The 72,089-nt window shown below is 33.9% G+C and overlaps 4 protein-coding genes across 4 annotated transcripts; 1 reads left to right on the top strand and 3 right to left on the bottom strand.

Annotated features, from left to right (window-relative positions):
* Nucleotides 1-32,420: 32,420 nt before the first annotated feature.
* On the bottom strand, nt 32,421-34,234 carry LOC145595964 (protein FAR1-RELATED SEQUENCE 6-like). Its single transcript, XM_081652396.1, has 3 exons — nt 33,072-34,234; nt 32,921-32,986; nt 32,421-32,821 (listed from the first exon to the last, which is right to left on the bottom strand). Exons 1-3 carry the CDS (start codon nt 34,052-34,054, stop codon nt 32,818-32,820), a joined length of 1,053 nt encoding a protein of 350 aa, XP_081508522.1. The 5' UTR covers nt 34,055-34,234; the 3' UTR covers nt 32,421-32,817.
* A 912-nt stretch (nt 34,235-35,146) lies between these two features.
* On the bottom strand, nt 35,147-35,947 carry LOC145594144 (protein FAR-RED IMPAIRED RESPONSE 1-like). The gene has a single exon (XM_081650478.1). It carries the CDS (start codon nt 35,945-35,947, stop codon nt 35,147-35,149), a length of 801 nt encoding a protein of 266 aa, XP_081506604.1.
* A 12,367-nt stretch (nt 35,948-48,314) lies between these two features.
* On the top strand, nt 48,315-52,477 carry LOC145594865 (WAT1-related protein At5g40240-like). Its single transcript, XM_081651210.1, has 7 exons — nt 48,315-48,655; nt 48,779-48,841; nt 49,107-49,223; nt 50,485-50,710; nt 51,071-51,229; nt 51,322-51,473; nt 51,913-52,477. The coding sequence occupies exons 1-7, from the start codon at nt 48,462-48,464 to the stop codon at nt 52,079-52,081; spliced, it is 1,080 nt and encodes a 359-aa protein (XP_081507336.1). The 5' UTR covers nt 48,315-48,461; the 3' UTR covers nt 52,082-52,477.
* Nucleotides 52,478-52,904: 427 nt separating this feature from the next.
* LOC145594864 (uncharacterized) lies at nt 52,905-57,556 on the bottom strand. The gene is made up of 7 exons (XM_081651208.1): nt 57,355-57,556; nt 57,169-57,258; nt 56,838-57,014; nt 55,321-55,491; nt 54,211-54,450; nt 53,922-54,013; nt 52,905-53,825 (listed from the first exon to the last, which is right to left on the bottom strand). Exons 1-7 carry the CDS (start codon nt 57,437-57,439, stop codon nt 53,133-53,135), a joined length of 1,548 nt encoding a protein of 515 aa, XP_081507334.1. The 5' UTR covers nt 57,440-57,556; the 3' UTR covers nt 52,905-53,132.
* Nucleotides 57,557-72,089: the final 14,533 nt, after the last annotated feature.

Here is a 72,089-nt window from a genome sequence, read left to right as displayed (position 1 = left end):
CTAAGAATACACCCATAACCTAAGCTTCTATGCTTTTTCTTCTTTGAACCCTAGCTAGTAGTTCATCTCCTCTGTAAAAGACTACCCCAGAAATAAATTAGTTGCTTATAAGGTAAAATCAAAGAAAATTGTTGCTGAAAAAGGAAAACAGAATAAGGATGAGGGTAGAAGAAAAGGTATATGTGTTTTGCAAATTAATGTGTTGCGTAATGTGTATTTCAAGCTTGCTGAGTGCATCTCAGCATATAGCTGCTATGCATTTACAAAGCATATAGGAGGGCAAAAATGTAAATTTTGGCAACCTTTTGGAAACAAAATCTGACTCTACAGTGGTACATTATAATGTATCATTATATACCATTATGCATATTTAATTTACCATTAAAGTACAAGTTGTTTTAATAATACTTTTTGTGTACTGTTATAGATGCAGTGGTACTTTTTATCATCTTATAGGTTGAATGCTTCCCCCAAAACACTTATCACCTGTCACCTATTATGCATTTAGTGGCACATTTTCCCATCCTATGCTATCCTATGCTATTTGTTTGCAATTAAATAGCAGTTATGCGCCAAGGGTTAACCAAGTTTGCTAAACCATGTGACTTATAATTTGTCATTTTTTTCAGGTTAAGCTTATCCTTGATAAATTCTTCTCCACACCCCTATTTGCTCCATCTCAATCAAGCTCACAGGCTGCAGCTTATGGTCCACCACCAGCAAGTCAAGCTACCCCATCCACCTGACCCTTGCCTCACACAACTGATAAAGGAATGTCTAATATAACAGTATAGCACCATCAAAAGCAAAGCTGCCAATTAAGTCTAAGATGAAGAATCAACCTGTTTGGAAGCCATAGATAATTATTATGTGCATGTAATGGTTAATGTCAGTCTTTTGAATTAAGAACAATGTTTGATATCTTGTATGGGCTACAATTACTTCATTATTTCTATTATAGCTTTATATAGAACTATATGTGGATGTACAAACCAACTTTATGCTTGTACTTATTTTAGATGATGAAATGCTAGTTTATTTCAGTTTATTTGCACTCAAAATTTTTGATTAAACATGATATAGTTCCATTTCATTGATTGGACAAATATTACAACCTACAATTGAGTTTCACATTTGTACTTTGTTTATATGCCAATTATGCACTTTGTTTACATGTCAATATTGATGACTCAGGCCACTATTAAATTGCAATTGTAATCTCAATCATTACCTTAATTATTGCCTACAACATGAATGTATTCCCTTAATACACCAACATTTCAATTACAATTACAACCACTACCATCACTCCAAAATTCTAACACGGTAACCTGCCTTTACTTTCTTCACATTAGTAGAAAGTGTCTTACATTTGTTGATTAGTCTTTCTTATTCAATCTCTATCCTTGCCTTTTGGTCTTGAAGATAGCAAACCTGATGTTTTAGAATAATAACCTCATTTTTCTTGAGGTTTTTTTTCCTCAATACTAGTTGATTAGTAATAACCCTCTGCCACTTAATATTTCTTCATGGCAAATACTTGGTCTCTACCTACTTGAGACCAAGTTGGTCTCAACCTCAATTAAAAAAAAAAATTGGAAATAAATTGAAAAAGGACAATACAAACAAAACTGATGAAAGTAAGGGAGGTTTTCTTGGTCTCTACCTACTTGAGACCAGTTTGGTCTCAAGTAAGGGTACCAAGGTAATTTCATACTAAAGTTGTCATACTTTATATAAAAAAAAAAACAGAAGTGGGGGCCCACACGTGTACAGCCAAAGTTTTGAAATGAAAAGTCAAGAAAGTGGAGAGAGATTGTAAGGCTTTTGGAGGGAGTTACTCAAAAGGCAGAGAGAGAAAATATAGAAACCTCTTTAAAGAAACGAAAAGGGTTAGAAAACTTTGAAGTTCTCCGGCGATTTCACATCAAATTTCTTTGTTTTGAAGCTGGTAGTGGACGTGAGAAGAACGGCAGTGAAGAAGTAGCATTCTCGGAACCACAATTGGGTAATTCTCTCGGATTTTGATTTCATTCTGTTTGTGTAGTTAGGGTTTACTGTGCCTTAAGTTTGTTTAAATGTCATTTATTTTGTAATTTATTTTGATTTCATTCTGTTTGTGGGGTTGATATGTGTTGATGTTGTTTGTGGTTTGGGTTCTGGTTTTGTTGCTTTTGATTTATTTTATTGATAATGTAATTCCATTGAGTAAGGTTATTTTAGTGGACAATCATTGGTTGTTTTCATGATGGTTTCTCCAAATTCGGATGCTTTATTTGTGTTTTGTGTTGGTTAATCCTGAGTGGACTGTTATTTGGAGATAATTAGAGTGTTGATTTGTGGATTTGATGTAGAAATGCAAATGAATATTTGTTGAAAATGATGATTTGATGCTGTGGTCTGGTTAGTAAAATGATTGTTGTTTGTTGTGGACTTGGTGTTTTGAACCTAAATGGATACGTTAGGGTGGTGCTGTATGTGTTAGTGTCGGTGTTGTATGAATACCATTAGGCATATGTAGTGTATTGGTTGGTGTTGGCTTAGTCCTATGGTTGCTGTATTATATACCATCCTGATGTTCTGCTTGTTCAAATTATTTTTTTTATCTTGTGAATTGAAGCATGCATGTGTTCTTGGTGTGTATTTAATGAAATGTATTGATCCTTTGTTATAGTCATGGTGTTGGAGAGGTGTGGTGACTCCTCAATAAGCTGCAGACGTAATTGGGGGGTGAGTGTAATGAAGTTGTGTTGTAGTTCTTCGTATTAGCTTGGTCTACAGAATTCTGAATTTGTTAGTAGTTGAATAATTTGATAAATATTGTTGTTTTTTAGGCCAGCTTGAAAAACATCATGAAGAACGCACCTGTCCTGGCTTCTAGCAGCAAACAAACTGGTAAAAGGAAACTGAAAGCTGTGGTGGAGGATGTTGTAGTGGAGGAAGTAGTAGAGGATGAATTTGAAGATGACCAGGAGGATGATGGCAGTGAAGGAGGGGGCACTTCTGAAGAGATGATTATCAAGAGGAGTTGGAAGAAGAGGATCCAGATGAGGTGTTAGGTGGTGGTGATTATGTTGATGAGTTCGTAGAACCTGCTCAGAGCGGGCAGAAGTAGAAAGTGGTTGAGAAGCAAGTAAAAGATGTGCCCAACACTTCCAGCAGCAAACCTGTTCGGCAACAGAAGAGGATCTATAGAACGGTGAAGCGTCCAGCAGCTGTGAAAAGGCAATTTGTAGAAAGGCCGCAGAGGTAGTACGTGGAGAGGTCGTCTGCAATTCAGAGGGAATACGTGGAGAGGCCTTCTGCAATTGAGAGGCAATTTGTGGAAAGGCCACCTACCGTACAGAGGCAATATGTTGAAAGGCCCCCTCCAGTGCACAGGCAATATGTGGAGAGGTCCCCTCCAGTGCAGAGGCTAGTATAGAGGCGGCGAATTGTTGTTGAACAGTACAAGATGATGAGGTGAAGTAAAGTAATTATTTATTTGTTAAAATATGTTGCGGTTAGGTCTTTAGTATTTATAAATGCATTTTGATTTTGTAGATTGATCTAGAACCTGGTCCATCGGTTGGTGAGAAGGTGAAAATGAAAGGGGTTGTTGTTAGTACACAGTTGAGAAAGTGTGGGAAGGTATACCATGATCTCTCTTTTTTGGTGTTCTTGTGTGAGTAGGTTATGTTAATTTTGTCGTGAATTATGAGGATATAAAAATGAATAGGTGATTCCCTAAAAAAAATGACTTGAGGCACATAAAAATGGAATGCCACAGTGATATTAAGGGAATCAAAATATGTGAACTAAAATAAAAGACAGCATATAGGTCGTATCACTTAAATGATCACTCATTTGCACACAGACAACAAGGCTAATTAGTGAACAACAGACCAACCACAAGCAACCCACACCAAGAGAATCATCTAAAAGGCTTGTGAATTCCCAAGTTTCTAGTTCTACCAACCAAAGACAGCAAACTCAAGAAAGTATGTCATGCAGCATCCCACTACACTTGGCACTAACACATTAAACAGCTACTGAAGTATGGATAAGCTATGAGCACTAGCTCCATAAGATTTTAACTTGGTCATAGAAGGAAATAAGCTCCATTTGCCATCTTGACAAATATAGGCAGGCATATCTTTAGTCCCTGTCATACTGACTCAATTTTTTGCTTCTTAAAAGCTCTTGGCTTCAAGATTTATCTGGAATGTTCTTATACAGTATATACTATCTAGATGAATCACTATTCAACTTTTTTCCTATTATTGAGTCAGTTTTCATGCCTAGAAACTCCAGTCCCAAAATTTGTTGTCCATCCAGCAATTGATTGACAAATTTTCTCAGCAGAAAAAGAGCAACAGAAGTAGATGAAAGCAGAGTTGTAAAGAAATCAACAACCTGTCATAGAGAAGATAACCACAACATTTTTAACCCCCACTCAAATGAATATAGACTTGTTAATCCAACAATATTATAGATGCTACATCAGGACAACATAATGCTACATCAGGACAACATAATATTGGCAATTAAAATATTGAACACACCATTATAGAAAATCTTTCAAGTACAGTTCTTTCTCCTTCATGCAAGTTGTCCCTTGCAACAAATTGGTATCACAAAAAATGGAGTGTAATGCTTTATCACCACTTCCACTTCACTACTCCTATAAGTATACAAACCAAATAGCAATTCACTAGCAATGACAAATAAACAGAGCAACTAGAGCCTCTATCATAAAGCTCATGGAATCATCATCTCTGTACAGAAAATTGTAGATGTTAGTTACTATCTCAACTGTGACACCATGCATGACCTCTTGTCTACCCAACACACCCAAGAGATGAAGAATAGCTACCTAGATAACCTTCCTCCTTGCAAAATCAACAGTTCCAAAGAAGAATTGAAGGAAGAGGTATCAAGGCCTTAAACTAGCAACTCTTTTTCCCCATAAAAAGCCAAGTCTAGATCAGAACAAAGCATTATAACAGAAGGGAAAAAATTGTGATATATATGTTGAATAATGTATGTAAAAAATTGTGATTTTATATCATTTATACTTGCACATTTTTTTTAGTGTGAAAAGTAATTAACTTTTTTATATGATTGAATCGTAGTTGCACAAGGTGTTAAGGGTCTTAAAAGTTTTTTATTATTTATTTGTAATTTATACTTTATGCTAATTGAAGTTTAAAGTGATGAATAGATGATAAATTAACAATACATTGATATAATAAAATTTACATACATTACTCAAAAAAGAATATACATACACAAGTATACGATACAATAGTCATGCTTAATAATGTCAGTAGAGTCTGACGAAGTATTCCAGCAACTACTACTCCGTAATATATAACCTTATACATATATAAAATGATTGAAAATTGTATGAGTAGATAAAAGTGTTGTGGTATAATTTTTGTGGTATAATTGTTGTTTTTATTTGTATTTCAGTCTGCAAATTACAACTGCCGGGTTATTGCTTTTTGTGAGTTGATCACTATCTTGAAAATTGATCAAGAGAAAATAGACCTTGTGAGTAGTTGTGGGTTTGGTGGCTTGATGAAGCTGAAAGTTAAAAAAATTGATCGGCGATTTTGTTATTGGCTCATGACAAGGGTTGATCATGATAGGAGTGTGTTAGTTGGTGTTGATGGGCAGGAGTTGCCTTTAGGACCTAAGCAATGAAGGTGTATATTTGATCTGCCCCGGGGTCCAAGACCTGTGCCAGATGTGGTAGAGGATCCTGTAATGCAGAGTAAAGTAACTGACATTGTTAGGCATTATGGTGAGTTGGATGCAAGTGGGCGAGAGAATATCTTGATTCAAAAGGCATATGAGTGTTTAGGGTTGATGCCTATTGGAACGGAGGAGGAGAAGGACAATTTTATGAGGGCCTTTCTTATAGTTGTTTTGGGCTGCATACTGTGTCCAACGACTAACGGTCAGAGCATGTGTACTAGCTTGTTACCTGCAGTTACTGTAAGGGCTGGTGCTGCTGATTATGACTGGTGTTCTTTTGTCCATAGTCGGCTGATGGGTTCTGTGCGGGACTTTAACAAAAGATTTGACCCAAAAGGGTATGCTGCTGGTGGGGGTGGATATGCCCTGTTTCTGATGGTGAGTTTCTAAATCTGGCATTGCTTTGTGTATTGTGTTCTTAATCGTATCATGTTGTAGTGTATTTAGTTGTGCTTTGTGTTGCAGATATTCTATTTGGATCATTTGGCGTTACCTCCTTTGAATTGGGGGACAATGCCGAGAATCGATGTGTGGAGTGAGAAAAAATTTAATGCAGCTATTCAAGCGGACTTGTTGCCGTCTTTAGATTATGGAAAACATAAAGTAAGTGAACCTACCTTGGTTGATTTTACCATCCGAATGGTTGTATGTGATATAGTTGTTGTGGATTGATGGTGTGTATTTATTTGTCAGTTGGTTGATGTAGCGTATGGGGAAAGGAATCCATGGGAGCCTAGGTTCTCCACGGAATCATTAGAAGTGAGGGTTGGAAAGGAGGTATGGGATTTTGAATTTTACCTTTTATGAGTGATGAGTCGTATTTATATAGAGTTTATAGGCACGTTTATGCTAGTTTTATAGTTGAGTTTTGAGTCTTTTGTTGCTTTTTAGGTTGTAATTGCATAAGTTGTTCATTTTGTGCTCTATTACGCTTCGTTTGTGTTTTCTTAATGTTTCAGGTAGTTTCTAAACCTATTTGAATGCTTTCGGAGTGATTTTGGAAGAACCGGATAATGAAAGGATGAAAAGTCGATGAATCGAGGTTGTTCAATGAAGGATATATGTTTGTGGAAGCTTGTTTTGAGATTTATATGCATGAGGAATGGATATAGCATCCACAAGGGTCGTTATGCACTTTACGGAAATGAATTTGAGTTAGAAACGAAGAAAAACGATGTTTTACAAAGTGGCAAAACTGGCCTTTGTCCGATCTTTTGATCATAACTTGAGTTCTACAGATCGGATTGATGCGATTCAAATTGCGTTGGAAACTGGACTTAAAGAGATTTCCAATGATAGGTCACCCGCCCCAAGAAGCTTCATAGAACAGAAGTTATGAGCATTTGAAACCAGGTGTTGCAGTCAGCCACCCGCGGGATTTTGCTGCGGGTCTGTCCCGCGCCCACTCGAGGCCTGCTGCCGCCAGTGCCAGGGCGCGGGAACCACCCTGCGGCCGCGGGTTCTGACGAGCAGCCAAGGAAGCAACGTGAAGCTCGTGTTCTCGACTTCTCTTGCGGTTTTATGCCACGTCATCTTCTATCATCCAATAATAATTCAACTTATGTAATCTTTATATTCTCTTATTACTTTTCATTAATTATTTTTAGATTAGTTTTAGGATAATATAAATACTCAAGGGATAATTATTTTCCCTTATGCCTTTTATATCTTTTATTATTTTACGTTCTTTTTAGTTTTCTCTCTAGAACCCTAGTTTCTCATGGCATCTCCATGGATTCTTCCATGGACGATTCTTGGGTTTATAATTTTAATTCATTGAGGTATTTTATTTCTATTTTCTTGCTTTTAATTATGTTTTATTCCTTAGATCTAGTTTTATTTATTTATTTCATGCTTGAGTAGTTTTATTTTTAGGGTTTGGGAATCCATGTTTATATTGTGAATCTTGATTGATATTTTTGATATTTTGATTATTGATTTCGCTAATTGATAGTGTTCTATTGTTAATCTTGCAACCTGATCAATTGTTTGATTAATTATTGTTAATAAGAGTTTGAATCGAAAGATCTTACTTTTAGAGGCTTACCTACAATTAGCAATTCTGATTATGCTAGCGACCGAACTACATATGTTGAATTGAGAGCGTTAAGACCCAACCGTAGGCTTAGCAATTGCTCTAGATAATTGATTGATTGAATTTTTATTGATACTTGATAGATTTAGAACTATAAACATGGTGAACCTTAACCCTAGGTCTTTTTATTAATTGTTTTATTCCTATTTTAATTTAGACTACTTTTAAATCCCAATTTCGTGACATAGGTTAGTTTCTCCAATTTCTTAGAGGTTAAATTAATACCATCTCCCTGTGGATTCGACCCTACTTACCCTACTACATTGTTGGTTGGTTTTGTTAGGAATTTATTTTTGACAGGTATACGACAACCTATCAATGAGAAAGCTACACCTAATTGTTGTTGAAGTGTGAGACAGTACATGTTATTGTAATTACCTTGATTGTGGTTGAATACTTGAAAAAATTTGTAATTACCTTGATTGTGGTTGATTAATTAAATGTATTGGGTATTTGTTTTGTTGAGTTTACTTTTATCAGAGTTTTACCTTTATTTGCTGCTCTGTGTATGGGACTCTGTGTTTTTGTCGTGACAAATGTTCTCCAAATATCTGTCAGTTGATTCTGGAAATTAAGAGAATTAGCTAATGTAGACACCCATTTGTGTCTCCCCAAAACCAAACCCAGTGATGAATGCCTTTCACGTCGAACCATAATCGAATGAGGTGAAAGTGTTTGAAAGTCAAGTGTTGCGGTTTAGTTTTATTTAAAATTCTCTTCTCTCCGTTTTCGAAAATAACTCTGTTTATTTAAAAATAGCCAAACCAGTTTAGTTTGGTCCATATTTAAGGTCCAATAATAGTTTAGTTGGATGGGGCTCGAAGAGATCTTTCCAACAATATATTATAAGCCCAATTCTGATGAATATTGAAGAAGTTATGGCCAAAAGGCAATTTTTACACTAGTCCCCCTGTGTAGCTTCCTCTACCTGCACCCCCCCTCCCCACGACGTCGTTTTTCTGTTTCTCGGTATTCTGATGATTCTTTTTTTTTCCTTTTTTTTCTGCCATTTTTGGCTAGTTTTTTTATTTTCCTTTTTTTAATTTCTTTTCTTTTCACTCAAGCTATGTATATATATCATTTTGAACATTTATTTTCTCTCTCTTCAATTGATTTTGTTCTTATTTTTTCTCTCTCTTCAATTTGATTTCATCTAATTTCTGCGTTTTTCGTGATGGATGATTCTTCTAATACTGATTTTGATCGAGATTGTGAAGCTGTTCTTCCATCTGGTGTTCCATTGGTTGATTCATTTGTTCATCAATGTGAGCTATTATGATCCAAATTTATGTATTTTTTTTATTTTTTTTGTGTTTATGTTATGCTCTGTTTTATTACTTTATTTTTTTATAATTTCTGGATTTGTTCGTATTTTGATGCTCTTTAATTCTGTAATTGATGAATGTTTTCAGTAATTTTGATTTCATAATTGATTTTGATTTTTTAATTGATTTTGATATTTCGTAATTGATTTTGATTTTGTAATTGATTTTGATATCGTAATTCATAATTTCTGCATGTACATTGTGATTTTGATTATTCGTTAAGGAATTTTGATTTGTTTGTATATTGATGTTTAGTATTTCGCTAATTATTTTTATATGTTATCGATTTGATTTTTTGCATGTTAAGAATCAGAGTACATTTTAGTACTTTTTGTTTTGCTAGATCTTAATTTAAATTGTTTATATGTTGTAATGTGTTTTTTTTGTTTTGTTTAATTTGTTAAACATTTTAAAGTTTTTTTGATCAAATGTATTATGCTAAATAATCATTTTAATATTATCATATGTTTTATTGTTTGTTACTGAGTTAGTGATATATTTTAAGTATTGTTCATTTTAAATTGATAAATGATCATTTGTGTACATGATCATTTTTATTATATTAGATTTTAAATTTATTTATAGTTGATTATTTATTGTTTGTTATTGTACATTTTATGCTTTGATGTTGATCATAATTTTATTTACATATTTATGTAGTGGAAAAAAAGAATGGTATTGTATATCAAGAGGCAGAGAAGTCTGAATTATTGTATAAAGAATTTAAATCTGAAGACGCAGCTTATGAAATGTATAATGAGTATGCTTTTAGGAAGGGTTTTGGAGTTCGAGTTGGGAAGTGTAAGTGGAGAAGGGATGGCTCATTATTGAAGAAACGATTTCTTTGTGCTATTGAGGGTTATAAGGATGATAAGTGTAGGAATCGTAGGGCTTATGAGAAGCTTGATTGTCGAACTGGTTGTAATGCCTTTATACAGTTTTTTGTTGATCATGCTGGTGTTTGGACATGTTCAAGACATGAAATGGTTCATAATCATGATATGATTCCTGTTGAAAAGAGGCATTTAATAAGGTCTCAAAGGAGTGTTAATGATGAACAAATTCGATTTATTTCTAAATTGAAAATGAGTGGAGTAAAAGTTGCTGATTCTTTGAGGGCTTTAAAGAAGGAGGTTGGTGGGTCTCCTAACCTTACTTTTACGGCTTCGGATGTGTATAATGCTTTATCATCTGATAAAGCTGCCAAACTTGATGGATGTGATAGCAATCAGTTGATTAAGTATTTTGCAAAGAGACATGTAGATGAGGCAGATTTTTATTATGATTTTGTTCAGCTATTTATTGAAATACTGTGAAACCCCTGCTGAGTTTGAGTATTTCTGGAAAAGGTAATATATTTATATTTTATTCATTCTGTCTATTTAATAATTTTTAAATAAGAACATTTTTTTATTCATATATGTGCATTACTTGTTTAAATTTGATCATTTGTTATTCTTTTATCTTTTGGAATCTGTACATTTTTATCTTATTTAAATTTTGTGTTTATATATGAACATTTACATTAATATAAATGTTCATTCTATTAATTTCTTTATGTTCTTTATCGAAATGATGAATGTTCATTTCTGCTTCACAGAATGTTGGTGAAATATAATTGTGCAAATGATGATTGGTTGTGTGATTTGTACAAAATAAAGGAGATATGGTGTCCAACTTATTCTAAGAAGTTTTGGTCTGGTGGTATTTTATCTTCTCAACATAGTGAAACTACTAATAAGTCAGTTTCTCATAGACTTAATAAGACACAAGGTCTATGTGACTTTTACCATGTTTTTCTAGATGTTGTTTCTGAGTGGAGAAGCAAGGAAGGTGGTATAGATTACAATAACTTGAGAGGAAATAGACATTTAGCTTTTGCTAACATTGGGATCTTAGTTCATGCAAGAACTATATATACTATTCAAGCTTATGTGCTATTTGAAGAGCAATTCATCAAAGGTACTTCATATGATCATCGAGATTCTGGTTTGCATTTTCCTGAATATTCGTATCATCTTTGGCATCCTGGGAAGGACATTGTTAAACATGAAGTTGTTTTTAATAAAGAAACACATGCAATCTTTTGCACTTGCATGTTCTTTAGTGAAATTGGTTTGCTTTGCTCTCATTCTCTACGAGTATATCATTTGCATTGTGTTCGCAAAATTCCAGAAGAGTACATAATGAAACGCTGGACAAAGGCAGCTATGTGTAGTCATGGTATTGAAGAACCAACTTTGAGAACTAATGTTGTTGCTACAAGTGTGTGGAGGTCACAAACACTAAGGAAATTTGTCAAGTTGGTAACAAGTTGTCAAAATTCATTGAATGCAAGAGCAGAGGTTGATTGTTATTTTAACCTTTTAAAGGAAAAGGTTGAGAGTGTTTCTGGTGCTATAGATTTTAGTGAGCCTGCCGAAGGTATAGAAATTGTCGATCTTGAAGTCAGGAATCCACCAAAATCAAGGCCTGCTGGTGAGAGGAATTTTAGGCCAAAGGGTGCCTTAGAGAAAGCATGCAACAAAGCAAAGGGTAATTGGAGGAAGAGAAAGGCAATTTATACTCCTTATATACGAGCTAAAGGTCAAGCTGTTGTTCAGGTATTTATGAACATTTATGTTATCATATATGTTCATTTAATTCATTACATTCAATATTATGTTCAGGAATGAACATTTATATAACTATATTTGATTATATATTTCAAACATAATATATATATTTTTTTTGCTAGGAATTTGATGAGAATGGATTTGCAATTAGTTATGCCAATTCTGTGAATGATCCTACTGACTTGATTGTTCTTGAAAACCCATTACATCAGGTTAATTTCTTTATTTTATGATTATTATTATATTTATTTTATAAAAATTAATTTATACCAATAAATTGTAGGTTGTAGATATTCCTTCTAGCTCAAAGGATTCTGATCAAAGTGTCCTAAATGAGGTTGATCAGGTATGTACAAAATTTTTAATATTTGCATTTTGTACTTTCCATTTATTATGTACATTTTTATCATTTTTAAAATTTGTTTTTTTAAAGGCTACTGGTGAAAGCTCTCTTCAATCCAATATATCTGTTAAACCAAATATTTCTGCTATTGCTAAGGTAATACAATTTCATTTGTTCATTTTGTTTTTTGAAATTGAACATTTAATTGTCTTATAATGTTTAATTTGTTGTGTAGGAAAAGGATTCACATATATCTTCAAATGTTCCCAAAAAGGTTCATTTTGGTTCTGTGAATGAAAATGCTGCTGGTACAGCTTCAAGAGTTCCCTTGCAAAAGAGTTTTCAAGGCAATGCTAGTGGATATACATCTACAAATATTTCTGCTACTGCTAAGGTAATACAATCTCATTTGTTCATTTTGTTTTTTGAAATTGAACATTTAATTGTCTTATATTGTTTAATTTTCTTGTGTAGGAAAAGGATTCACATATATCTACAAATGTTCCCAAAAAGGTTCATTTTGGTTCAGTGAATGAAAATGCTGCTGGTACAGCTTTAAGAGTTCCCATACGTTCTTCTGTTCTTCCTTCTTTTCAAAAGAGTGTTCAAGCCAATGCTAGTGGACATACATCTACAAATGTTTCGAAAAGGGTGAGTGTTGGTTCTTTGAATGATCATTACGCTATTAGGGCTCCAAATAAGAATGTTCAAGCTGGTGCTACTTCTTCAAGGGCTAATAATGAGAGTGCTTCTAATGTTACAAGAAATGATGATGTTGGTTCTGGGCAGTTTTCTACCAAGTATGATAGATTTTTAGCTTTTTTTGATACTAATGTAGCTAAGAGATTAGCTAATAGTGGTAAATAAAAGAGCTCATCAGTATTTCATACTTGTTTTAAGAATTATATTGTCAGATTATATATCTTTTTTACACCATTATTGATATTATAATGTGTGTCTACAAAATATTATCAACAGTTACATTTTTTTAATATATATTTTGAAAATATGTTCTTTATATTATTTATATATGTACATTATGTTTTCATATTTGATCATTTAGCATAGTATTATATGTGATTTTATCAACACACGTAACTTATTAATATATAGGATCATTTTGTATTTGTACATTTAATGGTCATATAAATGATCATATTTTAATATGAACATTTATGCTTAAATAAATGAACATTTTATATGTATTTTCTTAAAAAGAAATATCCAAATACAAACTTTGTAAATAATATTCTACTGTGTAAATGAAATTGTTCAAATATGAAATATTGTTAATACATGAAATTGTCTATATATGAAATATGACTATATGTCTATATATGAAATATGACTATATTACTACTCCTTTTCCAATTTTCTTGCTTTTCTTCTGTTTATCCTAGACTCAGTGTTCCCTTCAAAAAGCATCAATTCAGCTGTGTATTGCATCCTCAGTTTCCTTATTTGTTCTAGCTGTAAATGAAAATGAGTTATAAGTTAAGAACAATTATATGTTATATACATGAACATTATATGTTTTATAATTGAACATTTGATATACTTACATTATTTGCTTTGAGATCACAAATCCATTCTTCACTAGGGTCAGCAGTAAATGTCTCCATATGCTTCATGATGTAGACTCCACAATTTGTGTGATCTGCATTGCTGCGCCATTTCATTTTTTCCAACACAATTTGATAATCCTCAATAGCACTTGCATCTTCATACCCAATGTGTTTCATGTATGCAGCCAATCCTTTTAGCTGTTTTGAACATTTATCAATGATTAAGTTTCTATCTATTTATTCGAAAATGAACATTTAAATCATATATAATAAACTATTAGTCAATTATCAACAAAATGCTACAAAATTTAAACTTACAATCATTTTTGGTTGGTCCAGATACTTTTGAGATACTAAGACATGTTGTGGTAGCTTTCTATTGTCAATGATATGGATGGTATCCTTCAAATGATTGATGCACAACACGAAAAAATGATTGGATGTTGCTACTGGAAAAAATATCTGAACAAATAATAAATTGTTATTGAACATTTAATTTATTATAATTGAACATAATATATTAAATGTATTTGTGTTACCTGTTTGTATCCAACAATGCTTTTGATTTTGTAAATCTCCAATTCATTGTTTATTCTTACTATGAATTCTTTTAATCTTTTTTCCATTGTTGACCCTGCTCTGCAGACTTGATTTGTGCACATAATTTGCTGTAATTTAAAAAAAATAAACATTAATTTATAAAACATTTTTTTGAGTAATAAATATCAAAAATAATTTGTATAAACTTACATGTGGCATTGTTGAGAAATATATCTTGCTTTTTGTGTTCTTATGATTCAGAATTGTTACCCATGAATCTATGACACAATTCATAACTTGTACATCATCTCCAAGGGTTTTCATTTCTGCTCTATTTATGAGATTGATTCCATCATGATATAAAAGAGCACTGTAAATGAACATTAATCAATGTCTAAATGAGTAATTTGCTCAAAAAGTTACAAAAAATTAATTTATTATGAATATGTTACCTTTGATCTTCTCCACTATAAGCAAAGTCACAGACAAGTTGATTCATTCTTTTCTCATCCTTAAAAAGATCTTTGTATTTGACCATATATGGAGATCTAAAAGCCAAAGGAAGATTTTGTGGTTGATGTTGTGGCCTCTTTGATGAACTAGACATATAATAAATTTAATATGATCATATATGCATATACAAATGAACACGTAAATGAATCACAAGTTAAAGGATTGTAATTTATACCTCTCATCTTTGTTCTTGGCAAATTCTTTGCTTTTCTCTGGTTGTTTTTCATTTGACTTCTTTTCACTTTTTTCCATATTTTCTTCCCTGAACAAAAAGAAATATTTATATGAACAAATTGATTCACACAAATGTTCATTTATTTATTGAGGAATATATTTGATATATTTACCTTTGGTCAGTTTTTGAGGAAGATGTACCTTTCTTCTTGAGCTTCATTGTCAGAATTTTCTTGGTTATCTCCTCTGTTAGATTTTTGTTTTGTTTTCTGAAAAATCAAATCAAGTCAGTAACATAATGTCATGCTATAATTTTAGCATTGAAATATCAATAAAAATCATTTAAAATTACTTCATATTACACAAAATTTAATTAATATTACAATAACACATCATAATTCTTAAATTACATAAACTTAATTGTTCTTGATTTACTAAAACATTTTTCAGAGTTACATAAACCTTAATTGTTTTCTGATTGAACAAAATAAACTACATTATTAGTACTAATACATAGAGCATCACTACTAATACAATACAGGGGTTTTTGTTTTTACCCCTGTTCTTGTCCACTCTCCTTGTTCTTCATAACTTCACTAGTTGCTGGAATGTCTTTTACATTTTTTTCTTGAATAGGCTCATTTTCAACATTTAGAGGAGCAGAAGATTGCTTTTCAATACTTGACATTCCTAGATTTGCCATTTCTGCATTTTAAAAAATGAACATTATTAAATATAAATATGTACATTTTTAAATATGCATATGAACATTATTAAATATAATAATGAACATAGTATTTTCCTGTACTAGTAGATGTTCCACTAGGCTTTTCAACTGCTACAGAAGCAGAGGCTTCAGTGCCAATAACAGCAATTGTTGTAGATGTTGGATGGCTTGGATCTGATTCTGTATTTCATTAAATTTGTTAGTTAAACAAATTATAAGACTTATTCAATATAATATATAAACTCTTATAATTTCCTATTACCAATTTGTGGAGATGGAGGAGTAAGTCCTAAGCTGAATGCTTTATGGACATTGAACTCATCCTGCTTTTGTTTTCCTTTCTTGTTTTTCTCCAATTCTGCTGTTTTAAAAAACTCCCTTTCAATTTCAGCAATGGCATTCAAGAAATCTTCTGAGCCAAAGATCTCCTCATCTTGGCTTAAGATTGATGGCTCCCGTGCCATTTTCCCCATAACCTCATCAACCTTTTTTACCAAGTCATTCTCAGGTAAAATTTCCTTTGCTTTCAATAATATGCTTGATAGTTTTGACAGGGAACGACCAGTTTCCATCACCACATCCATAAACTCATTCATGAAAATCTAGATTATAAAGAAATAATTATTATTAATATAATATATTTCATATTCTAGAAATGAACATTTATGTATTTGAAAGTGTTCATTTTACATACCTGGGGACTGACTTCAGCTTTCTCAACAATTCTAGGAAGTATTTTCCCTTTACGAAGTCCCAATTCCAATTCATTTTTTATCCTCTCAAGAACCATGTCCCGTTTCCATACAGAAATGATTGGGATTGTTCTTTGTGGCTTTTTATCTTATCTCTAAACTCTATCAAAATAGAACAGCTACAAAACAAATAACAATGAACAATTATCAGATTATACTTGATTATCAAATATATTTGAACATTTAACAATTAACAAATGATCATTAGTATATATGAACAATTATTGAAATATATTTGAACAATTATGAAAACAGATTTGAACAATTTTCAGAACATATACTTATTCTTAGTCATACCATCAGAAATTGTAGGGGGCCTTTGTAGAATCCCTTGTGTGTCTGTTTTCTCCAATCATTATGATTCTTTATCAGTGAATCATAAACATATTGGCACCAATTCAAGCTTTTGATTCTTTCCTTGTTCATTGTTGAATAGAGAAACTTGTAATGGCACCGATGGTTTTGTATGCACTTAATCAATGCATTCACTGCAACCACCAAAAAGTTTGTAATGAAATCTTCATCATCAGGTCTGTTTTTCTCAAACTTTTTGTCAATGTATTTTGCCACAATTTGGCTTACAAAAGGAATTTTTCCATTCCATTTTCCTCTCCACTTCTTCATAAAACTTTCAAACTCCTCACTTGCTTTTTCTGATTTTGCTTCAACAATGGGAACTTCCCCCATTGGTAGTCCATACACTATCCTAACATCCTCTACTTCCACTTCAATTGATTGATTTTTAGGAAGTTCAAAAGTTTGTGAATTTTCTTGAAAACTGTTCAGAATCCAGTAACAGAAAGTTTGATCCAACTGAGGTAACTGGATTTGAAGTAGGGGTCCTAATCCAATCTCCTCTATCTCTGATTTCTGTTTTTCAGTCATTTGTTTTATCCACTGCATCAACTTCACATGCCCCCCTCTGGTTGATGCTTTTTCTTCCTCAAATTCCTCTTGTGGAATTTCCTGAACTTCCTCCACCTCAGCTATTTCTTTTTTCAGTTTTTTCTTACCCCTACTACCCTCACCTTCTTTTTGATATACTACCAACTTCTGATCCCCCTTTCCAGCTTTTGCCTTCACTAGCTTTTCCTTCTTTGCCTTTTTCTTTTTTGGCTTTTCTTTAACATCCTCCTCCTCCTGCTCAAAATCTTCATCATCTTCACTAACAGGCTGATCTGGTTCTCCTTTGTAGACAGATTCTTCAATGTAATCACCACTGTCAGTTGAACTTTCATCAGAGGGATCCTGAGATGGTTCATCTGATGGTACTTCTTGTATTTTTTTTCTCTTCCCAACATTTTTCTTGGCAGGGCTGACCACTGAAAATTGAAAATTTCATAAAATTATTAAGTGTATTGTAGTTGAACAAAAATGAATAATTAAGTCATTATAAATGATCATTTTATATAATGAAATTGAACATTTATAATAATATTATATACCTGCTTTCTTTTTCCAGCAACCTTTGAACTCTCCTTCATTTCTTCTGCAGTTCTCTTCTTTCCACCTACATAAAATATTAATTTTTGTATATTACATACAAATCTTTAATAATATTTAATAACATTTTATAGAATTGAATATTTACCTTTTGTTTTAAGAGGTGCTGCAACATATTCAGCAGGGGCACCTGCCATTTTCTTGATTGGAGTAGGTTCTGCAACAGATTTCTTCTGCATAGGAGAAGTCCTTGGAGACACTCTTCTATTCAGAACCTCCTTCTGTCCTTGCTTATCAGTTGCCTCCTCATGGCCTTGCTTAATAGGTTCATCCAATAAAACATCTGTTGTTTTTTTAAATTTTATGTTAGTAAATTTTTGAAAATGAAGCAAGAGCTAAATGTAGAATGAAGAATCAAAGGGCTTTAATTATACCTTGGCTTCTTGTAACTCTTCTACTTGGAACAACAGGGCTTTTGTTCTTGTTCTTTCTTGCAACCATTTTATATCTTGTATTCTTTTTTGTTGACTGTTCACTCTGTTGAGATAAGTAAGGTGGTTCCTCACTTAATTTTGTCAATTCATTATTCATATCTAAATCTATCAGATCAGTCTCATCCTCAATTTCAACAAAATCAGATGCCATTTGTGCTGCAAATAAAATGATCAAACATAAAACATTAAATAAACATTTATATAAATAGAATGACAAATGTTTATTATACAAAATATAAAAGAACATTTTTCATTAAGAATATTACCCTTCTTATTTCCAGTAGTATCTTTCATCTCTGTTGGCTTTGGAATATCATCTTCCACAGTTTTCTTTTCAGGACTTTTCTCCTTTTCATGTCCTTTTTCCTCTTGTCCTTTTAACCAAATTGAAATTGATCAAACTTTTTAAACAATATAATATGTAACTAAACATATCAAAAATGTACAATTTATTGAATAAATATGTACATTTTAACTTTTTTACCTTTCAACTCTGGTGGCTTTGAAATATCATGTTCCACAGTTTTCTTTTCAGGACTCTTCTCCTTTTCATGTCTTTCTTCCTCTTGTCCTTTTAATAAAATTAAAATTGATCAAACTTTTTAAAAAATACAATAAGTAAATATACATTTCAAAAATGTACATATTATGTAAAAAATATGTGCATTTTAATTTCTTACCTTTCAACTCTTTTTTTTCAGGGCTTTTTTCTTCATCCTGAATTTTCTTTTGTACAGGCCCTTTTGCCTTCAGTTTTTTTTCCCCTGCTAAATAAATATGATTAATATTATAGATAGATATAAACATTATATAGAAGTGTTCTATAGAGGTGAACATTTACCTTGCTTATATTTCTTCATCAACAAATCCCTCTTTTTGAAATTTTTCATGATTAACATTGTGGATTCTCTGTACTTCCTGTAATTGTGAAATATTATAATAAAATATTCACATATATACATTATTTATTAATTCAGTTCTTCAAATTAAAACATACTTTGGGTTTTCTTCTATGTCTAAATGTATTTGTTGCATCTTCTCCTTTAATGTTATAATTTTTGGCTTCTTTTGATCATCATTTTCAGCTTTTCTGATAATTCATTAAAAACATGTTTGAATTTATTATGTTTACTAAATAAGTATAAAATGCACATAAAGTCTATATAAAATGAACATTTAATATTGCTTACTTTGACTTAGCAGTATCTTTTTCTGTATTGCTTTTCCCCTTTGATTCAATACCTTTTACCTTGCTGAAATCAAAATTAAGGAAGGGATACTTTTAATAAAAAAAAAACACATAAATGGTACACAAAATATACATTATATCTATAATAAAATGAATATTGTTATTAATACCTTTGATCAACATCATTTTTTTTCTTTTTCAGATGCACTTGTATCCACATTCCTGTCACTGAATATTGTATATATTTATTATTTCTAATTTGGTTAAAAAAAACAAGTGTTGAACAAATATTGTATGTAAAATGAACATTGTTATAAATACCTTTGATCAACATCATCTTTTTCTTTTTCAGATGTAGTTGTATCCTCTTTTTGCTCCACAATCTTGTCACTGAATATTGTATATATTTATCAATTATAATTTGGTTAAAAAAACAAATGAATATATATTGTATGTAAAATGAACATTTTTTAATACAAAAGTGAGCATTAGCATACCATTGATCCCTACTCTCTTGTGCAGATTGATTTCCAATCTCAGTTTGAGTAGCAGAGACATTCTCAGTTTGTTCACTAAAAAAATTAGGATTATTTTATAAAAAAAATGATATTCATGTATGAAATAATTTATATTAAGAAGAAGAGAACTAGTTCATTTGGTATAAAGTTTTTATACCTTATTTGTTGATTTGTCTCTGGTGGTCTTGATTTTGACATAAAAAATTTCACTCGAACCTTTTTTTTTCACTAAAATTTTAACAATTACCTAATAAATTTGATATATATATACACAATGTACAATTGTAGTATATAAAAACAACTACTTCATACATATAAACTTACTTGTTTAAAGTGTATCTTTGACAACTACTACCAATTTCATTTTGTCCTATAACCTTCTTTAGAGTTAATGGTTCAGATTTTCCATCTCTAAATTGAAGCAAGTGTATCACTCTAAATGGTACATCACTACAATATAAATTAATTACAGGGTATTAGTTTGAATGCATACAACTGAAATGATTATTATCAGATTACTAAATGTGCATGGAGTTTTAATGAAATGTGCATTTGATAGTTAAGTCACAATGAATACTCAAAGAATAAATATAAGTACATAAATCATAACTATCTCTATAAATGAACATTATGAGTATCAAATATGATCATATATAATGATATAACTAAGATCATGATAACATTATAAATGATCAAATTCAAATAGCATATTAAACAATCATTAAAACATATTATTAGATACAAATAGCATATTATAAATGAACATTATCTATTTTGTAAATGATTATATACCTTGGAATTGGAGACATGTTTAAATCTGTACCACTTGACTTGTCAATATCTTTTAAAAGTTCAGGATCTACAATTGGAGTCTTTTCGCGGTTTTTTTTTTCATTTTTTCCATTCTTGTCTGAAGAGGTACATCATCATCATCTCTGTTTTTTAATTAAATGTTAATATTTGTTAATTTCATAATATCGATTTACAATTGCAAAGAATTTAACAAAAATTATTGTTCATTCATAAAATCGCAAGAATTTTAACAAAATTAGGGTTCATACACTTCGTCAGTATTTTTTCCAGAAGTACTCATTTCTGAAGTGTTCTTCTCCAAAATGTTCTTCTCTGAAATATTCTTCTCCAAACTCAAACTACAATCGCAATAAATTGAACATAAATTAGGTTTCATATTTAAATCGCACTAAAATCGCAAGAAAATGAACAAAATTAACAACATTACTTACTCTTGTTCCGATTTTGCAGTTTCAACTTCAATAATCTTCTCTAAGGTCTCCTTTTGTGAAATTTCACTTCAATCGCAACAAATTGAACCAAAAATTAGGTTTATATCCAAAATCGTACTAAAATTGCAAAAAAAAAATGAACAATATTATCAAAATTACTTACTCTTTTGCTAAATCTTGTTCCGATCCTCCTTTATCATCTTTAATTTCAGACATTTGTACTAAATTTCAAGTAATTTTGAACAATTTTTTGCTGTAAATGCTTCGTATATTTTTGAATTTTATGAGAGAGAAAATGGAAGAATGTTTGAGAGGAAGGTTTTAAAGAGAGAAAATGCCGGGTTTCCTTTTTTTTAATATATATATAACGTGGGGTAGGGGCGGTTACTGTGCGGTTACTGTACAGTTACTGTGCGGTTAGATTTTTACTGCGGTTAGTGTGTGGTTAGTGGGGTTAGTGGGGTTCCTAGGTTGCGTGAAACGCAGCGTATAAGGGGGGGTGTAGGTAGTGGACGCTACACTAGGGGGTAGGTGTTAAGAATTATGGCCAAAATACTAAACTGGGCCCGGTTAATTATTTACATACGGCCCAATGATCTAGAGGAGGGCCCAATGTTAATTATTATTCCTAAAATTATTAGGATTAATTATAATTTTTTAGAAGTTTCTAGAAGGTTCCTTTTAATTCTAATATTATTAGATTTAATAATTATTTATTTTAAAGTGGACTTTTATTTGGAATAAAATATTATTAATATTATTTTAATATCATTATTATTATTATTATCTTTGAAAAATACGTTTTTTATCTTCTGTACGGATTCCGTAGATCAAGTTGATTAAAGATCGGATTCCGCGTGGAAAAACGCGCTTAAACCAGGTTGTCGCCAAACGACAAGGCTGTCGCCTCGCGACAGACCTTTTCGCGTCGCGACAGAGTGAATTCCTGGCGACAGCGTGTAGTTTTATTCCTTATCAAATTCCATACTTTTCCGGACTATTTTCTTATAAATAGGGTCTCAAACCTCCGTTTTTATTCATCAACTCCCAATCAATTCTCTCTATTCTCTCATAAAGAATTACTTAATTCTTATTCTCTCTCTCTCTTTCTAAACCAACCTTTTTACAAAATACACAATTCCGCATTCACAAGACTTAGAATCTCTTAGCCAAGTTCGAAGTTGCCTTCGCCCTAGACGTGCAAGGTTTGATATTTTCTGAGGGTTTGGTCCAAAACTAGTCAAACTTTATTTAATTTGATTTCAATTTAATTATTTAGTTATTATTTATTATTTTCATTGAAGTTTACTAACTTGTGTATTTTGTTATTAGAAAGAGGTACGAGGCTTCAAAGTAAGTAGATTAGCTTACTCTCTATTTCTTTCACAATGTAGAAAGCATGTTTATTATTGTTTAATATTCCTAGTATCATGTTAGGATGTTTAATTCCTAGTATCATGTTAGGATGTTATTTTATGCTTTCTAGTGTCATGTTTAGGATGCCTTTACTCTTTCTAATATCATGTTAGTACCATGTTAGGTTTAAAGCATTGATCTTTATTGCTTAGTGACATGCTAGGATTTGTTATTAATCTTGTTAGTATCATGCCTAGGATCTTGCTATTATTATTAAGCTTTATTATACCTTATCATGATTATAATTATTGTTATTATGATTATTATTATTTAATATTGTTTATTATTATGTTGCTTAATTTATTATTGTTATTGCTTGATCACACATTTTATGATTGTTAAAGGGAATTTATACTTGAAATCACGCTTAATAAGATAATTAATAATTTGATTTAGGCTAATATGATTTTAATTCAAGTGATCGCCAATAATAGTGTTATTTGTGCATTAATATTCAACCAACATAGATTAAACAGGGTAGGTTTAATGTAATGTTTGCATGTTATTCGAAAAGCGCACATGAATACGAGCAGAACAAAGTAGAGGCCTATTTTATAGGGCGGGTCCTTTCTTTTGTAGATTGGATTCGTACCCTCATCCCCAAACCCTGTTTGGTTCAAGACCTTATGGAGTTGATGGTCCTTTTGGATTGTCTTTTGGGTTTACCAGTTCCTAAAACTTGTTGGCGACTCTTTTTGCTCTCTTTTTCTTCCCTTTGGAACGCCACCATACTTTAGTGTATGATCACAGTGGGGTTCAAGTTTGGGATCATAATGCTTGAAATATTCCCTACAGTTAGGATGTGTTTAGTTAGGTCTGTTGAAATCATGAATGTAAAAATCATATAAAAAAATTTATTCTAACAACAAATTGAGTTGATTTTGTAACTGAATTGGGGTCTGATGCAGTTACCCGTTTCCACCTGGTTGATGCAGTTGTTGTGGTTTTTGTGATATGATCTTCTGTTATATTTAGTCTAATTAGGTGTTGAAACTGATGAAGCCGTATTTGGAAAAATTTGAGAGCATTCTTAATGCTGCAAACAGGGGGTTTGTTAGGAATGCCCCTAAGGAGAGGTCTCCTGTTAGGTTACCTATTGAGAGGTCGCCAATTTTGAATGTTAGTTCCAGATCGGAGTCCATATCTGAGATGTCAGGGGAAGTGAGTAAGGGTAGGCTTGTAGAGACATCTAGACAGCTTCAGGAGGTGGTAGGTATGAATGTCGAAGACCCGATAGGGCGTGTGGTTGATGAAGTGTCTTTAGCTGTGAAAGACCAGTTTAGTACGGTAGGTGATCTGGATCAGTCCCAAACTGGTGAAGCAGTTCCTTTAGTTGTAGCTCCATCACCCTCTGCTGCAGTTGTTTCTGATGTAGCTCCTAGTGAGGGGGGGGGGGGTTGAGAAAAATGGAGGTGCTAAGAAGGTGTCTGATGGAGGGGAGTCACTGGGGCTGAAGGAAGGTGTTGATGATCAAGGGGATAAGCTGGAGGAGGAGGAGGGTGGGTCTTTGAAAGGTGGTGCTGTAGATGAGAGCAACCGGGACCGTAGTGTTGGTAAGAGATCTTTGAAGCCTTTATCTAAGGTGTATTCTGATGACTATGTTTGTGGTAATTGGAAGACAAGTACACTAGGGTCTACAGATACTGCCCTAATCAATTATTGCAGGTCTTGGAATTCCCAAAGTGGCAGGTAATGTGTAGTAACATATGTTAATATATTTATATAATTTAGAGTTAAATCTGAAAATTAGTGAACTGGAATTAAGTAATGCATTTTATCATTTTATAGTAGTGGACCAATCATGCTTCAATGTGATGATGAATTTGCTCGTCGGGAAGATTGCCATGATGTTGTTCACTGTCGGAGGAAAGTCCGAAGCCAGTATGTTGGTGTTGTATCAAAGATCTACAACAAGGAATGGGCTGTTAAATATGAAGGCCACAGCAAACGGATCATGCTGCATCCGGTGTATGGGGTATGTGAATAAGTCATGCTCTAGTGATAATGCATTTCATTAAGTCATATGCAATTCATGTTTTTAAAATGTGAACTGGTTAAGGCTCAACCTGGGTTAACACCCTTACTTACATTGAAAATAAAAACAACTGAACTGTTTTGCTCCAAAATTTTGGTGTTATTAACTTATTATAGCTGATCATTAGTTGTTTTAGCTTGCCTTGACAATGAAAATGGTTTTCAGATTTTGCTCATTCTGTGCCGTTCATCTAATCATCTTTTATGTACCCTATACAAATAACTGTTAGCCTGACTGACTAATATTAGGAACTTAATGTCATTCATTGAATAAGCTAAATCAGTAAATTGTAGATAACATGTAGGATTATGGATCTAAACCTTGGTTATCCTGTCTAAACACCAAAACAAAAACATGGGCAGTACTCGCGATGATCAGTTCAGTCAAATTTTCTTAGAGCATGCACATAAATGATCCCTCTGGGCTCTGTCTTAACCCTTCAACAAACTGGCTTAAAAAAATTTCATCCTTCTTTTCGAGTCTGTCCTATACACAATTAAGTTTTATATCACTTTAACATCCCCTTTTTTTTCAATATTTGAATCACTTGACAAGTGCTGTTTTATGGCCAAGTGCTGTGAATGTATTCGGGTGGATGTCAAAATTGTGGACATTTGTTAATTGTTTAAAGCATTTCAAATGATTAAGGAATGACTTTCATCTAATTGTGTGATAAAATCTTGGTATTGAGTAGAGATAAATGCAATTCTCTATCAGATTTCCCGCTTCGTTTAACTTTACCTTGTAGAATGTGAAGTCATTTAGTCATTTGCATAGCTGAATCAAGTAGTGGGTTTAATTCCTATTCCATATGGTCATTGTGTCTTGTATAGTTTCAGCACCAGTTTCAGCCCTCCCCTGATACTCTGACACACTCTAATTTTTTTAAGCCAAACTTGTGTTTGATACACATCGACACATAAAGAGTATGTTACTTGCAAAGAGTATGAGTACTCTGAGGAGCATCAAGTCACCAATAATTAGAAGAAGCATGCACTTTCATGGATTATATTGGACTATATTGAACTACATGTAGTGATAATGCATTTCATTAAGTCATATGCAATTCATGTTTTTAAAATGTGAACTGGTTTATTTTCAGATGAAGCTTGTAATTGACATGGACACTCCCCTAATACTTTCCCAAAAGCACGGCCAACCTTTGAGGGGAGTACTAGCTAGCCAACTGGGCGTGGTGAGTTTTGGATAGTTGTTGTTGTTATGTTTCTACTCTTCTAGCTTTTGATGTACATACTTGAGCCCTTTATGTTTGGGATATACACAGGTGTTTGTGCCGATTGGGAAGGACAATCATTGGTGGTGTGCTGCCTTTTCTTTTAAGGAAGAAAAGGTGTGGGTCATTGACTCGTTATACGCTGATCCTGTTGCACAACACAAAGATTTCCTAACCAAACTGGTATGGTTTTTTTTTTTCAATTTCTCATCACTGGTATTATTAAGTTTAGGTGATTATAGTCTTTATTGTTTGTATGGTTATTGTAGGTGGCTGCAATGGATGTTATGGTAAAGCATCATGATCAGACCTGGCCCAAAGGATCCATTGGAGCTTGGCCTATTGAGTCCTTACGTGTTGTTCAACAACCAGATATGTGTGTTGTTTATTTAAATTAGTTGTTTATTGAAATTAGTTTGCAAAAGTTTTGTTTCCGATCATAATGTGATTATGGACTTGGAATGCGATTTATGAATTGGGTGTTTACCAACATGGTTTCAGTGGTTGCTGTGGGGTCGTGATGCTAGCATGCACAAAGGATAGCACTCATCGATTTAAGAGCAGGTGGCAGATGGTAAATTAGTCAGCCCAGTTTGGGTTCATTATGATTTTGGAATTTGTAATGGGTATCAGATTGTTGTTGATGTTGACTTTTGGTTTTGGCTAATGTTACTAATGCAGGATGGGGGTGACATTAAAGCTGGATGGATGCAACTGCTCATTGAAGACCTGAGATCAGAAGCCAATGAAAGGTGACATGAACTTGACGGCCTTACAGAAGGGCTCCATTAAGATGTTGTATGGATTATCTGAATTATTGTAAGGGTTATCTGAATTATTGTTATTATTACTTAAGACTATGTTGTTTTGTTTAGGGTTAAATACTTCAATGTTGTGTGTCTGTGGGGTTCTATTTTGGGGACAAACATGGTTGGGGTGGTGGTTTTACTTTAAGATAACTTTTTGGGTGCTTGGTCTGTTGATGAAATGGTTGATTTTGATTTTCAGGAAAAAGGTTCAGGAAATAATGGAAATAGATTCTAGAAATGAAATAGAATTAGTTAGGATGTATGTATTATGTACCCTCTTGCCATCAGATTTGTTTTGCTACTGTACCATCCAGCCATCAGATGGTATATCAAGGTGTACCATCCAGCCATCAGATGGTATAGCAAGGTGTACCATCCGATGAATAGGATACCTTGTTACCCATGAACATAGTGAGGTCGTTCATCTTCTACTGGTACCTTATTTGTACCATCCTGATGGACATAGGATACCAACAATGAGCAAAGATGGTACCCTATAGTTAGTATTATTTGAAGAGTAATAGTATTATTTTAAGTTGTTATTAAAGGTAGTCATTGCGACATATATTGATATATATTAATGTTATAATGTAGGACTGTATGTTATTAGTGTAGATGTGTTGATAAAGTAGTTGGTTCTGCATAATTATTCATTTGGTTTAATAGTACACCAACTACGGCTTTAAGAGTACCATGAAGTTGGGAAAGATACCATCAAATAGTACCATTATGTAGGTAAAGATACCAACCTGGTGTTGGATCTTACATTACTTCGCTTCCTACACTACATTAATAGCTCAACAACTTGCATTAAAACATAATGCATTTAGAATAAATACCTAAAGGACTGTAATTGTAATTGTAACCCTAAACAAAGGTCTCATTGCCTAAATTGAAGTCTAGTACTTCCTAAATCATAACCTAAATTCAAGTGTAGTACTTCCTAAATGTAATGTGGAAAGAGTTGACATATGCAAGGAACTTGAGGAGCCGGGAGGAAGGGATGGCAAACACTCAATAGGTGGAATTGTTCTCGAAATTCGGTCAAAGAATCTTATTCGACCACTACAACTGTTTACAGTGGTAAAGGTTCGGGGGGGGGGGGGTTTAAGGTACAAAATGGCTTTTATTTTTGATTTGCTGAAGTATAAAAAAATATTGCCAAAATGCATGGAAGATAAACGACCTTACAGTTGGTTAGGAAATTTTTTTGACTTGTTGAAGCCAATTAAAGTTCAGGAACGGAATCACCACCACAGAACCATCGGACTCGGATGGTAGTGAAAAAAATGGATATTGTTCATATGGTGTCTTTGGTGGTGTAGCAAAAAGTAGCAACTTCACTTCGGTTGGTGCTATGTATATGTGAACAAGAGTGTATTCTTGTCCGATGGTGTCGTTAATTACATGTTCAAGTATTGCTAGTATTCTAATTTATGTAGTATTACATGTTCAAGTGTTGCTACTATTCTAATTTATGCAGTATTACATGTTCAAGTATTGCTAGTATTACATTACATGTTCAACTATTGCTAGTATTACATGTTCAAGTATTGCTAGTATTACATTACATGTTCAACTATTGCTAGCATTACATGTTCAAGTAGCTATGTATGTAGTATTTAGATAATTAGGGAACTAGTTGATGGTAAGTGGTTTCTGTTTATGTGTCGATTTGTAATTGTTGTTAAAGTATTACCGTATGATGGTGTGCGTTGTTATTATCTCCTTGATTTCATGCAATGTTCTTCTTATTGAAATTTTCTTTCGTCTTATTTAGTCAAATTTGATGCAATGTATTCTCATTAACAATTACGCTCTATGCTATACCATTTCACTTGTTATTGGGGTTTTTTATGCATATTTGCTAATGGACGCACATTGTACGTAATCGTCTATTATTAATGATTGACAAACCGAGCCCTAATATAATACTACCTCCATTTCGCATTATCTGCAACAGAGGAATATTTTATATCTCACAAATAATACCCTTTGTTGCAGATAATGCGAAACGGAGGTAGTATTTCTATTATTTCATTTAATAGAACATACTGAAAGAGGAGTTGTGTGATGGTGCCAAGTCGTTTAGTGTTACATTAATACAATTATTACCCTAGATGGTGCCAAGGTGCTACAAAATAAACTAACAAAACAATAAGTTAGCGACCGTCGTTGGTTTATGGGGAAACAATGATATTGTTGTGTGCATGGAAAGGTCGTCATTATTGAATGTCATCTACGATTAACAGAATTTAAGAATTTTGGAATAGAGATACGATTTTGTGACACATGTTGACTGATGAACATGTTGGTAATTTGGATTTATATTGTGTTCCATCTACACTGCTGATGGTACCACTACATGGAAAGATGGTACAATGCAAGTTCATTAATAGTAAAAAACAGTATTACAAAATCTACCAACCATATCACCAGTTCATTTTCATTAACATGAAACACTATCTAAAATGGTATAGCAAGTGTACTGCTAAATTCTTGACTAAAATACCATTCGCAGGCTGCACGGTATTATCTTAGTTGGAAATGAACCTTGAAAATGTCGAAATTGTTAAGTTCTTCAGACTCAGCAAAGTGGGGGACTAGTCTTGGATCCCACATAAGAGCAACACCTCCAGTGAATCCCCTAGGCGCAAACCCCGACATCCTATAGCCACCGGGAAGCTGAGCCACTATATTGATCAACGAGGATCTACTTACTCGTGTTTCAGTGATAACCCAAACCCATGGCTTCAAGGTGTTGTAAAGTGCCTTGAAATGAGGAATGAATGAAGGTCGATCTAAACCAAGGGCATTCCAATGGAGCGCAACCGTTCCCTTAGGTATGTATTTCGTATCATCCGCATCATAGCTTCTACGCTCGGAATGGATGTCTACCTCATGATATCTTCCTTTTCGGAAACAGAACCACCTGAAAGTGACTTTTAAACATAGGTAGTGCATAAGACAGTCCACAACCATCACATGAATGGAGTCCGCATACTCGGCCACAAACAAAGGAGCAAGGAAATCTGGAAAGTTGTACACAACGGGGTTTTCAACGTTTATAGTGGGGGTTGGATCTATAACAGGTAGTAGTTCATCGGGAAACATCTTCGGTGAGTTTGATTCTTTAAGTTTGGACGACATCCAGTCCAAAAACTTCCAGAAAGCTTGATGTGTGTTAGGGTGATCCTGGGCATATGGGAGGTATGCAACTACAGGTCTCCCGCCGCCTGGTGTAGACATCCACTTAGGCTCAAACCCATCCCTGTCAAACTCTTGTGAGAGGATTCCTTTTTTAACATACTCAGATGGGATTACACTGCCTTCCCGGTAGTCGATGTCGTCGTTGTAGTAAAACATCTCGTTGTAATCCACTTCTGCCTTGGATTAGGTCGATGACGGGGGCGTGAAATATATCATAGCCCAGGGGTGGTATGTAAGCTTTTGTCGGCCGTGAAGTTCATTCATGGCCAAATGTGAGTTAATGGATTTCTTTTGACCATGGTGGCCAAAAATTTTTCTCAACATTTTGTGGAAATTATATTGAAAGGAAATCGCAAGGTTTTAGTGAAAAGCAAAGTTGAATGTGTTTCCCAATGTGTTTCTTAATGTTTTCCTGTACGTAACTCTTATCCTCCTTCAAAGTAGTACAGTCCACATGTTTCGTGTCTAGAGTGACGCCTATGTTGGTATAAATGACATAGTAGATGGTATAGTTCAACATACAAGGTTGTACCATCTACACTGAAATTGGTATCATGAAACTGCCATTTAATAAGATTGAAATAACGCGTCCCACCATCTGTATAGGGTTACGTGTGCACCTACACTGTCATCGCTCGTCAGCTATTCGTAGCCTTTTCAGGGGCACAACCTGTTGTTTAATTTTAAATTTTTTTGAAATCTTTCTTGGTTTACTGTATATAATAGCTATACGTATATAAACGACCGTACCCTTAACTCTTCTAAACTTATCGGATCATCGAGATCAAAATCGTCGTAACATATTTAACTTTGCAGAGTTTACTACAAACCTAACTTGGCCATTTAAAAGGTTTTGAAGAGTTTTGTAGAGTTTACTAAAACCTAACTTTGCCAAACATAACTTTGGAGAGTTTACTACGAACCTAACTTTGCCAAACATAACTTTGGAGAGTTTACTACGAACCTAACTTTGCCAAACATAACTTTGGAGAGTTTACTACAAACCTAACTTTGTCAACCTCTAATTTGCATTAAATGCAACTCTAACGCCACGTAAAAAGAAAAAATTATGATCCGGAAACTGTACTAACACTCATACAGAGAGAAAACCAACCACACCTTCGTTAAGACTTAAACACACTCCACACATGTGAGGATGTTAACTTACAATACTATCTTCCATGGACATGGTACCATCTACATATGACATTTACCATACAAATACATTACAATACATTTCTCATAAGTAGTAATTCCTAATCTTTTATGTTTACTATAATCAAAATATAAAAATAAAACACTTATAATATAACAACAATGTTCTAGCCTCCTTTTCTCTCTTCTCTCTCCTAAACCTAGTCTCCATTGTCAATTTTCAAGGGGCTTCCATCGGATTTCACCGGTGGAAAGCCCCAATATTTATTTTCTTTTAAGCCTTTTGTTTTAGGTTACAATAATGTCTCCCTCAAAAGATTGGGTTTATCTCCTTCGAATTGAAAGACAAGGTCTTTTCGATCTCCTTCTCAGCACAAGAAATAACTTTCTTACAAAATTGTGAAGCGATAACGGATCCACTTAAAAAGTTGTATGAGACCACGAATCGAGAATATGCCGAATTGTTATATTTATGTATTTGGATTCTTAATTCTTGTTCGATTTTGTTAAATTCGTTTTCATTATCGTTCATTGTCAATTGTAGATGTCATATGGCTTATATTAATGAAATTTAGTGTCCTTTGGGACTTCTTTCAAAAATAAATAAAAAAATAAAATAAAACAACAATGTGTAATGCTAATGTCCTTTTTTGAATTTATAACATTATAGATATCTATGGTGTGGTAATTATTAATCTCCCCTATCCTTTGTGTCAACATCAACATAGGTTTTTTAAAAATACTAGATTGTCCTTCCTATCTCCTCTCCTTTCCCTCCTAATGGTATGTATAAATGTTCAGTATGTACTATCTCCCTCCTAATAATGATATGTACTACACCTTTACTATAATATCATCAAAAATTTGGAAGGTATGGTTTTCAATACCATCCAAAGTACTTTTCAAAGAATATTTATATTATCTAAATGTTTCTCCTAATGATATGTACTACACCTTCGCTATAATATCATCAAAAATTTGGAAGGTATGGTTTTCAATACCATCCAAAGTACTTTTCAAAGATTATTTATATTATCTAAATGTTTCTCCTAATGATATGTACTACACCTTCACTATAATATCATACAAAATTTGGAAGGTATAGTTTTCAATACCATCCAAAGTACTTTTCAAAGATTATTTATATTATTTAAATGTTTCTCCTAATGATATGTACTACACCTTCACTATAATATCATCAAAAATTTGGAAGGTATGGTTTTCAATACCATCCAAAGTATTTTTCAAAGATTATTTATATTATCTAAATGTTTCTTGGCATTTCAATCCATTTTCTAATACCATCGAAGGTATAAATATGACACCAAATTGTCGTAAAAGAAAAGTATAAGTACAACAGATGCATGATCATCCTTAACTCTACATTCGGTTATTGTTCATTGAAAAATTGGGATGTGGAATATGCAAATGTGGATTTTGCATGTGTGGCCATGTATTATGATCTAAGCTCGTGTTCAGCACATATGAAGGGTTCACAGACTGGCTCGTACCCCCAAACTGTATTTGACCGTGGTACGCATTGTTGGCGGTGAAGTAACCAACTGCCTCACTATGTTGGCTCTTATGAATCCCACCAGCGAGCACCCTCCTATTAAATAGTAGGGGAGGGCCACCACTTCCTATCAACATCAACGGGTCACCACCGTAATATACGTTGTTCACCTACACATAAACAAGACATCCCGGTTTATCAGAACCTCAGACATATCTATAGTGGACCAAAATCAACTGATGAATTTAATTAAAACTCATTACTATTACTTCAAATTCCTGACTATTTGTGAACATATGATGCTGATGATGAGAAACAATATTTGGGAAAGCAACCTGCACAATAAAACCAAAATTACAAATGCTACCATATTCCATTCCATACACACACCAGTACGCCACATACTAAAATCAGCATTACCTGTTGTTGCATGAACTCAGTTGGATGCTGGTTATTCCCCTGCCCATATTGCATTTCATTGTCTTGTGCCTTCCCTTTCTTCTTATCCCGGTCTTCGCAACCTTCGCCATAGCCTTTTCTGCTGGGGAGACGTACCGTATTGTTCGCAGCCTACCCTTGCTCTTACCCCGAGGTTCAGGATCTTTCACACATGTAGATGAATTTGGTGTGTCGATGGAACCTACGACACTACATTTATTAATTGAGCTTGGAGTTTTGGGAGTTCGCGGAACAGCTTCTTGTAAAGGCCCCAATTCCTCATCAACAGGCATTTCTTCCCCACCCGAACCTTGGCCAGATCCCTCTGCCAACACATGAAGTTCGTCAACTTTTAGGCTCATCAGCTGAATCATATCCATTACCACTTCAACAACTTCGTCCGATGCAGAAGCTCGCAACACAATAGGTTCCAGGGCTAACATCAGCTTATCATATCTACGAACCTCTTCTGTTTTTGATGCATCATGATATGCAACTTTGACAAGCGTATGTTTTCTACTAATATCCTTTCTCCACCTATCCAGTATGTACATGGATGGAACTTCTGTCACTCCACTCATGTCTAAAACATTTATTATATGCCTGCAAATAATTCCATGACATTCGAAATGTCGACAATCACATTTTGCCTCTTTTCTTTCTGTATTATACGTAACAGTGTAGTCCTTCAGCCGACCTTTCAGGGGAGTCTCCTTCCTCTTTTTCTTGCAGTAAATCCATACGCGATCTGAAAACACATACTCCTCCTCAATTTGTGACAATGACTTCTTTGAGACAAGGGTGAGATATGCCACACGGTTACACTGGTTTTGTACCTCCACAAACTTTGCATCCGTATAGACCTTCTGAAATTTACGTTCCAAGGCAAATTCAGATATAAGAGGCCTAACATAACGCGCAGAATTTGCATCCGCTGAATGCTCATCATTAGCTCGGCTTTCCATCGCCTTACAGTAATTAGGAGCAAACTCACATAGCCGGGTGTGCAAGTGAATATAACCGTCAACAAAACTGTTGATGCTCTCAACACGTTGAGTTGTCTACATTCCAGCCCAGAAGACACCTTTTACATAGGAAGGGATCCACATCTCTCGGTCATCGTATAGGCCTATCCACAACAATAAAACCACCACAACAATAACACCGCATCAGTGGAAACCAAAGCTCAGCATCCAAAACAGAATTACAGCAGGGGGGAACACCAACTAAATCATCACAAAGATCAGGAAAGGGGGAAACCATCATGCAGTCATAATTCAACTACTGATGGTATACTTACAGTACCATCTAACACCTTGTAGGTGTTCCTTACAAAACCATTGGTACCATCAAAGAACGTATCACAAACACCACACCTCAAAAACTCTATGTCAATCCTATTAAACAACATTTTTCAATAAACAGTAATACTACATGTAAATGCTATTCATTCAGGAAGATTATTTGACTCAAGTCTTCTTCTTACAAAAAAACAGGTTTATAGCATTTCCATAACATAAGCACAAGTACAACCAGAAGTGTGCTACTCCATGTATATGCTACTCATTCATTCAACAAAAGTTATGAATACAAATAACAAAACTACAAAAACTAATTCCAATTGCTTTGCTACTCAGTCAACAACAATTATTAAAATATTGACACATTAGGAAAAATAAATATTATTCATTATTAAAATAATGGTACTCATCTTGAAGCCACTCGTAGCACTCATACTCTTCTAGCTTGAACTTATGCACCACTTCCCACCAAGACTCAACAAATTCATCAGGGGTTATGCTGTTGTAGATCACCCCTTGCAATGCTTCTTTCACTGTTTCATAATCAGAAATGGCACCCAATTTTGTACCAAACTTCTTCATGATGTGCCACATACACCACCGATGCCGTGTCTCGGGCATTGGGAAAACAGCTTTTATGGCCTTCCTCATCGCAGGATCTTGATCTGTCATTATAGCCGCCGGGCGCTTACCCCTCATACAGGAAAGCCATGTCTTGAATAGCCAATCAAAGGTCTCAGCATCCTCATGTGATACCTAGGAACAACCTAAAAGGATTGTCTGACCATGGTGGTTGACACCCACAAAATTTGAGAAGGGAAGTTTATATTGGTTAGTAAGGTAAGTGGAGTCAAAGCAAACAACATCTCCAAAATACTGATACGCCTCGCGGCTCCTAGCATCAACCCACATGATGTCTTTTAATCGCCCCTTGCCATCAAGCCGATGCATGTGAAAAAAATTTGGATTATCCGCGGTCATTCTATCAAAATAGTCAAGCATAGCGGCGGCATCACCATTTTTCAACTTCAACCTCCTTTTCCTATTCACCAAATTATGAATATCTTTCTTCGTGAAACCAACATTCTCCACACCATGTCTTTGCCCCGCCATGTTGTTGAAAATCTGACTAATAGAGGCACCAGAAGCATGGTCAGTTTCAATCCTATGCTCCAAATGCTTTGTCATCTTCTGCTTTCTATACATTGCAATGTGCCTAGATAGCTCAGGGGTCACACTATGATTGTGGTCATTCACTGCTTTCTTAATATGCCACACACCATCACTATTTCCTTGCCCATACAACATCACTGGACATTCACATTTCTTACTCTTCCTCTTCTTTGACGGCTCGTCATAAACCACAACCCTCTTCCCATTAACCCTCTTCTTGTATGCTGTAACTCCATAACACTCACACTTCCAAACATAAGTGCTATATGCTGATTTCTGGAAAACATCATTCTTTCGCCCGCCTATACACACAACCCCAAATCCCTCTTGCTCTCCATATCTCCGATAGTAATTATTCATTTCATCCCATGTACCAAACTCCATTCCTACTTCTGGATGAGGTAATGCAGCTGCCCTTATGCTTCTAGCTGATCCTAAACTGTATAATTGCCCAGGCCACTATCATTATTAAACTCAACACCGTCGCCAAGATTGATACATTCAGCACCACCAAGGTCTTTGTTCAATTGGGGAATGCTACAATCAGCAGGGTCCTTATTCAAATCAAAATCCTCCCCACCAACATCAATATTTAGATCATCATTCAAATCAAATTGGAAACTATCATCACTATCATCACCAACTGATGAACTATCTGAACTACATTTCACATGTGTGCTCCCCTCAAAATCAAGGTTCTGATAATTGACATTACAATCCTACCCAGACAAGACAACAAAACAATGCAAACATTTATCAAAACTAGCTATACTCACACTACAACACAGTATACAGCAACAACACAAAAAAGATAAAAAATCCAACCATACCCACAAATCATAAAATCTCCCACATTAACTATGTCACAGTTCATTTCCAATTCATGACAAGGTTACTTCCAAATGTATTACATTCATTTTAAGTTAATCACTTCAAAAAACACAATGTAAATCAATACATTATCGTCACCTAACACAAGCTGCTCATATGAAATCAAATCCCAGTGTTCTATTCAAACATATTACCATATCAACATCAACTTGCCAAATTAAATCAACTTGCCCGATAAATAGCAACTACACCAATTCACAATGTTATGTTCCATTTCAATTTGCCAAATTAAATCAATTCACTTCCACAAACACCAATTACTAAACAAAATGTACAAATCGAAATCAACACTAACCTCGGTAATGTCAAATTCTTTGTCGGAATTAATATCACAAATCATTTCGCCAACCGCTAACGAACTACTTCAAAATAATTGATGAATCTACAATCAAAATTATTCACAAAACTAGGGTTTCAACTATGCTCTTGCAACAGGAACTCCAGCTGATTGTACACAAGGGGAGGAAAAAATCACTTCGTCCTTTATTGATGCTCCAGTCGGGCCTTCAAAAATAAATGGAGGGGACTCCATTATTATTTCGCAAAAATTTTGGAGAGGAGGGAAAAAATTAGGGGATTTGTATCCCGCCATTATTTGGGAAAAATTGGGGGAAAAATGATTTGGGAAGGAATCTGTGTCGTACATTAAGGGAAAAAGTGGAAAAAGCTTATGGTCCCCCCACTTGCTGTACTAATGTTACCTTACTTTGGCAAATGCTTGGTCTCACTATTTGAAAATTTTGAATCCCCTAGTTATGAACTCTGGCCTAGCCTTCTACCAGTTGGAGCATCTATCGTAGAATTTATAAGCTAGGAACTTTCTACCATGGTTCATTGTAGTCCACGATGTCTCCATTTTTGGTGGAATGACAAGGTTGCACTTACTTGGATATTAAAAAGCATAGTGGTATGAAGAATTTCACAACCTACCAGGCCAATTACAAAAGCCAACTAAAAAATGAAATTAAATTCAAACCCTAAACCTAACTAATAAGCAAAAATTCTCTAACTCAGTTCGTTTAAGCCCTAAACCCTAGAACTTAAATTCCCCTAACTACATTGTAACCCTGAACTCTAAATTGTACCCCTAATTTTGTTTATCTAAGTAAATTAAAACCTCTAAACCAATTATATAGACCAAGAATAAAAACGTTAATTTAAAAAATTACCTGATTTAGTGTGACATTGTGTTGCTTTCTCCAACTTTTTAATTGTTTCTTGGATATTTTAATGAGTTTGGAGAAAAAAATTTAAGGAGGAGAGTGGTGGTTGAGGAGTTGTTTGTGTGGGAAACCATAAGAGTGAGTCCCACAAAAGACTAAATTGAATGAAAATCATTTATGGATAGTGCTAGACAAACATTAAGTATTGGCGCATAGCTGCTATTTACATGGCATGTTAAGAGCAGCAATAAGATAAAAGAATGATGATTTTTTTTTTCTTTCCAGTGGTACAAATATTGTACCACTTTTACCTATAATAACTATAAATAGTACTAATAAAATAACCTATACTCTAGTAGTATAAATTACATGTATAATAGTATATTAAAAATAACACTGTAAGTATAATGGTACATTAAAAGTACCACTGATACGACAAAAACTCAAACAAATATGTGAATTTACTAGTTAACCCTCCCATATACATTCCAAATCAATAGCAGCTATGCGCCTAGATGCACTCAACATTTGCAATCTTATCGCCAGTAGGGATGGCAGCGGGTTTGGATCCGACCTGGATTTGTGGATCCAGATCCGTTTTTAACGGATTTGAGTCTTCAAATTTTTGATCCGTTGGATCCGAGTCAGATTCGAGTCCCGCTAAAAAAAATTGATCTGGATCCGGGCCTGGCCCCTAGACCCAAATCCAGATCGATCCATTTACTAGTTTTTTAATTTTCCTATTAAAACAAATTAAAATTGTTTCTTTCTTTATTAAATTTTTTGATGATGTATGTTAGTAGTTATAAGATTATCCATTTCAAGAGAAGAATTTTTTTATGCTCATATCAGATACATCATCATTGTTTTTTCACTTGCTCATTTGAAACATTGTACTTGTTGTTTGTAATTTTTATTTCAAAATATAAGTGTATAAGTTGGTTACTTTTTGTTTTAAGATTAGCTGTATAACTTTAATTTATGTTGATCTTAATAACCCCCAATGGAAGTTTGAAATGCATTTCATTACCCAAACATTACATTTATTGCAAAAATTAGCCAAAATATATTAGACCCGGATCTGGATCTGGATCCGTTGTTGGACCCATCGAATTTGGATCCGAGTCTCCATTTTCCAAACCCGACAAATCCGGAAGGACCCGGATCCATATCCGACCCATTGCTATCCTACTTATGGATAGTTCTAAAAATTAAAAAAAAAAAAAAACTGAGTAGCTGTTCACAAAATAGCGTATCTTTAGGGTAGTTCTCCACAAAAGAATATGAAATATATTAAAATATGATATGAGGGGACTACTAGTAAGGGCCTGTTCACATTTACTGAATTGAGCTGAACTGAACTGATTGGAGCTGAACTAACTAAACTGAACTGATTGGAACTGAACTGATTTGAGTTGAAATGAATATTTTATGAGAGAGGGAAATTAAGAGCTGAACTGAACTGAACTGAACTGAACTGAATGGAGCTGAACTGAACTGAACTAAACTGATTAAAGCTGAACTGAACTGAACTGATGAACTGAAATTAAGTAAATGTGAACAGGTCCTAAGAGAGAAAAAGTAAAATATTTTAAAAGTTTCCAAAGTGGAAATAGAGCAAGTAATAATTTATAAAAAAACTAGGTTAGGTCCTATGCCACGCACGGTAATTTTAAATATTTATTATCAATTTAGCTATTCTACCCTATTTAGTATGTGTAAAAATTTAGTGTAAGAAAATTGTCTAATAATATTATTGTGAAATAAACTACCAAAATATTCATTGAAATAATCATAGAATTGAAGATCCAATTAGCTTATATGCATTTGATTGATCATATAGTTAAATTAATGTAATTCAGTGCGGTGCCGTTAGTTTCTTGTTAATTAAATAAATTTTTAAAGCTATTTATCTACCTCGGAATAATGCAATTCCCTTCTTACTCACTATTAAAATCACGCAATTTTTTTTTATCTCAAATCAAGCCATTTACAATATTAATCAATTTCTTCTGAAAAATGTATCATTTCTTTTTTCAACCTTTCTCTTGTTATGAATTCTAATTGAATATCAGTATGTTTTATATTATGTTTGGCAATATCTTAAACAAATATTAAGATAAAAATATTAGTAATCAATCAATATATCATGTAGTTTATGGTTAATGGTTATTACTCGTATGTAGTTATTGATTATTATGGTAATTAGCTTGGTAAACTAATTTATAATAATCTTTTATCATTATTATGGATTGCATTATAATCTATGATATTATTCCTAGTGTTGTGATTGATTTTTTTTATTCTTTCTAAAAGTAAAGATTCAACAATAATTAATATTTAACAAATAATAAGGCAATGACCTATTAGTCAAATTTTTTTACCTCGTTAAAACTTTAATTAATTAGTGTTTTAGAAAAAGAAAAAAAGCAAAATAAATACTTAAGGACACACCAGAGATGACACGTGTTATTGTTGGCGTGTCTTTTAGTATACTGTTATTGATACGGAGGGGATATGAATTATTTTAAAGATGATATCGGGGGGATAATTAGTGTAAAAAGAATGTTTAAAACATTATAACAATAACAGAATAAGCACGTCTTGTATGATTGGCCACGCGGTGTGGTGCTGGTATAAAAAGAAAGTAATCTCTAAAACTATGTGTGAGCCAAAAATCATGGTACCTTGAATCAGAGCCAAAAATCAGGAACCACAAGAGGTTTTGGTTCCAAATTGCAAAATGGATAACCTGTTGCAACAGGTTCAGGATCAGATTCTCAATATTTTGAAACCGAAACCTTTAGGGTACCTTGTAACATGATAAAAAGTATCACTTAAAAAATAATACACTAGTTCTAACCTATTTTTTAAATAAAAAATTTCAAAATTGCAAATAAAATTATGTATTCAATTTGCTAAACAACTATTATTATTTTTATTTTATTTGCAAGCTGTAAACATTATAAATTAATGGGCATCTAGTTTTTTTTTAAAAAATTCTGCAAAAAGTTATTATGAATATTACAAGACATGGTACCCTGAATTAGAACCGGAACCCAGGTTTCAGTTTTGATTCCCAATCTCCGGGAGCCTATTCAAGAGGTTCTCGTTTCGGTTCCCATTTTGAGGAGTAACAGGTATCGGTTTCGGTTAAAAGAATTTTAACAGAATACCCTCTTATGCTCACCCATGCATACCTAAGACACTAACTGTGTCACTCATATAACAATGACAAAATAACCCCTATTACACTGAATGAGTAAGCCCTATAATGACATGCCATATGATGACAACCACAAAAAGAATTTGTGCAAGAGAATAAACCACTTTAACATATTGATTCCTTAATCCTTCACTAATTAAACGCCTCATAATACGGAAGTAGCTTATACTGCGCACTATATCTTTTAAGGTCATGTGCAGATCTGATTTCTTCAGTATTTATTAAATTATTAACCACGAATATAATTACGTATTACATAATATTTAAACTGAAACTTTAAGTAGATTAGTCACTAAGCTTGTCTGTTTGTGTCTGTTACTTCAATCATAATCATAAACTTTAAGTCTACTAATCTACTATGGCTACAAAGAGCATGTAGATTTATCCATCCCAAAGCTTAGTGCAATCAGTCAGTTCATTAGTTTTAAACAAAGTCTTTCTGTTCATACGAGTAAGCAAATTATTCTATTTGACCAAAAAAAAAAAAAAAAAAAAAAAAGTTTAAGTTTGCCTTGAAAGAAAGGATGCTTCCTTAATCGTTATTGACTTTTTTATAAGGGATATGATTAAACTCCTACCCAGGTATGAGGAGAGCCTTTTATATACACACGTGACACAGACGTACATAGAGCCATAGAGGTAGGTGCACTCGAAGGTATTTTTTTTTGGCTAATTTAATTTGATGTAATTTTACTCATCTTAGATTTTAAAATGAGCAATAAAAATATATCAAATGAGCAGAATACACTTAGGTGCACCTTCCACCCAAGTGTAAATAACTATTTCTAGGATTTGAGATAGTGCTTGTAATGACGGATCCATGATTTCTAATGAGGGGTAGCATTAAAAATAAGAACAGAATAATGGAGTTAGAAACTAGTTATTACTATATTATCGTTTAATGATTATTAGCATATAAATTTCTGCGTCACCAATCTTTTGTGTCATTTATTTTCGCATTTCTTTTACTTAAGGTTTTATTTAGTAAATTCGTAACCTAAATTTTGCTACTAATCCCACTTGACGAAAATTAGCACGAACAATCCGTATATAATTATCATATGAAATATTCATCACACGTGATATACGCCGCAAATAACGCATGCACTCTAGGACATGAATAAAACATGCAATAGTGGTCACATATTATTAGTGTACTCCTCAAATTAGATCTTACTTGACGCTAAGCTCGTGGCTAGATCTAATCTATGATGACAATTAACATATTAATCACGAATATAGTACTCGTAACGTAGTATTCTACATAGTAAACTTAAACTTTCCTTCATCACTAAGGTTATAAGAAGTTATATCTTATTACTTCAATAATTTATTCTGTAAAATAATACAAGTCAACTATCCAACCTAGCTACGAACAAACTGAGTTAAGCCTATAAATTTATCCATCTTTAAGCTTAGGAGCATCCAGTTATCAAAAAAAAAAAAAAAAAAAAAAAAAAAAAAAAAAAAAAAAAAAAAGCTTAGGAGCATCCAACTTAAATTAGCTCATTTGTTTGATTTGTTTTTCGATATTACAGGAGTTAACAAATCTTTAGCTCTTGTTCTTCCAAATTTCTAATTTATTTCCACACATGAATCCACAATAAAAACACATCCAGATTTGTTTAATTTTTTTTATATATCATTGTTAAATTCATCCCTTCTAGAAAAAACAATCCAGCATTCAATCTAATAGTGTAGAAGCTTATTGAATCTTGGGCATCAATTATTAGTTTAAACTTTTGGTTGAATTAGTCCTTTTGACACATACACTCAATTCTTAGGTAAAACGTACTTGAGTTCCACTATGCTCAGACGAAACTACCAGGAAGAGTGTAAAAAATGGGAGGTGTGGAAGAAGAAAATCGACCGTGAGACGCAGAAGTTAAAATGGGATCTAGGGGAGGCAGAGCGTAAAAAGCAGGAAGAGTTGAAGAAGAATCAAGAGTATTGGATGCAAAAGTACAACACTTTGTTGACGGAGGCAGAGCAGAAAAGGCAAAGAGAGTGGAGTAAAAATCAGGTTGAGATGGCTAAAACTAACAAGTATTTGGAGTTTGAGCGTAAGAAATTCGAACACTCGAAAAAGGATTCAGAGGTTAAGCATAAAGAAGAGTTGAAAAAGAAACAAGAATTGATAGAAAAATTAAACAAAATGTTAGGTGAGGTAGAAAGTAAAAAGCAGGAAGAGTTAAAGAAGAAACAAGATGAGATAGAAAAGTTGAATAAGATGTTAGGGGACACAGAGCGTAAAGCAAAGGAAGACTTGAAGAGGAAACAAGATGAGGTAGAAAGAATGAATAAGATGTTAGGGGAGGTAGAGCATAAAAAGTGGGAGGAAATGAAGAAAAAACAAGATGATAGAGAAAAAATGAAAAAGGATGTGGTGGAGGCGGAATCTGTATTGCGTAAAGAGTTGATGGAGAAACAAGGCGAGATAAAGAAACTTACGAAGAAGTTGAGGGACACGGAGCAAAAAATGCATGAAGAGTTGATGAAGAAACAAGAAGAGTTAGAAAAAATGAATAACATGTTGGGAGAGGTAAAGCAAAAAAAACGGGAAGATGAGTTGATGATGAAACAAGACAATAGAGAAAAAATAAAAAGGGATGTGGTTGAGGTAGAATCTAGATTACGAGGAGAGTTAATGGAGAAACAAGTTGAGATCGATATATTGAAAAGGGAGAAGGGGGAGATAGCTCGTAAAAATATAGAAATATTGAAGAAGAAACAAGATGAGATTGACAAGTTGGAGGCGGAGTCGACTGAAGAAAATATTAAGGAGTTGAAGAAGACATATGATGAAAAGATTGTTGAATTGAAAAAGAAGTATAGAGAGTTAGTTGTATTGGTGAAAAAAGAGCGGGAAAAGTTGAGCACTAAACAAGATGAGTTAGAGGCAGAAAAAAGAGAGAACAAGGATCTAGAGGAAGAGCTCAAAATATATGTGTTTAACAGAAGTGTGGGTTGCACAATGGAATTCTATTACAATATGGCTAAAAATATGCAAACCGATTTACCTCGTTCAAAAATTACATTCTTCAGTATGAAAGCAGATGCAAGTATCTGGCCACCATCACTCGATCAAAGTATGTCAATCGTACCGTTGAGTCCGGTGGAGTCAGTGGAGTCACTTCCAAATTACTGGTTTAATTGTGTTCCATCACACAATCCTGAAGACTTCGATCGAGACAATTGGCGAGTACTTCGTTGCGCAATTCCTTCTATAGACGGCATCATGAACGTCAAAAGATGGGTCATTGCTTATTATGATGGTGATAACAATAATCAAACCGAAGTCAAGAATGGAATCGATAGGATTGTCATACCTATTCCATGTTCTCCTCAACATATTTCTAACTATCAGCCTCTTAAAGTATACAATATCGTAGGAGTCGGCACTCGTTTATCAGTCTCTTGGAGTGATAATGAGTAAGTCAATCTTAGGTGAATTGAAGATGGCAATTTTGGTGAGTTTGTTAATATTCCATCATTTCATGGAATTAGTGCCAAACTAACGCCCGAATTAGGTAGCTATTATTTGTTTATATAGTTGTCAATTTTATATTCGAAAAAAGTGTAATCATAATCCATTATTTATTTTGAAAGAAGTATTATTGTTTTTACTTCCTCCGTTTTCTTTTACTTGCAACACTTACTTAAAATGGAAATGTCACAATACTTGCAACACAGTATAAAAGGAAGTTAATTTAAGGAAAAACTATATTATATCCCTTATATAAAGCACATGACCCACTAAATTACACTCCTAACAACCACTCATCGTATTTTAAAGTTTTTTATATCATTTGAACCCCGCCTTTCTTAATTACCGCGCTAAAGGGTGTGTTGCATCTAAAAGAAATCGGAAGAAGTATTTAGTTTTGGAATAGGTAAGGAAAAAATAGAGAAAAAAAAAGGATGATGTCAAAAACAGTTTAGGCGGGAAATTTTTTAATAAGAAATTGACATGTGTCCTCTAATGATGTCAGCATGTATTATTTTAGTAATAATTAATAGATTACATAGTTAGGAGGAGTTAAGTATAATACAAGGACCTCACTTTTACAATTTTTCACCTTTAAGGATCTCACGCTTTTTTTTCATCTTTAAGGACTTAACATTTGGTTTCCGGTGATGATTTATATTTCTTAACTCAAGTTGAGTTAAACCAGAGTTTAGCTAACATAAATCATAATGAGGGGGCTGAAGTGGCATGGGTAAGCATGCAAGTTGTACAAAAAATAACCCATCTTTAATTCTTCCTCCCCTGTTTATTTCACCATTGATTGAAGAAAAACCATGGCTCCAAACTTTACTTCAAATCCCCATTTTTTATGAAAGATAATTGGCTAATTCTATCTCTTTATTTTCCACTTCTTGACCTCTGATTTCCTATGCTATTGTATGTTGCAATTATTCCTCCCATTCTCTTTCATCATGGTCACTGTTGCAGCAATTTTTGGTTGTTGGTGCTCAATAGATTGTAGATTTTTTTTTTTTGACGTATATCTATCCCATGGACAAGGATGCTATATTTCTCTATTAACTTTCAGTCCACTATCAACTGACGCAAATTCTAGTAGTATAATTCCTTTTTTTTTCCTTCCAAATTTCGATTGATTTTATTCCTAAAATTTTGAGGGTGGGTATATTTTGGGAATTTTTGTTGATAAGATGAATAACGTAGGTTTATGTAAATAATCTTGTTCCTTGTTGATTTGCATCTTGTGCTTACTCACGAAAGAAATTATGCATTTCCATCATCCATGGGAAAATCATCCCCTATTCCTCGTTTTTTGGTAATGCACTAATTTATACTACGTATATTATTTTTTTGTAATATTAATGCTTTGAAGGACTTAACATTTCATAATGAATAGATTAACATTTCGGTCGAAGCTCAGGTGAGTTAAGTTGCCGGAATGTTAACCCCAGGTCCTTTAAGGTGAAAAAAAAAGTGTAAGGTCCTTAAGGGTGAAAAATTGTAAAAGTTAGGTCCTTGTATTATACTTAACTCTAGTTAGGAGCATGTGTCATTTCATTAATGAATTCATGTATTGTTTCAGTCGTGTTATTTATTTAGTAAACTTTATTTATTTATCTATAATTTACTTACTTTGTTCTATTGCAAAACATATCTGGAATTTTCCCTTTGTTTATTTATTTATTTATTTAATTTTGTAGCATTTATTTTAAGTATTGGATAATGGACGTACTATGTCGTAATTCTTGTAAACACTGAAGTTGGTAGCAAATAGGTTTTTTTTAAAGAATTTTTTAATTTAATATTATCATTAATAAATAGTTATATGATACCTTCAATTATAATAAAGATTTGCAAACAATAAATCTAGAGAAAATAACATAACTTTTACAATCAAAATCATAATTATGTTATAGGGCATAGCTTACACTGTACCGCTTCAAACTTGACGTTTTCGATGTCTTTACATCTTTCAAAGTAGAGACCTTCGCACTCTCTCTTTTCAAAAACCCTTAAATTTTTCTCTGTTCTCTCTCTTTAAACCTAGCCACCATATTAAAACTTAGGGGCTGCCATCGATTTTTATCGATGGTAAGCCCCAAATTCTTCTTTAATTTAATGTTTTTTGCTAATAAAGATCACCATCAGTATGGTGATTATAATCAGTCTATCCATGTAGGGTTTTGTCAGTCCCTCAATGTAGGGTTTTGTCAGTCCCTCCATGTAGGGTTTAGTAGTGTGTGCAGGGATACAAATTTAGAAGATTCGTCTTGTAAATTTGTGGAATTGCGCGTCTGTTGGTATAGGGGTGCAAATTTAGAAGATTCGTCTGGCAAATTTGCTGATCTTGATTATCAATTAAGTTATATCTCTTTTGCGATTATACATCAATGGGGTTCCATCAAGAACGATGCAAAGACATCTAAAATTATCCAGGAGCAGTTTAGAAGCGATGCCATTAGTTTAGGGGTATTTAATTCTTGTATTGAGAATTTAGATCTCTTAAGGGATGATTGTAAGTGCCGAATGACTATTATCATTTAATGAAATCACCCCTCCCTATTCCATTCAAAAAAAAAAAAGAGTAGAGACCTTCGCAACTTACACTAAAGTTTTTAACATAGAGTTGATGACGAATCTTAAACCCATATGAATCCAAATCACCTTCTCATCAATTATTATTAAAACCCTAATAATAAAATTCTTATCCATATATGAGAATCAAAATCCCAGAAAATTGAGGAAAACCCAAAAAAAAAAATTGGGATAGACTCTCTTAAACGGAGAGAATAAAACAAAGCAAAACAAATCAAATAACAAATAAGTGTTATGAAATATATATATGTGGATGCCCATTATACCCTAGTATTATACCTGAACTTTCTAGATTTTAGGGTTTATTATTCCCCAAGCAAATCCTATTAATTGTATTGTATCTATATATATCTATACCTCCATTATATGAAATACAAGTAGAACACACATATTAATTCTCTCTCTATCTCTTATATTTCCACCTTATTTTATAACACGTTATCAACACCAAAGCTCGATACAGTTAAATTGGGTAAATTATGATACATTCATTAGGTATGTCGTCATCCCTATCTTTTGTATTTTGAATGAAGGTAACGTGAGTGCAATTGTATTCTTTGCACAGTAGAATTAGTTTTGTTTTAACTAATTGGGATAGACTCTCATAAATGGAGAGAATAAAACAAAGCAAAAGAAATCAAATAACCAATAAGTGAATTAAATCGAAGAAAAAGGGTCGAAAATAATACACTATTTCCGGCCTAAACGATCAAGAAAATTAAAACCCTAAAGAGAGGAGAGAAAAGAGAAAAAAGAGAGAAGGGGAGGTGGCTATCGAAAAACTTTGTAGCAAATAAATTTAATTCAAGGTTGTGTGTTGTTTGACTTCTTTTCTCATTTAATTATGTGCTTTTTTTATTTTTTATTATGATAGTTTTGTTGAACAAAAAGTTTGCCCCGCCACCGCATAGAATTTTTGAAAGTTGAAGGATATCATATAGAATTTCCAAATATATATACTACGGAAATTGTTTGAAGTAAACATTTTTTTCTTGAAATTGTTATTTCCATAAAGAGGGTTAGTAAAAAAAAAAAACCACGGAAAACGAACTATATTAAGCATTCACGAGTAATTTTTCTAAAATTTTTGTATTTTTTGGGTTAATTGTCGTCTGAAATTATTATTTTTTACCAAATTGCCGCTTAGGGTTAGTTTTTTCTTTTAAACAAATTATAGCCAAAGTTATTATATTTTACCAATTTTTCGTTAAGGATATTTTTTTATTTACCAATCTGGTCAATTTACCATCAGACAGATTAACAACAGCTCCATCCGATTACCTGAATTGACACATGCGCTAAGGGAGCACACTCTCTACACCACAAAAAAATTAATAAAATCAGATACATTGACAGACAGATATGACCCACCACCCCACGGCCAACGGGCCCACACTAATAAAATCTCTTTCAAATCGGCCAGATTTCTCATTTTGCAATTCTTATACAGTCAGCTCCAACAAAATTGTCATCTGAAAATTCAATTCATTAAAATTTTCAATTTCTTTTCAGTTTTCACCCTGAAAATTAGAGAAAATGAGTTGGATGTCAATGGTAATGGGGGCAGCACCATTTATGGTGATGATAATAGTGGAATGTGTTGAAGTTGGATTATCAACTCTGAGTAAAGCAGCAATGGTCAAAGGAATGAGTAACTTTGTTTTCATTGTTTATTACAATGCTCTTGGTACCCTTATTCTTCTACCTGTGTTTCTGTACAACATTTTCAGGTTCTTAATTTTTCTTTGGTTAATTAGTTTCCTAAATTTCTTATTGTATTTTTGTTGTTAATTTCCCATGTTTTTTGGGTATGATTGATTTTGTTAATTTATTAATTCATTGGTTTTATGCAGAGGGAAGGGAGTTCGGATAACATTTTCACTCCTTTATAAATTCTTTCTTCTTGGATTAATTGGGTGAGTTACTAAAATTTTGGGTCTTTATTTGTATGAATTGTATATCTTAATAATAATAAAGTATGCATATAGTGCAAAATTTTAAATGTTGCTAGTAAATAATAAAAAAGGGTAAAATTTTGTAACTTTTAGAATTATTTTGGATGTTTGGAAATTTAATTAGATGTGTTAGATTTATTTTATTTTATTTTTTTATTTTTATTATTATTATTTTATTTCATTTTTGTTGATAATGGAGTTTTTGATTTTGTCTAATATATGGCAGGATTTGTTTGTTGCAGATATGTGCCTACACTGGCATCAACTATAGCTCTCCAACTCTAGCAGCAGCTATTGGCAATCTTATTCCAGTTTTCACATTCATCTTAGCTGTCATTTTGAGGTAAGGGTTGCTATAAAATTTTGGATGCTTATTGTTGTTACTTTCATATAGATCAACTTGAAGAAAATGACAGGGTACATGTTAGAGTTGGATTTCATTTGATGAAGAAGTGAGTTTGAATTTTGCTTCTGTTGGTGCTGAATAAGATGTTTCACAAAATAACAATGATATGTGATTCATAGAGAAATTTGGGGTTTAGTATTTTTTTGTTAATGGTTCTGTTATATCTTCGAAGAGGGCACAATTTTAGTTGTCCTTGATTTGTTTAATAAATATAATAAAAATGATGCAAATATGGCTAATTGGTTGAATTATTACTTATTCGTGTCATATGGAGAGTGTTGAAGGCTTGAAGCTTCACAGAAGGAAAATTGACGATGGAAAACCACATGGGAAGGAAGTATTATTGAATGGTGTCTACTCTCTAAACTACCAAATCATCAGTGGTCCTAACCTATAAGTGTTCGTAAACGACACTACTATTTTTCACAAACTGCTATCATTGAACTTTCACAAATTGAATAGTTGTCATTTTCCTAAATTTTAATGTGGGAGTTCATGTGATCAAGTAGCCATGAATCATGTTTGGTGTAAATTTTTTCAGCTTCTAAGCCAAAATGATAAAGTTGCTTGCGGTAGCTTATTCTGATTGGCTTTCGGCTGTTTTGCCAAAATTATCGATTATGCATACACACAAACATCTTGAGAGCCATTAATGACTCAAATAGAAGCAGCTAATTCTACTAGGAAGTTAAACAAAAGTTAAGCAGCCCAAAGAAACATGGAATAACTGCACTGTTTGCATGATGCTGCTTGATGTAGTGCATAATGGCTACAATACAAAGTATTGTGCAGCCACATTGCTTGTCTTTGATCTGTTATTGTGTCCCTAACCGTCCCTGGACGCGTTGGAGTCCATCTCCCACGCTGAGTTTATTGCTCACGGACTTACTCTCAAGCTCGTTTTTTGGGGACCTTAATTAAGCAGCAAAAACAACAGCAGCAGCAGCAGCAGCAGTAGTAGATGGAAAACAGGTTGTAATTGGGAAAGAGTGTTGTAAAATTATAGAGAAGACTGGGATTTATAACTTCATCACTTAAATCTTTACTCTTACTTTCAGTTTGCCTGTTTAAGCATGCTTCTTGAAGCTAACTTTCATTTCTGGGTTTGATTTGGATAGTTTATCTGCATGAAATTATGCATGTGTTTCTCTTGATGGAGGAGAAAGCTTATAAGTTTAATTACACAACAATTGTGAAGGATGGAGAAGCTTGACTTGAGGAATCTCAGCAGCCAAGCAAAATGCTTAGGCACGATTGTTGCAATATCAGGAGCAATGGTGGTAACTCTCTACAAAGGGCCTCCATTGATAACTCAAACTCCTGATGCATCTAATAGGCTTCTTGCACTGCCAGTAAATTGGACTCTTGGTGGCCTTCTTTTGGCAATTACTTCTCTATTGTCATCAACAGGCAACATTCTTCAGGTCAATATTGTCTTTTCACTCTATCAATGCCATTACATGGATTTTGGTTATTCTATAGCACATTAAGAATCACAACACTATATATATACTTCCTCCGTTTTTTTTTTTTAATTGCACCATTTGCCATTTCACATTTGCCGATGCAATACTTTGGCCATTAATAATTTGATATTTGAAAACTAGACATCGAAACAAATCTAACAAGATCCCACATGGCTGTGTGAATAATGTAAAATCCCAAATGGTGCAATTAAAAAAAAAATGGAGGAAGTATATGGTTCTGGCGTTCTGCTAGATGGAACTGACTTTTACACTAATTTACCTTTTTTTTTTGTTTTTTTTGTTTTTTTTTTTTTTCAGACAGCTACTGCCAAGGAATGCCCAGATGAGCTGACTCTAGTCTTCTTCTACAGTTTATTTGGGACACTGCAATCTGCTGCTGTTTCTGTCTTTGTGGAGAGTGACCCAAATAAATGGATATTGCATCATAGGATTGAGATCATTGCTATAATCTATGCAGTAAGAAATTTTTAATATAATTTTTATCATTATATTCATAATTTGATTGATTCTTTCCAATCATCAATCTTATAATCATTTGTTGATTGTAGGCAGTAACAACCACTGTTTTTCGCAATACTGTCATTACATGGTGCTTACGTGAAAAGGGACCTGTCTATGTAGTTTCTTACAAGCCTTTAGCCATTGTCATTGCAATGATCATGGGGTTGTTGTTTCTAGGGGATAACCTCTATCTTGGAAGGTATGTATAATTACTATTCTCTTTAATTTTCTTATGTTTATAATTCTATTAACAATTGACACAGATGCCTCTGAAAATTTGCGGATCCATTTTCTCTCTTCCTTTATGATCCTTTTGGTGGGGCAAGGGGGTAAAGGAGGGAAATACCTTATGAGAAAGTTCAGCTGGATGAAAAGAAGAAATGAAGGACTATTACCATTTGAATTTTCGTAGATGGATGTTAACTTCAGAATTTTTTTAAAATCTTAAAACAAGACTAAACCAATTTAAAAGAATCATGATAGGGATATATTAACAATTTTAAAAAATCATAGTTGGCTGAAATAATTTGTTGCTATGTTATACAAAGTCTTTCAGACTTATATAGCAGTAGTATATGGTTATAATACAAATTCTACAATTATAGCTGATTCCTGATGTGTTATTATGTGGTGTGCAGTGTCATTGGATCAGTTGCAATTACTGCTGGATTTTATTCAGTCATTTGGGGACAAGCCAAAGAAAAGGATGATCTTGCTTCTGGTAATGTCAGTAAGTTAGAGTCGACAAGTGACCTAAATGCCTCTCTGTTAAAAAACACTGATGAAAACATATGTGGAAGTGCTTGATACAGTTGAAATAAAATTGGTAATGTCACTACGAGCTACATTCCGTAAGTTCTATACGATAAGAAATTAAGAATACAATATGATTAATAATTCAGGTTGCAGGTAGAGATTTTGTTATTGAGCTTGCCTCCCTGTATGCTGCCATACGCTAGGTTCAAGCTCTGTCCGTCTATTCTACTAGCTAGTACCATATTTTCTTAGCAGCTTTTTTCTGTGGATTCTATCAATCTAACCTCGTTTTGAATCAAGCTAATCAAAACCTGTATTCATCAATCATATTCTTTCCCTCTGGGCCTTCTCTTTATCAAGGTCTCACATTTTGAATTATAGGTGTTTCATTTATACTTAGGACGTGTTTGGTATGAATATTGGATATGGAGCGGAAAGGAAACATAGGGGGAGAGGGGGGGGGGGGGAGGGAATTTATCATTTAACTCTTACTTATTCATTTGTCTGATATAACCATGAAAAAAACTTAAACCTAACTCCCTTTCTCTTTGTTTGAGGAGGATAAGGCCATAAGGTTAATTGTTACCTTAGATTTTAGAGAGGTAATAAATAGGTGGAAACCATTACCTTTAGGAAATGGTAATTGTTACCCAATCCTTCTACCAAACACTTGGTAACAATAATGGTTTAACTAATTGGATATAAGTGCGTGGAATTCTGGCTATGCATCTCAATGATTTCATCTTAAGTCCAATTTGAAGTATACACTACTTGACCTTGTATTAGCTATGCCAAGAACAGTTAAACTCTTTCTCCTTAATTTTTAATTTGTAATTTGTTTCATCGTCCACGCTCTTGTCAGATATATCAAGTGGTATACATGGGCACTACAGATGATAGAAGAGTTGATGTAGCATAGTTTATACTGATAACAGTCTTCTGCTCATAAAGCTTGTAATCTTTCTCCACACAAAACTTAGACAACACACAATAGTACTATTCTACGTAATATATGATCTTCTCATAGCTGTACCGAGAAGAGCACCAAAACTTTCTCCTAAATTTGTAAAATCATATAGTATACACTGTAACTTGTTTAAGATCAGGAATAGCTATATGATGAGTAACCCATGTAATTCAACCGAGGCCGTACATTTTGGTGATTATAAACAGGGTCACTATAATCAACAGCTTTTATCACCATTGCTTCACGCCTTCCATCCTGTTCTTGAACTGCTCCAAATACTATCTCACTCTTGTCAGAGCCCTTCTCACCAGCTGCTTTTGTACTCGACTTAACATTCCTCTGTTGCGGCTTCTGCTGCTGTTCCTGCTCCTGTTGTACCTCCTGTTGTTGAGGAATCATTCCCTGACGCTGATGAAAATCAGCATCTCGTCCTTCATAATAATTTTGGCTTGGTCTTAGTTGCTGTTGGGGGTATGGTTTTCTCATAATAGAAGTCCTAGTTTCTACATTTTCTAGTCCTGGGGGCTCATCTCCATAACTATTTTGCAAAGGCCATGAATGATCCGGATGCCTGTTTAGTTGCTGGAAATGTCTCAGATGATCATGATGTCGTGTTTTCCTCTTTCTGAAACCCGAAAATAATAACCCTGCAAACACTTCAGCCACTGAGGAACTGGCATTGATTATAAGCCTTCCAAACGAGAATAATAAGCCTTCGTCCTCTTCACCATATTCATCTTCCGGGGGTATTAGTGGTGGCCTCACTGATTTTGGAGGTCTCTGATACGGTGCTGCAATAGCGTGACTGTTTATTTGCATTCTTGGATCCTGGACATAAAATAAAAAATCATAAAAGCACTAGTTAGAAAGATTCAATTTGAGTAGGTGACTCAGTAGTTTGTAGTAATGTCTTGAGGTTTTTACTGATCTCTTGGTTGAAAATAAGGCTTGTACTCTCTGCTTGAGCAATGCCAACATGTACCCAAAGAACATAGCTGCAACAAGCACTACTACACCTGAAATGATGAAGAGATATTTCGTAAATAGTTTTTTAGAAGGCGTTGTACTTTCTATTTTTAGGAAGCTATTTCAGTCACAAATGCTCTAAATTTTCTCCAACCGTTTTCATGAAACTATGTTATATCTTGAAGGGAACATTTTGTTTTTAAAGGTAAAGCATGTAATCAAGGTTTTGTTACTGTCTTGGCTATACCAAAATATAAGTTTTCCTCAGACTGCTGATCATGTTGAACTGGTGGTTGCTCATAAGAACAATCAGCCTCATGGAGTTGTATTTCACGAATAGCTTGGTTTCCTCTATCTGTGACTAGGAGTGAGCAGCTACTTCGTACATACACGAGGTCGAAATCATCAGAAAACTTTGCATCTTCGCTAGCTCCATCCATGTGACTTCCTCCATGGCTCCATTTTCCTCCTGCTATTGTAGTAATTCCTGAACAAATGAGAAAAAGAAAAAAAAAAAAAAAAAAAAACCAATATTATAATCTTTATAAATAGGATTCAATGACCTTGAATGAACTGAACGAGGAATCGTGTGAGGTGAAACTTTTAGTAATGGTTATGCAGTCTGTAAGAGTGATGTATGACTTTATATACCAACTTTGCCAGTATCACTATCACCCAATTAAATAATCTATTCCTACCGTAATCCCTACAACCAAACGCTTATAAATAGTGTTATGCAAATTATATCCCTTAAAATGTCTATTTACATATACACCCCCATTTATGCATGCAAATCACATGTGTGATTTTTTTTTCTTTTTCCTTTTGTTTTTACTATGTAGCTTTTTGGCTTTTTTATTTTTTTGTTTTACCTATTCGTGTTTGGTTCATCTAGTTGAAATGGATTGGTATGGAATCTCATAATATAGAGGTATGAATTCAAAAACTCATACTAGTTCAAAATTGTTTGGTGCTATTGTTGGAATGGATTCTATCATTCATTAATAGAATGGATTGTGAATCGTGGGTATGGGATTCCATGGGTTTAGGGGGAGTTAGAATCCCTTAGGTATGAGATTTCATTACTAAAACCTTAACCAAACAAAAAACTAGATAGAATGGATTCTAACTCCATTCCAAATGATCCAACCAAACGAGTGTAAAAAGTTTGATATAATTCTTCTAAACAGTGTATGGACAATTATACCATTTAAAACTTAAGTTGTGGCATAAAACTAAATTGGAAGAGATTTCATAACATGGCGAGCTATGTACGCGCATCGCGCGCGTTAGCTACCCTATTAATAACCAAATTTCAGAAATTTCTGTAAGTATTATCGAAAATACAAATCGATACCTGCATCAGTGATTTTCCTGATGGCCATATTCATGGTGTCAGCAATGTAGATGTTTCCGCTGTCATCGACTGTTAGACCTTTGGGGCCATACATTCTTGCATCTCTTAGCTTCCCATCTACGTGCCCTGTGTAGCCTTCGGGTGATCCTGCAATAATTTTTGGCCTGCTATCTGAAGAGATTTATGGTTTAAATTGTAAGTCAAGCTAAAGACTCAGAAACATCTACTGCATGTAAAATTAACAAAAAAACTTGCATCAGTTGCTTGTGAAGAAAATTTAAAGCGATAAGCCCTCATTGATATTTACATTTGGTCTGAATTGATACTGAAGAACAGGTTCCTCTTACTTGTATTTAGCTTTAGGAATTAGGATCATTCAGATTTACTTTGATCATGTGACACAGTGATAAAATGGTCAGTTCCATTCAATCGTTCATGTTATGTTTGATTCTGATATGTTTTAGGTGTAGCCTGTCTGTTTTGTTTCATCTAGTATAATAGCAATTTTAATTAAAATTGTGTTTGGTGTGCGGTTGGCCACACTATGTGGCCGCTTGTAAAAGAACAAAGTAACCCTATAACACTGATTGAGTTACCCCTCTGAATAAATCCTATAACACTGATCCAGTTAGTCCCGTACCACTGACCTAGTAACTCCTATAACATTAACGAAGTAATTCTCATGCGGTGGCCAGCTACATAAGAATTTTTTTTATTATGATCTAGTCATATTGTTTTAGAAAATTTATTTATGAAAATTGCCATTTCAATATAATGGAGTTTATTTTCTGTTAGAACCATATCAATATTACAAAAAGAAGATAAATTTGTACTATTTAGTTTTTAAAGTAAAAGAATGATAGCAAAAATTCCCAAAATATGTAATTTATTGTACTTTTACAAATTAAAGAAGAGTCTTCTTCCTAACTAAAGTAAGCCGACATTATCATCTTAAAAAGTTGGTCAAGACAAAATGCAAATCCTCTTAAAAACTAATTGCCTCAAATAAAGAGAATCAAGGATAAACTACAACACAAGTTTCAACTTTAACCCTTGAACAAGCTACTAATATACTTCAAACTCTTTACACCAATTATGTTGAGCTTGAAAAAAGTTTTGGATTAATAAAATGACTTATGCTTCTTTTGTTAAAAATAATTGACGTATTATCTAAATAACGCGAGCTCTTGATAGGTTTAGTGTCCACTTAAAATACCTACTGCCCTCAATTTCTACATATTCTTCTAAAATAATGGTTGTATGTGTTTTTCGAATTTTAAAGCATGGATGATGTACATATTAAATAACCTTGTCCGAAGTACTTCATATTTTTCTACAAAGACCATAAGTAGTTGCTTAATCTCATCTAAAATCTAAGTATATATTTCGAAATTATATTACACAGCATTACTCATAAACTTTAAGTCGATTTGAATTAAGAATATGATGTATGATGAAGGAAATCACACAATAGTTTTCAATATACAAATACTAATCTAAAATCAATCAAGACTTACATCGAGACAATGGAGTTGAAATCTTGTAAAGATTATTGTTGACAGAATCCAAGATTAGAAGCTCTCCTGTTGGAGATGCCTGAACAGAAAAAGGCTCAATCCCAACCTTACTTCCATCGAAAACTGTCTCAACTGTATATCCAGTCTCGAATTTCATCAATGAACGACTTGAAACAGCTGAAATGAACACCCATATGCATACACATAGCCTCAGTTAATCAGTCTAATGTAATGTAATATGCACTGCTGATGCATTACATCAGAACACTGCAGGAAACAGAGAAATTGCTGAACTGAACTGATTCGAGTCGTCGTAAAGTACATTACTAACCTTTCTCTGGTTTAATGACTGGAGTTCTTAGAGACCAAAGCCATTTAAAGACAGTAGACACCACATTAGTGACGATACCAGCTACTATTCCTGGCAACATACAAGAAAAAAGGCAAAAATTTTAAGTAGGAAAATAAAAATTGTTTACTTATTAAGGAATTTAAAACTGTAAAAGAGTTAACTTACTTGCAGGAGGAGATGCTGAGACAAATGATATATCATTGAAAAATATCAGAAATATGAGAAGGGAAATAACCCATTTCTTAGACATTTTGTTGGATGTTTCAATGAAGAATTTTTTTTTATTTTTTAATTTGTGAAATATTATTATTGCAAGTTTATATAAGTTTTTCCCATAATATAAACATAGGAATATTTCTCCCTTGAAATGAAAGAGGATGAGGGACAAGCTAAGGTCGGTTTATAAGAAAACTATAATATATGTATGCAAGGAAAAAGCAATAGATATACAACGATGGAATCATATGCTTTATGTCTTTGTATTAATTGTGTCCCATTTGAACGTGTACACATTATTACACTAGTTATGAGTATAACAATATAAAATTAATGATTTACTAAAAAAAAAAAAAACCTCCTATAAAATGTGGGTTTTAACTAATGCTTTGGATTAATAAATGTGGGTTATAACTAATGGAAAAACTCCTAAAATGTGATTTTTAATACAGCGAGAAGGATAAGAAGTATAGATGTTCAAAATTTCACTTCTGCACAATCAGGGTCTGTTCTCATACGAATATTTTCAGTCCAGTTCAATTCAACTCCTAATTTCCTTCTCTTATAAAATATTCATTTCATTTCAGCTCAGTTCAGTCAATGAAAACAGGTCCTCATCATTATCAAATTAATTTGGCTCAACAAAGTTCTACCATGCAGGCCGTCTTATGTAAATTAGGGGCTCTATGCTATTTTTATTACAATGTTTAAGAATTTAACATATCGCTAATAATGAAAAGAAAAATAATATACAAATATTCAATTATTTTAATATTAAATTTATGTCTTAAATAATATAAAAAATTCTAGATAAATTGTGTCAAAATGGCACTAGATACGTACATATGATAATTTTTTTACATTTGCTAAATAAAAATAGTGAAAAATAGCCAAAATAATGAAAAAGAAAAGAAAAGAAAAATGAGAAGGAAAAAATGTCTTCCCTTGAGGTTTGAACTTCTACCACAAAGCCATCAAGGAAGTGTATTTAATATGAGCAAGTCCCCATTGATCTCCGAGATATACAAAACTTGTAAATCTCAGCTAAAGAACCCCACAAAACAGTGACATGTGACTAAAACAATATAAAACATGCAAAAAGTAAGTGAAAAGTGATAAGCGTGGGCCCCATAGTTGAAATAACGAACTTTACCTCTACTTTGACGTTAGTCATTGTGAATTAACCATGGTTAGAATCTTCACTATTTCTGTTCTCCCTTCTTTCAATTTTTTAATTTAGGGTTCATAGTTTCTTTTCGACTAGTGTTTCATTGTGTTTGATTTATTCCGGCAATCGATTGTGGCTGATTCAATTAGGGAGATTAAGTGACATATATGTTTTTTGATCCATTACTCTTACTTTGGAACTAGATTTGATCCTATTTCGAAAATCAGTGTGGTTGTATATCGATTTCTTGTTCTGTGATTTGTACACTGTTGGTATACTTGAAATTTTTTGTTGTCGAGTATTATTAGTATTATGTGTACTTGGTTGAGTATGGTGTAAAGTCTCAGTTGATTTGATTTCGTCCGTTGTCTGTTGGCTTAATTGGTTATCTGGGATTGGTTTTTATGTTTCGGTTGCTACATCTCATTGGGTATATCTGTTGGGTTTTGCTGAGTCCGACTCACCGCGGAAACAACCCCGACCCAAGAACCACTCGCAATTAATAAAACCATAACCATAACAAATAAACACAAGAAGGGTAAAATTGGAATATACCTTTGAAGCGTGCTTCGCCCTCACAAATGGGCTCGTACTTGAAAGCATCTAGCTCCGAAAATACCGAACCTCCAACGGTATCCACCCGCAAGGACGAACACCGACTTTTTAGGTCCGCTACCTTGGAGTTAGCAAGGTCCGACCAAAACCCAAGTGTTAATGGAGTTTAAGAGTTTTTGCCAAAATGCAATGCTCTTTCTAACTCCCACTCAAGCAAAGAATTCTCAAGCCATGCCATGGCTATTTATAAGGAAGGACGCTTTGTGAATTCCGCTCATCTTTCAATGTGGGACTTTTCACAAAAAGATCCCACATGGAAAGATTGGTGAATTCAACAATTAGTTAAATAAACCAAGGAACAACTAACAAGTGTCACATGGTTAGGAGTGGACCACTTTCTCACTTGGTCCCCAAGGCATTTCACATGCAATGTGAACTAACCATGTGTCACCCAACCTTGAGCCCTAAGTTGGGTTCGGTTGGGCCATTTTATTTTAGCCCGTGACCATGACCCTTCACCCCGGGTCCACGGCCCCTTGCCACATATGTCGCCACCGTGGCGCACCGCCACCATGGCGCGCTGCCAATGTGGCACGCTGCCAATTGGTGGCTGCCACTAGGCGGCTATCAACGTGGCTGCCCACGTGTGCTGCCACATGGCGTTTTGCCATGTGTGCCGCCACGTGGCACGCTCCTATTGGGCACGCTTTCCTAGCCTTTTGCGTGACTAGGATTTTACTTGTTACTTGAAGCATTTTCCCGTCTCGCCAAATCCTATTTTTTGGCTCGACATTTGAGATTCTCCGACACTCAATTTCGACGCTCCAAGCTCGAATTTCCGACGTCTAAATATTTAATACTCGGGCAACGAATTAATTAAGTTGTAATATTAATTATGCATTAATATTACTGATCGGATTAATTCGTCGAGTCGGTTCGTACATTGCTATGGGTGTGACCCGAAGGGTTCAGTCAAGATTAAGCTGTAATATTAATTATGCATTAATATTACTGATCGGAAGCGGCCTCCACTGAGGCATTCCAATCACTTGACCTTACTGAATATATTAGCTTTCTAATACTTCTGAACCCACTATCAGAATAATACACTTGTTCGAAGGATACCATTCCTTTCAATATGCGATTTGTTTTTGATGAGGTCTTTACTTATTAGTTGATTTCATTTTCTTTCATTATCTCATTTAATTCTGTTATTTATGATGTTAATGTTGATACTTCACAGTTTTTGGAGAGCTTTGTTAGGAGTAGTGGTGTTTTTTATTTGGTTAGTCTGATAAGTAAATGGTAGAAATGTTTGGTGTTAATGATGGGGAAGGCTTTCCTGAAAGGGAAGTGGTTAATGTGGTATCTGGTATGACTCCTTTAGTAGATGATGGAGAGGGAAATGGTGGATGTTATAGGACCCCAGTAAGGACAGTAGAGACTGTGGTATTGTATGTTGAACCACCCAAGCTAAGCTAAGGAAGGTATGGTTTTCAAGAAAAATGGCAAGATGTTGAAGCTTATTATAAGGAATACGCGAAACAGCATGGTTTTGGTGTGAGCAGGGTTCATGGATCTTATACTAAGGAAAAGGATCGTAGGGGAACGACATGGTGTTGTGAGTGTTGGGGTAGACCGGACATGAGGGAGATTAGGGAGGCGAAGAAGAGAACAAAAGCAACAAAGATTTGTGGCTCAGGTGGGGTTATTGGTGGTGTTATAGGGGAGGCTGAGTTGAGCCGGGGAAAGCGAAAATCAAAGAAGTGTGAGTGTAGTGCTTAGATATATGAAAGTATAAAAGAGGAAGGGGATTGGGTAATTAGAACTGCTATCTTAGACCATAACCATCAAATGAGCCATAGTAAAGCAAAATTGGTGAAGGAGTACAAATGAAGAATTACACATAACTGTGAAGAAGAAGTTATTGAATTTCAATGAGGTGGGTGTTCTGGTTTCTCCCATTCATGGTTGTATTGGTATTGAAATGGAAGAAAACATGTCTATGACTATGAAAGACTTACAACACGAGATCTATAAGGAGCGTCGACTGAAGATGCAAGGGGGTGACTCTGCTACCATGATGGCTTATTTTGAGTATAAGATGGCGGGTAGTCAGAAATTTTTCCATGCAAATAGGGTTGATGAAGAAGGCAAGCTGAAAGACGTTATGTGGGTTGATGCTCGTAGCCGGACTGAGTACAAGTACTTTGGCGGTATTGTTTGTTTTGATGCTACCTAGCTCACTAATGAGTACGAATTACCTTTTGTCAATTTTCTTGGGGTTAACCGCCATGGACAATCTATTTTGCTCGGTTGTGCACTTGTTTCGCACGAGGATTCGTATATATTCAGGTGGATATTTCGGCAGTGGTTAACTTGCATGGGTCGTAAAGCTCCCATAGGAATTCTTATCAATCAAGCTGCAGCAATGCGTAAACCTCTTGCTGAACTTATGCCTAATACAAGACACAGGTGGTGTATTTGGCATATGCTCTCAAAATTTCCAGATCACTGGGCAAATTACCTTTGTAAGTGGGTTTTTTTTTTTATCTTTCATTGTTTTTTCCAGATTAGCAGCATGAACTGTTAGTTTTATTTTTGAGACATTAAGTCATAGGACATGATCATCAGTGATCATAGTTAATTTACATCATATGCTTGTTAGAATTCATGTGTTTGTTAGTCTTATTGTATGGGTTTTATGTAAGGAAATGGTCTGCATTTGTTCACGTCTGTTTTGACACTTGTTCTTGTGTTGTAATTGTTTGTTCAGAATGCAAGGCATATGAGAATAGCACTTAGGTTTTTTAAGAGGTACATACTACTGTCTGTTTGAAGTGCTTTATATGTGACTTTGTTGAGGTTTTTGCATTCTGGCACGTACAATGAGTTCAAGAACAAGCTAAAGTATGTCGTATATGAGAGCTTCACTACAAATGAATTCGAGAAGAACTGGACTGCATTAATCAAACAGTATAATCTTAAAAGTAATGAGTGGTTGACTATGATGTTTGAAGAGAGGCACATGTGGGTGCCTTCTTTCGTGAAGGAGCACTTCTGGGCTGGGATGAAAACTACGCAGAGAGTAGAGAGCATAAACAGCTTCTTGATGGATTTTTTAATCGCAAAACCAAGCTGTTTGAGTTCCCAAGGCAATGTACAAGAGCAATGACGAAGCGTGTTAAAGATAAAACCGACGCTGATGATAATTCTGGGAAATATCTCCGAAGGTTAATTAGTGGATTTAAGTTGGAGAAGCTGTTCCAAAAGCTATACACAGATACTAAATTTCAAGAGGTTCAATTGGAGTTATCATGGTTGATGCATGTATTGCTACTATGGTGATGAACGGAAGCTGTTTGAAACCGTAGTGCAGTATCTAGTTGAGGATCGGGTGTGGATTGTACCAGCCGGCCACAATGAGGAGATAATCACAGTTCGCAGACGGTTTTACCGAGTTCCAAAATTAATATTGTGTAATCACAATATGCGGATTCTAGATCAAAACCCATTGTTTGACATCCGTGAAAAGTATATCCTAACTCGCTGGCGCAAGGATGTTATCCGGAGGCACACTCGGGTTAAGGTGCCTTATCATGACCCGAGTTTTTTGTTCCAATGCAAAGATCTAACAATATGCTCAATGCATTTGAGCCAATATGTGACCTAGCTTCAACGGTCGATGAGCACACTGTTCAGGTTGTACACGCATCACTTGCGAAATTAAAGCCAAAAGTTCAAAAGTAAAAATAGAAGAAAAACGAACTCCATATACTTCCAGAAGTTGTTCATTTCCCTATTAACCCCGACAATTCTCAAATGAAATCAAATGGTACAATTATTACAACTTTCTCAGTCATGGAACCAGAAGCTAAACACAAGGACGATGATGATCAACCAGTATCAGGTAGTAGTGACAACCTTGTAGCAGATCTACCTGCAGGTGATCATCCCACCCACCTCCTTGGTTCTCAATCCTACAATGTTAATGTAGACAACTTTAAGGGCACTCAACCCCCCCCCCCCCCCATTATAGATCCAGTTAACCCGAAGAAGCATAGAGGAAGGCCAAGGGTCGGTGATGGACCTAATGTACTTGATGAACTTGTAGACGATCATCCAACCCAAATTACGGATTCCCAGGCGTTGCAGTGAATGACACACTGACCAGTCACAAGGCTCCAACTATTCTTGACCTAGTGAAACCACATAAACGGAGAGGCCGTCCAAACGGTAGTCTTAACAAAACATTGGCTGAGAAAGGGTATACGAAGGACACACTGAAGGAGACACGCATTGATGTAAGTTTGTTCACCCATTGTTGTCTGGTGTATTATTAAATTTTGTAACGCGCATATGTATCCTAATATACGTGTTGTTTATTTTCTTTCTGATTTAGCCTGCCTCCTAGTTTATACTAGACACCTTCTACCCATCGTCCTTCAACGGGAAGTTAATGGTAAGCACTATCCTTAAACAATTAATAAGCAAATTATGCTGATTTCTCATATCTTGTTTACTCAGCAATAGTAGTCCAAAAGAAGATGTCTTGGCAATGATGTAGTAAATAAAGAAGATCCATTTGACCTGCAGCTAGAGTAAACTAAACAAATCAACCACCAGCCTTATTCAAGTCATTCCTTTCAGTTCTACTGCTATCTTATGGCCAACAATTTTAAGTAAATTGGTCGTGTTAGAGTGGGCTTTGCTTCAGCAGGGTGACAACTGTCATTGTTTTTGAACTTCAAATATTGTCCTCCACGTCGTAGTTAATGTGAAATCAAATTGGTTATGTTCTAATTGCACTGCTTAGTCTTTGCTTAAAATTCTGAATTGTTGATATTTTCCAGCTAAACGACCACCAAACGACCACTGAAGAATGGTTTTTTGACATTTTCCGGCTAAACGATCTCATTCTTTGACATTTTTCGGCTAAACTACCACTGAAGAATGGTTGGTTCCACCACTACTACGTCCTCAAATCACCACACCACAACAACTTTGTACGTCATCGGTCACTCACTCCAACAATTGGTAAATTGGCGGCGACACCTTCAATAGCGACGACTGAATTTCGGAATTCGTGTTTGATTTTTCGACCTTGACTTGTTTGATTTTTTGATAAACTTCTTCCTCAAAAGTGATGTGTAATTCAAGATGGTTAATTATCGCTGGGTGTAATTCAAGTTAACCAATGTCGGGTTAACAAAAAAGCGAAAAAAGCCTGAAAAATGGTGCTTGTTATTTGATATTTTATTTTTTGATTAATTTTTGGCCCCAATTCCCCCCAAAATTGACCTTAGTTAACCAACGTCGGGTTAGCAAGAGTTATCACAAGCTTGACAGAAGTTAAGCGGTGTCAGTTATCTGTTTTCAACCTAGCTTGCATTCACACTAAAAATAGAAGCATGCCCTCACTACAAAGTTAGTAAATTACAACCCTACCCCAGGATAAACGAAACTTGTTTGCCCTGGGTATAAACTTGAATTTTCTCATTAAATATTGTGTAATATTTTATAATTCTACTATGCATTTCATTTGGGGCCCTTAAAATTTATTGGGCCATGGGGCCCTGAGCACCAGCTTGCACAAAGCCTTAGCCGGCCTTACTGTGCAAATTTTAACATGCACCATTTTACATGTTAAACTGTGTGCACCACCAGCAATAAGATTCCAAACATTTTACAATTTATCATCACTACCAAAATTATTGTCTCTCGGTATTTTCTCTCTCCTCTCTTCTCCTCCCTCATACTTTCTTAATTTCTGATTTCTCTCTCCTCTATCTTCTCTCTCTTCTTTGTTTCTCTCTCTTAAATTCATTCATTAATTAGTTTTTGATTTAATTTCTTCATCACTATTGTTCATCACCATAGATTGAGATCCTTCATCTCCTTCTCTTACAATTCATAATTTCTAATTTCTCGCTCTCACCTCTATTTTTCTTTTTCTTAAATTCATTCATTGTTGTTGATTTAATTCCTTCATCACCATTCATTATATATTAATTTCAAAATTCGTTTTCTTCAACCTTCAATTTGAAGCTTTGTTAATGGAGTTTTTGCAAAAAAGTGAAGTTTTAAATGGCGGATTTGACGAGCAGAAGGTGTTTAAGACGACGTAGATGATTATTTTCCAATGAGATTCCACTGTCTAATCACTATGGCTAGGTTTGAGTTTCAAAATATATAGCTTTCATATTACTTTAATTTTTTTGTTAGTGATATTTGTGTATTCTATTATTAACAGTTCTGTTTTTTGTTATATTTTGTTATTTTGAACATTTTAAGTTAAAAATATGAACATAGGATACGTTTCCTACAAATAAATATTTTTACTAACATATATTTTTAGATTATTAATGAACATCTTAATTATAGTTTTGAACATGTGATACATTTCTTATGAACTTTTTTTAGACCTATGTATTTTGTAATTATTTAAAAAAATTGGTGTTATGTACTTTATTATGTATATATCTGAACATTTGATTCTTTGCATATGAAAATTTATTTGTTTTCAATTTATGAATTTTTATAACATTTTTATGTTTTGTAATTATAGACATACTATGTTAGATATCAGAACATGTATATGTTTTTGTATGAACAATTGAGTTAGATTGATTATTTGAAAGATATTCATATATTCAATGTTATTTGAGCTGCTGAAAGTGTGTTGAATTTGATTTTAATTGCTTTTTTTTTTTTTTTGATAAATTTCAGTTTCATTTATAATTTAATTGTTGAATTGATGCCTTAATTTGTATTCTATGAATATAATTTGTTTATATCATGTTTTTGAACATTTTGTTTGTATAATGCAAGTAACACACCTTCCAATGTATTTGTATCAAAATTGTAATTAGCAGTATCATATTATAAACACTATTTCTATTTTTATGAACATTTAGGTTACTTTAATGAACCTTTACGTTTTACATAATTCTCTGAGTATGTATATATGCTTTTTAGAAAATAATTGTAAACATAATTATGAACATATTTATTTCCAATATTTGAACTTAATTGTTTTATTTTTGAACTCCAATAATGGTTATTATGAACTGTGTTTGTTTATTGCAGTTAGAACGTATGAAGTTGTTTATAAAGAACGTCTGAAGGCTGAGCAACATTATGAGTAGTGTCTTTAGGTCAAGAAGTTTTTGAAGGGTGTTTAGTCGTTTGTGGTTGGGGTTCAGAAGTTTTTGTAGGGTATTAAGTGGTTTGTGGTTGGGGTTCCAAAATTTTTGTAAGGGGTTCAGAGGTTTTGTAGGGTGTTTAGTGGTTTGTGGTTGGGGTTTAGAAGTATTTGTAGGGGGTTCATAGGTTTTTGTAGGGTGTTCAATGGTTCGTGGTTGAGGTTCAAAAGTTTTTGTAGGGTATTCAGTGGTTGTGGTTGGGGTTCAGAAGTTTTTGTAGGGGGTTCAGAGGTTTTGGTAGGGTGTTCAGTTGTTTGTGGTTGGAGTTCAGAGGTTTTTTAAGGTGGTTAAAATGTTTTCAAAGGGTGTTCGGTGATTTATAATTGGGGTTCAGAAGTTTTTGTAGAGGGGTCAGTGGTTTTTGAGGTGGGTTCAGTGTTTTCTAGTGGCTTATCTGAAAATTTTAGGGGCTTATCAGAAGTTTATGGGGGCTTTTGTGTTGCTTCTAGCGCATCTTATTAGAAGTTTCTATGGGATGTCCAGAAGTGTTCAATAGTTGGTCTATAATTAAATATTAAACAACAAAAGAAGGAAATACCCAACATCCAAATGAATTATTATTTCATATTAAAATATTTGATAAAAGTTATACACAAATTATTACTTCATACATCACATTTATATGGATATAAAAGACAACGAATATGAATGTCAAACATGATATATATGAACAAAAATATGAAGGTAATCGATACGGAACGATTAACATTAGATTTGCTAATTTTATTGCACAATCCACCGAAATTGGTCAAAAAGCTCCCAAACAAAAATCAGCAATTCTCCATTTTTTTCCTAACAAAATACAGGAAACTTTATATTAAAGTGGATAAAAAATGTATAGTTTTCCCCTTTGTTAAAATTTTTTGAGCTTCTAGTAATTTAGAGGTAAAAAAAGGGAGAATCAAAATTGTCAATGAGGGAAACAAAAAATAATCTTCAAAAAAAAAAAAAAAAAAAAAAAAAAAAAAAAAAAGAAAGAAGAGGAGAGAGAAAAATCGAAAATGGTTATTGAAAGTTTTAATTTAGGTTTTCAAAGAATTAAGAGGTAGAAAAAAAGGAGAATATCAAAATTCAATGGTGATAACAAAAAAAAAATGGTTGGGCTTTTTCCATTGGGCGCAAATTTATCTGGCTTGGGCAGCAAATTGGGCCTAGTGCACCTACAACTAGGTACACCATGATGCATGTAACATTAATTGGCCTTGCTGCCACGAGTTTGTTACACCACTTGCATTAGTTGTTACAAACATTATTTTTTGTTTTGTTGTAATAAGCAGGCATTATATAAGCTAATGCAATATTCATTTCAAAGTAATAAATTCATAGCCTTCTTTTCCCACTTTACTCTCTAATTTTTCTATTAAATTTGCAGAGCTCTAATGCTCCATTAATTAAACTTTCAAGTTACAACTAAACCATTTATCCTACTCTTCACTCTATATATATATATATATATATATATATATATATATATATATATATATATATATATATATATATATATATATATATATTTTTTTTTATTTAGCAAAAGCTCAAACTAATAAGATGGTATTAGAGCAGATCATTTTTTACTAAAGATTTTAAAAAGCCTTTTTTTTAGCAACATTTATGGAGGATTAGAAGCACTTTCTAGTGATTGAGCTATTCTTCATATGGTTTTAAAGCAGTCTTTGAGCATTTTTTGCGAGTTCTTAAGTGGGTTAGCTCAAATCGATTGTTTTTGAAAGTTGATTATCTGTTGCATTCTTAGTTCAATTTCTTTGTGCTTCATTTCTTGTGTAAGTTTGTTAAAAATGGTGAACGAGAACATGGAAAGAGTTCTAGATCTAATCAAGGCCCAACTAGTCCCTATTACCTACATCTATTATGATTTTACCAGAAGGAAACTTGTTTCTAGTGTCTTTGATGGGATTAGGTATGGAAATCAGAAAAGATCAATGATGATAAGGCTACCTACAAAGAACAAAATGGGATTCATAGATGGGACTATGCCTAAGCCACCTAATGCATTGACTCTCAAAGTCTAAAATAGGTGTAACAATATGATCATAGGTTGGATCATAGCTATTCTTCACCCAGTAGCATCTTGTGTTTGTTGATATTGCAAGAGCAATATGGTTCGATCTTAAAGAGAGATTTGGGCGTGCTTATTCTGCTCAATTGTATGTTTTACTTCAAGATAATTCTGTGCTGCTAAGGGGAATTTGTCTATTTCTGAGTACCATAATCATCTTATGTAGTTGTGGGATGAGTTGGGTAATCTTTGTCCTTTGTCATCTTGTGTTTGCGATAGATGTAGTCGTGCTTTAATAGCTCTAGAGTATCATAATAAGATACAACATGACCAAAGGTTGATGACCTCCTTAATAAAATTGACTACTAACTATGCCAATGTAAGATCCAACATTCTGATGATGCCAAGCTTACCTACTAGCTTAAGCATATATAATAATGGATTAGATTTATAGGAAGAAAGGCATAGAGCTTTAAAGCAGAATGACAGAAAAGGTTACATAATCAGTTGCTTTAGTTGCAAATAGAAGAAGATTTGTTGATAGGGGACATAATGGTCATTAGGAGAATAGTTAACTATTTTTGTGACTATTACAAAATTAGATGACATGCCATAGTATGGATATCCATTAGGTTCAAAGGAAGTCAGTAGCTTAATCAAGGAACTAAGGGGTTTGCTAACAATGATGATGCGAGTCCTATTGATAGATTTAAGTTTTTATTGAGAAAAATATGAGATGCTTGAGTGCATATTTGACAGTGAAGTAATACATTCAACTGAAGTCACTTCTTAATAAGCAAAAGATAAAACAATCAATGGATAATGACTATGGCAATGCTTCATTTGCAAGTAACTAGTGTGTCTTGTTTTCTGCTTATAATAATAGATGGATTGTAGATAGTGGAGCTAGCACTAGTAGAAAAATTGAAAAAAACACCGCTCAATGGCCACCGGTTTTTGAAAATCGGTGGCTTAAAAAATGGGCGGGATTAGGCATATGTACATTGCCACCGGTTCAAACCGAACCGGTGGCATAAATGATAAAGGCCACCGGTTTTGAACTGGTGGCAATAATCAAATAATAAAAAAAAAGAAAAGCCCACCCTTCTCTTTCCCCTTCCTTTATATACCCTAACCCTAATATTCTCTCTCCTCTCTCGCCTCTCCTGCTCTCCTCCCTCTCTCCTTCGTTCTTACTCCCCCTCTCTCTCCTTCTCTCCCTCTCTGTTCTCTCTCTCGTCGATCTCTACCTCTCTCCAGATCTCTCTTCTCTTTTTCTCTCCTTAACCCTAATCTTCTCCCTCTCTCGGGGTATCTTCCTCTCTCCTTCCTTCGGCTCGTCCACCGCCGCAACAACAACCACCTCCGCATCAACAACCACCGCCATTAACCATCGCCGCCTCTAACAATGACACCACCAAACTTATTGTCGCACTTTCTCTCTCCTCGTGATAAAAATACGGGTTTTCTAGTCAAATTCGACCATGAAAATTCTAGATCTAGAGTTTTCATGGTCGAATTTGGCCTCGTAAACCCTATTTCAATGTTTTGTGTGGATCCGTGATGGTATGTGTGTTTTTTTATTTTATTTTTCGATTTTTCTGTTTTAGTTAATTTGGGTTGTTATTTTGCTAATGCGGTGGTTTTAGGTGGGTGGTGTGGTGGTTTTAGGTGGGTGGTGGGGTGAGTCGGTCATTTTAGGTGGCTGGTGGGGACGTTAGGTCGTTTAAGGTGGGTGGTGGGGTAGGTCGTGGGTTGTGGGTGGTGGGTCGTTGAATTTGGGTGGTGGGTCGAGGGTTCTGGGTGGTGGGTGGTGGGTTATTGGGTCGTGGGTTGTTGGGTGGTGGGTCATTGGTTGTGGGTGGTGGACATACGGGTCGTGGGTGGTTTGTGGGTTTTGGTGGTTTTTTTTTTTTTTTTATTTTTTCATATCTAAATTTTTTGTTTATCAATTCTGATGTTTAATTTTTTTTGCAGATTTTTTTTTTAGTTTGATTTTTGAATTGTGTTTTAGTTTTTTGTGATTTTTTTTTTTATTTTGATTTTGAATTGTGTTTTAATTTTTTGTGATTTTTTTGCAGATTCAAGGTTAATTCAAAGAGCTATTTTTTTTAAAATTGTAAATTGACTATTTATTCATTGATGAATATACAATATATGTAATTTATGATTATATGTAATTTATGTAATTTACAATACATGTAATTTATGTTTGAATGAATGTATGATTGTGTGTTTTGGGATGAAGCAGAGAAGATGAGCAGCAATGATGAGAGGAAAAAAAAAAGATATATATTATGATTATATGTGAGTGTGTCTTGATTTTTAAGTGAAAAAAATAAAAAAAAAAAATTTTTTGTTTTTTTTGCCATTATTGCCACCGGTTTGGTTCCACCGAAAAACCGGTGGCAATACTTATTAATACCCAAAAAAAAATAGCGGGAAGTGTTATGGCCACCGGTTAACCGGTGGCAATAAGTCATTTTGCCACCAGTTAACCGGTGGCAATAAGTCTTTTTGCCAGCGGTTTTGAACCGGTGGCCTTTACTTTGGTTTATTGCCACCCCCCAAATGACCACCGGTTCAAAACCGGTGGCCTTGGGGGGTTTTGAACCGGTGGCCAATTCATATTTTCGCCTAGTGTAGTGATTACATGTGTCATAAGTTAAAGTTATTTGTTTCGTATGTGATGGCATATAATCTAAATAATTATATAACTATCCCAGATGGGACAAAAGTGAAAGTAAGACACATATAGGTACTGTTATTCTCAATAACAATAATACTCTTAAGAATATTTACAGTCGTATATATTCCAAGTTTCCATTTCAATAAAATCCCTGAGCACAAATTATGTCAAGATGGTCATTGTATTATGCAGTTTACTACTAACAAATGTATTGTTTAGGATCAATAGTCTTTAACTCCACCACTTGCTCTTCGTTAGGTTGGAAATGTATGGTTTGTACTTTGTTGAGGATGATTTGATACATAGAGATGGCCGGTACTTCAAGTTCTCTTTTGCTTTTGCATATTTACTGTTTGTTTCCTATTGGGTTAAATGTATACAGTATGCTGCTTATTTGATCAACATGATGCCTTCTCACATTTTGGGTTACATTACTCATGAGAAACGGTAAAATACCATAATTTGCTCATCTTAGAGTATTTGGGTGTTTTTGTCATTTTTCTACAACAAAACAACATAGAAGCAAATATTTGTAGAGCTGATTCTTGTGTTTTGTTGATTACTCTCTCTTACTCAAAAAAGGTACAAAGTTCAAAATATTTCTACAAGGGAGATAATAGTTTCAAGAGCTATGCATTTTCATGAAAACAATTTCCAATTTATATTTTCACTACACCTTAACCCACTCATACTTCGTTCTTCTTACCAGCTTACACTCCAATACCTTCTTCTTTACTTGATGATGACATTCCTGATATTCTTCATCAAACTCCTAATAATTCAACATGTAATTCACTTCTTCCCTCTCCAATTTCTTCTTCTTCTTCTTCTAATTATTCTTCTGGTGTTGTTGATCTTTCTTCTCATAATCCTAATTCAAGACCTTCACCTCCTTTATTTGCAGTCAATTAGGAAAAGAGAACCTCCTAATTAGATGGATGTTTATTAATTTTTGTGGAAATGTTCAACTGTCTCTAATTATTGGTGCAATCTAGTTTCATTTTTCTTCTTTCTCATCAAGTCACAAATTGCCCTCTACCTCTTATAAAA

This window comes from Chenopodium album, chromosome 19, assembly GCF_948465745.1.
Source record: "Chenopodium album chromosome 19, dcCheAlbu1.1, whole genome shotgun sequence".
Classification (NCBI taxonomy): domain Eukaryota; kingdom Viridiplantae; phylum Streptophyta; class Magnoliopsida; order Caryophyllales; family Amaranthaceae; genus Chenopodium; species Chenopodium album.
Note: the sequence above shows the minus strand (reverse complement) of the source record. Positions and strands in the feature narration are given on the sequence as shown.

Coding starts and splice junctions, on each gene's coding strand:
- LOC145595964 (XM_081652396.1), bottom strand. CDS start 34,054: ATGGAAAGCCGAGCTAATGATGAGCATTCAGCGGATGCAAATTCTGCG. Junction 32,987..33,071: donor CTGAGTTCATGCAACAACAG/GTAATGCTGATT, acceptor TTTATTGTGCAG/GTTGCTTTCCCAAATATTGT.
- LOC145594144 (XM_081650478.1), bottom strand. CDS start 35,947: ATGGAGTTTGGTACATGGGATGAAATGAATAATTACTATCGGAGATAT.
- LOC145594865 (XM_081651210.1), top strand. CDS start 48,462: ATGAGTTGGATGTCAATGGTAATGGGGGCAGCACCATTTATGGTGATG. Junction 48,656..48,778: donor TTTCTGTACAACATTTTCAG/GTTCTTAATTTT, acceptor GGTTTTATGCAG/AGGGAAGGGAGTTCGGATAA. Junction 51,230..51,321: donor TCATTGCTATAATCTATGCA/GTAAGAAATTTT, acceptor TGTTGATTGTAG/GCAGTAACAACCACTGTTTT.
- LOC145594864 (XM_081651208.1), bottom strand. CDS start 57,439: ATGTCTAAGAAATGGGTTATTTCCCTTCTCATATTTCTGATATTTTTC. Junction 54,451..55,320: donor CAGGAAAATCACTGATGCAG/GTATCGATTTGT, acceptor TCATTTGTTCAG/GAATTACTACAATAGCAGGA. Junction 53,826..53,921: donor TATTTTCAACCAAGAGATCA/GTAAAAACCTCA, acceptor TTTTATGTCCAG/GATCCAAGAATGCAAATAAA.